The 72089-nt window shown below is 35.4% G+C and overlaps 6 protein-coding genes across 7 annotated transcripts; all 6 read left to right on the forward strand.

Moving 5' to 3' along the window:
- The first annotated feature begins 14403 nt into the window (after positions 1-14403).
- LOC104237176 (phospholipase A1-Ibeta2, chloroplastic-like) lies at positions 14404-16179 on the forward strand. The gene has a single exon (XM_009791278.2). It carries the CDS (start codon positions 14476-14478, stop codon positions 16066-16068), a length of 1593 nt encoding a protein of 530 aa, XP_009789580.1. The 5' UTR covers positions 14404-14475; the 3' UTR covers positions 16069-16179.
- Positions 16180-18681: 2502 nt separating this feature from the next.
- LOC104237175 (RGG repeats nuclear RNA binding protein A) lies at positions 18682-25433 on the forward strand. The gene is made up of 8 exons (XM_009791275.2): positions 18682-19090; positions 21648-21981; positions 22112-22180; positions 22280-22412; positions 23380-23538; positions 23670-23717; positions 24599-24808; positions 25206-25433. The coding sequence occupies exons 1-7, from the start codon at positions 18895-18897 to the stop codon at positions 24782-24784; spliced, it is 1125 nt and encodes a 374-aa protein (XP_009789577.1). The 5' UTR covers positions 18682-18894; the 3' UTR covers positions 24785-24808; positions 25206-25433.
- Positions 25434-29209: 3776 nt separating this feature from the next.
- LOC104237174 (protein ECERIFERUM 2-like) lies at positions 29210-32042 on the forward strand. The gene is made up of 2 exons (XM_009791274.2): positions 29210-29706; positions 31118-32042. Exons 1-2 carry the CDS (start codon positions 29233-29235, stop codon positions 31760-31762), a joined length of 1119 nt encoding a protein of 372 aa, XP_009789576.1. The 5' UTR covers positions 29210-29232; the 3' UTR covers positions 31763-32042.
- Positions 32043-36581: 4539 nt separating this feature from the next.
- On the forward strand, positions 36582-37103 carry LOC138882643 (uncharacterized). Its single transcript, XM_070163248.1, has one exon. The coding sequence runs from the start codon at positions 36582-36584 to the stop codon at positions 37101-37103; it is 522 nt and encodes a 173-aa protein (XP_070019349.1).
- Positions 37104-49720: 12617 nt separating this feature from the next.
- LOC104237173 (vesicle-associated protein 2-1-like) lies at positions 49721-54374 on the forward strand. Of its 2 annotated transcripts, none has more exons than XM_009791270.2 (8): positions 49721-49792; positions 49989-50061; positions 51343-51413; positions 51529-51610; positions 51868-51977; positions 52106-52222; positions 53350-53424; positions 54112-54374. In XM_009791270.2, exons 2-8 carry the CDS (start codon positions 50004-50006, stop codon positions 54238-54240), a joined length of 642 nt encoding a protein of 213 aa, XP_009789572.1. In that variant the 5' UTR covers positions 49721-49792; positions 49989-50003; the 3' UTR covers positions 54241-54374. The 2 variants fall into 2 exon arrangements, with proteins under 2 accessions (XP_009789572.1, XP_009789574.1); XM_009791272.2 differs by having other exon boundaries at positions 49782-49882.
- A 2538-nt stretch (positions 54375-56912) lies between these two features.
- LOC104237172 (bax inhibitor 1-like) lies at positions 56913-60161 on the forward strand. Its single transcript, XM_009791269.2, has 6 exons — positions 56913-57157; positions 58374-58517; positions 58641-58732; positions 59315-59501; positions 59603-59758; positions 59855-60161. The coding sequence occupies exons 1-6, from the start codon at positions 57038-57040 to the stop codon at positions 59903-59905; spliced, it is 750 nt and encodes a 249-aa protein (XP_009789571.1). The 5' UTR covers positions 56913-57037; the 3' UTR covers positions 59906-60161.
- The last annotated feature ends 11928 nt before the right edge of the window (positions 60162-72089 follow it).

Here is a 72089-nt window from a genome sequence, read left to right on the forward strand (position 1 = left end):
GCCCAATAAAACGCACTAATTGTGGGGCCCTCAATAAACGTTTAATTGAATATTTCGAATTTGGGATGGACTGTTTCGTGAATTTCACTGCCTTCCCCAAAGATAATAATGCGTTAGACTCTTTAGGCGCATTTTAATAATCTTACCTTCTTAAATTCGGGTGTGCATTTCATGCGACCCAAATCCAAATCCCAAAACATTGAATAAAAATGTGTTCCGGATTGCGGGTGCATTTCATGTGACGCAATCCAAAGACATGTTTTTAAACGATGTTCACATTCTTTTGAAATATAATAATAAAAGCGGTAAAGAGTTAAAACTTGCACATGAGCTCATAATTGTATAAAATCAGATAAATAAGCCTAATATGACAATTAAGCGACCGTGCTAGAACCACGGAACTCGGGAATGCCTAACACCTTCTCCCGGGTTAACAGAATTCCTTATCCGGATTTCTGGTTCGCGGACTGTAATAAAGAGTCATTCTTTTCCTCGATTCAGGATTAAATTGGTGACCTGGGACACCCTAAATCTCCCAAGTGGCGACTCTGAAATAAATAAACAAATCCCGTTTCAATTGTTCTTTAATTGGAAAAAACTCCTTGTACCCTCGCGAGGTCGGAAAAAGGAGGTGTGACACTCATGGGAAGTGAGTTTGAAATGAGTATGATGGGGGAACTGAACTTCTTCCTGGGTCTTCAAGTAAAGCAGTCCATAAAGCGAACATGTATCAGTCAACAGAAATACATCAAAAAACTTCTGAAAAGGTTTGATATGGAAACATCAAAGGTGATTGATACCCCTATTGCTACTGCTACTAAGCTAGACATGGATGATTCTGGATCACCTGTAAATCAAATAATGTATCGGGGAATCATTAGATCTCTACTCTACCTTACTGCCAGTAGGCCAGACATTGTATTTAGTGTGGGATTATGTGCAAGGTTTCAATCAAATCCTAAGGAATCTCATTTGAAGTCTGCTAAGAGAATTTTGAGATATCTTAAGGGCACACAAGACCTGGTTCTATATTATACTTCAGGCGACAATTTCAACCTTATTGGCTATGTTGACGCTGATTGTGCATGTCTGGTAGATAGGAAAAGCACATATAGAATGGCCCATTTCCTTGGATCATGTATAATCTCATGGGGTACAAGAAAATAAAACTCAGTGGCTCTTTTAATAGCTGAAGTAGAATATGTTGCAGTTGCCTCATGCTGTGCTCAGTTCTTGTGGATCAAGCAACAATTGGAAGACTTTGGAGTATACATTGATTGTGTACCACTTTTATGTGACAAAATCCGTGCTCTTAACATGGCAAAGAACCCGGTTCAACACAAGAGAACCAAACACATTAATGTCAGACACCATTTTCTCAAAGACAATGTAGAAAATGGACTTATCTATATGAGATTTTGTTGCACGGAAGATCAAATTGCAGATATCTTCACCAAAGCTTTGAGCAGGGAACACTTTGAGAGAAATGGGATGGCACTGGGGGTTAATTAAACCTAATTGAGAACCTGGTTATGCTCATATGGCTATGAAGGTCATACTCAAGTAAAATTGGCTAACGTGTTTTCTGACCAGGCCTAACTCACATCTATACAGTTGCAGGTAAACACGTATGATGATTATAGAAGCTAAAGGTGCAGTGTTGAACTGCGAAAGAGAGCTGCAAAATCCTTTTACAAAAATAGGTCAAGAACCTAGTTCTTGTACCACAGGTTAGTAGTAATGTATTTTTCTCATGCTTTTTCAAAAGACAACAAAATTATTGCAACTGCCACATCATCTGACTTTTCAGAGTCTGTATATCACATCTTGTCTCTAAAATCCTTTCACCTCCACTACACGATATGTATTCCCACAAACCTACCGCCGTTTCAAAATCCTTCAGAACTCGTTCCTCTTCCCGCTCTTTATTAGCCCTTCCTTCCATAAAACCCTCACTCCCAGTAGTTCTCATTATTATCTCCCATTGCATCTCTATAATTTCTTTTGTCACCCTCTATTACTTCTCTCATAATGGCCACCAAAAAATCTTCTCCTTCTCTTATCATCAACACCACTCTCACATCTCCACCTCCTTTATCATCACCACCAGAAACCCACTTTTCCACTATCCCTGATACTACTGTACCCACACCGGTTTCCACTTCATCTCCGGTCGCCCTTACTCCTCTGTCAAACCCTGCCTCACTTCCATATATTACAACTTCCGACTCCCTAAAGGTTAACCATACTTCTCCTCCCTTTTCTGATTAAACCAAAGAATACTTGGAAAGTGCTACCCCTCAGGCATCAGAGGTCTCTGAGGAAGATCCCGATCGATACTTGAACTCCTCCATTCTAGACTTAGTGGTTTCCATGAAGTCACCAAAAAAGGAAGTAGCGGAAAACATCATGGCCATCGCTGCTGAGAGTCTTACAAATGAAGGAGCCTTCCCTCTTCCTGAGTCTCGAGGGGAAGAAATTCCATTCTTAGGAGATGAAGGGGCTATGGTGCTGTTTGAGTCTCCGATTCATAACACTATCGCATAAAAACTTGTTGGAGAACCTGATTCCACTTCAGCCGAAACAAACCAGGAGCCCATCTCCTATACTAAGCCCTTGGAGTCCACTCCTCCTATTGCAGTATCTTTTGACAAAGATGATGAAGATGTCATGGTTCTCAGTGTCCATTTTAAGATATGCAAACCAGCAGTTACTCCTGAGTCTTCTTCCAAGCGACCCACTATTAGGTTGCAGCAGAAAGAGGCTTTTAAGTCTGCCTTGCAGAAGAGTAAGCGGAGTATTAAGAAAAAGAAAAACAGGTTGATGAAACAGAGGAAAGTTGTGGCTGACAAAAATATTCCAGCGGTTGAGGTTGATGAATATGTTATAGAGGAACCTAGTTCTCTAGTGAAAAGATCTACAAAAGTCTAAAAGTTTGTGGTTGAAGCTTCTAAGGAAGTTGTGTAAAAACAAAGTAGAACATCTATGAAGAGTGGTGGTAAATCTAAGAAGGTTGTTGTTGAAAAAGATTTTTCTGAAGGTGATAATGTGGTTGTTGCAAGTAGGAAAGGGAAGTCTGTTGAAAAGTCTAAAATATGAAAGCGGAAGTTGTGAGAGGATCTTGTTCAATGAAGACCATACCAAGTGACAGTGGACTTAGGCAGGAGAGATTGAGAACTCAAAAAGTCTTGCGGGGTTGCATGTTTGACCCGACAATTGCGGAGATGGAAGGTATGAGGCAAGTTCTGGAGATGGTGGAATTCCAGCAATGGGGTCATCTGTTTAAAGAGGATGTGCCTACAGTATATGAAGATGAGGTGCAGAACTTCTATGCAACTTTATTCATTGTTTAAGGGGATCAGATTTGCGTGTTGGTTAATGGAGTTGATATTGTGCTTGACACTTCAGCATTGGGGAAAGCTCTCCAAGTTCCATGTGAAAGGATATCCTTAGTCAAGGGTGCTCGTGGAGATAACTTTAGGAGAGCCATTGTAAAAGAGCAGGCTATCCAACATGGGGAACGGGTACATAAGAAGGCATTACTTCTGGTGTATCAGCTTCTCTTTGAACTGGTCAATGTTCTTTTTCCTCATGTTGAGAGGAGGTCTATAGCTTTCAAGTCTAATTTGGTCTTAATGGAGGCTCTTGATGAGTTCGAACTGATAAATCTGCCAGTAATTATAATAGAACACATGCAAAAGGTGGCGAACTTCCAAGACGGAAATCATGGGCCTCCATACGGGTTTCTCCTCACTAAGGTTCCAGTTTTACAAGGTGTCTTTGGCCAATCCACAAGTAGGTACCCGCAAGCAAATGTTCTCCAAAATAACTCTGGAAGAGTGTGAGTGTATAGAAAAGGTTGGGGGAAGCACTTCGACGATTTCTCAGCTAATAAATGCTCAGAATGCTGCTACTGAAGAAATCAGAAGGTTGAAAGCTCAGAATGTCATACTGCAAACTCAGCTCAGTCAAGTTGTTGGGGCACCTGGTTATGTTAATTCTTTCCCTGAAGAGGTTGCCCGCTTGACTTAGGAGCATGTTGAGCTTAGGCAGCAGGTGGAGCACATGGGGGAGAAACTGCTTGAGGAACAGTTGTCTGAAAATGCACGCATGGACCTGGTTCTCAAAACCATTGTTGCCTCCTCCTCCAAGCCTCCCTCTTCTAGTGTCCCCTAGGATCCTCCCAGTGACCAGCTGTCTTATGTTCTAATGTTTTGTGGCTGTTGTTTTCTTTGTATTTTTTGTGATGGCATGTTGGATTCCACCGTTACAGCTCCCGTTGAATCAACCATTTTATTATTAGTGAAACAACTCTTCTTTTGCTAGTACAATGCTTGTTTTCTTTTTGCTTCTCTTTTCTATCATATTGTGTGCACATATGGGGCATGAGTTAGCTGCGTTAGACTTCTTTATGCTTTTTTTGCCTGGTTACGACTTTTTAATGATGCCAAAAGGAGGAAGAGTTGGTTAATTTGAAAATTGAAGCAGGTGATTAAGGGGGAAGTTTAGAGTCAAGGGGAACATATGAGGTTACTGGTACTTTATTTGGTTAAGTTAAGCTCTATAAATAGTCATCAATTTTAAAAGTTTGCCATCATCAAAAAGGGGGAAATTGATGGGCTTAAGGTCTCTTAGTCTTATATTTTGATGATCTAACAAACTTTCTGTATATAACCAGATAAAGAACCCGATGCACGCTTGGTACAATCATTCAGCAATGAACTCAAGATAATCTAGGCAGTGTGCCTTGGATTCACAAGAACCAATTTAGGGACCTAATCCCTTTGTACTTCCCTGACAGAAGTACAAGTCAACTCTATAGTTGGAAAGCAACTGCAGAAAGTGACTACCTGCAACTGTGCACGCTACAGTGCAGAAACAGTGCAACAGTAACTTCCTATTAGGAAGAGGCGTGTACCAACCAAGAATAGACATCATCCAGAGGATGTCTTTTGAAGTATAATAACATGGTGTAAGACAACAAGGTATTTACTTGAGCATTTAGTGATATTCTCTCAGCATTGAAGAGCTGATCCATCATTGAAGTTACGAGTGTGTCAAGAACAAGAAGACAACTTCACTACGGACCAGTTTCACTATGAGTCTATGTATGTCCTTAGTTGAGTTGTAATCTTGTTTGTTTGTTCTTCATTGTAACTCCCATCTTGCTTTTTTAGAAGCTTTGTTTTAGGAAACTCAAAATCATAAACCATCTGAGTTTGTGTTGTGACTAGAGGTTGTCATAGGTTGAAGTCTTTGTAATTAGTGAGTGACAAAGTGGCTTGTGATAAGTGTATTACAAGTTAGAGTGATTGGAGTCTTTGTAATAGAGTCATTATAAAATGGCTTGTAATAGTGTAGTTACAAGTTAGTGAAGTTGAAATCCTACCAATATAGGTTGTGGTTTTTGTCCCATTGAGTCGGGATTTTTCCACGTAAAAATCTTGTGTCTTATTTACATATTGTTTCAGTAGTTAGCACTAAGGAAACAAATATAGGACCAGGTCTCTATACAGTTGGTGAACTCATATAAACTATCAAAGGGGAAGGTCATAAGCGTCTATACCATAAAATCGATTTTCGGCAGAATGAGATCCCGAAGCGGATACCAATAATAACAATAACAACCTAGTAAAAATCCTACAAGCTGGGTCTAGGTAAGGTAGAGTGTACGCATACCTTACCTTACTCGAGAGGATAGAAAAACTGTTTCTGATAGACTCTCGGCTTAAAAAGACGAAAAAAGAAATAATATATCACTATCATTAATAGAAAATAGTAAAAATAATGACCTCTAACATAAGAACCAAAACGGATACCGACTACCAAAATTTAAAACCAAAAAAATATGTTGTCCTAGGTCATGCTAGGTTTTAGGAAACATGGGACACAAAGTTTAATATACTACTATATCCTATAGATCTAACAATTTTATAGGTCAAGTCCACGACCCAAAAAAAAGAAGAAATTTTCTGTCATAATTGTAGTATGCTGGTGTGAAAAGCATAATACTGAACCTCTAAAGAAAAATTATACGCTCTTTAAACACTGCTCGTACGCACTTTAATTAAACACTGTTTGTGGAATAAACTGCCTATAGTTGTTAGAGGCGGAGTCAGAATTTCAATCTTATGGGTTCGAGATTTTAATAACCTTAAGTTATTGAATTGTAAATTAATAATTTATACATATTCAATAAATTTTTTAAAACAAATACAAAGTTCGAACCCAAGCTAATGGGTCCGGCGGATCCCGCTCTAGCACTCTAGTTCTGCCCCTTATATGTGTGAATTTTATTTAATTTTGCATTGACCATATAGCCAATTGCCGCACTGTGTAATTGTTAGTTTAAATTTCTTTGTAACCGTGTGATGTGTGACTATACAACAACATATCCGTCCCATAAATATGGAGTCGGAGGAGGATAAAGTGTATTCAGATCTTACCTGGACAAGTTACCTTTATCTTGCATAAGGTAAAAAGATTGTTTCCGATCAACCGTCGGCACAAAAAAAAATATTTTCAAACAAAACTTTCACGTTATGAGCAGTGATATAGTTATATTGAGTGTCATCGCGGCCTTACTACTACCAAATTTTGAGTGAAAATTATTTTATTATTTATTTTGTTCTTTTGTTAGCCGATCCTAATTTGGCTGGACATAATTATTATTGTTATTGTTTATTTATTCTTTTATCCCTTGTTTAATTGTCAACCCAAGCTAACAAAAGTTTTTTCTTTATTTGTCGTGACTATATCTAACTAATCACTACAAAAGAAATTATTTTTTTCATGTCTTGCTAAGTTTTCTTATGGGTTAATTCAGTTACATAGTCTGCCCAAATTAATACAATATTTCAAAATAAGTATTTATTTGTACCCGTCAACCCTGGCCCCAACGAGAACAAAGTCTTTTTTAACTTTTTCTGTAATTCCCTCTTTTTTTATTTATTTCAATCCTCGTCAACTCAACTCCAATTAGCACAAATGATTTTAAAATTAAACCTTAAACATTTGTAACAACCATGGATGGAATTAGTGTTAGAATTCTTTATTCAAAATCAGAAAATATTAGTTTCAGAAAGAAAAAAAAAAAAGAGAAAATTCCAAGCACATAAGTTTCTTGTGTGTCCTTAAAGAATCTAATCGCCTCACATTTGCCCAATATTTCGGATTCATTCCTCCCAGGACGAAAACAGAATAACTATTATGTGATAGCGGTACCACAAATCACAGAACTTCGACAAACTCAAATGACAGAGCAAATCATATTAGATGATTACGTTTTGCTTTGAAAAGTAATGCAAAAGAAAGAGGGGAGAGTTCGCAGATTTTTTGTCGTGAAAAATAAGGCTAAACCTCTGAACTTATAGGCAACCAGTTAGAGTTTCAATAGGTGGTAATTACCTATTCGGAAATAGGTATTTGTTTGGCCATACATTTTTCAAATTTCTGTTAAGGTCCGTTTGGGAAATCGGACAGTTACCTTTGGGAATTAACAATTTAACCCGCAAATTTATAAAAAAGTCGCGCAAATAATATTATAAAGGGAAAACAAATAATGGAAAAGGAAAACAAACTTGGTCCAAAAAACTTATCAATCAAATAACCAAATCTGAAGCCGTAGTCGAAGTCAAGCGACGATGAAGACGGCGTGAGGCTTGCATTCTTTTCAACTCTGTAAAAACTAGAAAAAATACTTCTATTATATAATTACAAGAAATTTTCTCTTTTTATCTAATGAGGGACAAAGTTCCTTTATAAAAGGAACCAATTCAAAATTTCATTTCCGTTTCTTTCCTCGCTATTTTCCGTTCACACTTTTTTTATTTAATAAATAATATTGTAAGTACCTAAACTTGTTTTGTCATTTTATATGAAAAAGTGAAACCTCAGCCCTAGGATTTATATTAATATCACTCTTATAAAGAATTTTTTCGTATCAATATTCTTACCTATAGTAGCTGGTCTTACTTATTTTTATACTACTATTTTGACTTATTATGAAGTTATATGTAATTAACTTTTTACGTGTATAAAAATTGTTTAAATTATCTCCAACCATCTACTTCAATGAGTACATAATCATTTTTCTTTATTATATAGGAGTAGGGGTGGGCGTTCGGTTCGCGTTGAATATGAACATTTCGATTGGGATATTAGATTTTCTGATTAAATAAATGATAATCCAATTTCAATTCAAATAAGTTCGGATTGGATCGGATCTTTTAAGTTCGGTTTTAGATTAATGGTTTGAATATTTCGAATTTTCGGTTTTGAGTTTATAAATTTAGATGTTTCTTCTTCTTACAAAAATGAACATATTCAAATAAAGTATTAATGTTAAATTATCTCAAAGATTTCTCATTCTCACGGTAATCATCCAAATAAAGTATTCAAGTAATGAAATTATTATCAAGGAAATACAAGAAAGACATTAATAAGGCCAATAAAAAGTAGAAATAATCAAACTATGTCCAAATAGAAAGTATTATGACAGTAACTTAATAATTAATATTAAATATATGAGATAGTGTCTAATGAATAAGGTATTGGGCTTATTACTGTTGATATATGAATAATGGACTACATGGGCAAAGCTAGAGTCATGTAACGATGGTCAATTGACCACCCTTCATTGAAAAATTACATTGTATATATATAGGTAAAATATTAGATTTTAGGGGTATATAACATATATTGAACACCCTTATATGAGAATTATTTTTTACTTCTTTCAAGTTTGAACACCCTTAAAAATTTCCTGGCTTTGCCACTGATGGACTTCATATAAAGTATAAGAATTTCGAATTTTCGAATATGAACAAGTCTGAAGTACCAAATCTTATATCAAATCCGAAATCCAAAAAATTTAAAATTTAAATTTTAAATCCAAAAATTGAAACCAAAAATCTAAAAAATTTCAATTTCGGTTTGGATTTTGGGTGTGCCCAACTATGCCCCCATATAGGAGCATAGGACTTCATCCCAACTATATATGAAATCCCCTGCATGTATCACATGTTAGCTTTGTCTTTGTTATCCAGAACAGGAAAAACACAGTTGCGTAGAAAAATAAAACCAAGACCTTCTTGCTCTTTAAAAGATTAAAAAAGTGAGTTTGATTTGGATATATTCTATAAAAAATTAAAACACACACACACACTTAACTAAATTTGGTTGCCATGTGGTTCATGGTATGCTAAAAACTAGTAAACATATTGTATACGATCAAAATCGAGCTTGTCCTTTTTATATGATTAATTGAGATCGAGGCGTGGCAGGCCGAGGTTTGGCCCCATGTCGTACCGGACAGTGACACGAAGTTAGATTGCCAAGCTCATGACTCAGGGATCGATCAAGATCGAGATCAGCCAAGGCCGAAACCGAGCGGGATAGAGATTGAGCAAGTTCGAGGGAAGTCTGCCGAGCCAAATAATAGAAAGTCAAGATAGCCGCGATCGGGCGAGGATCATGGCGGAAATCTAGGTACGTATTAAGAAGAGGCCGATTAATCAGCTAATCATGAGATTTCTTATTATATTCAGAAATGTACCAAGGGTAGGACTACCCTACTATATAAAGGGGAGCTGATTATTTGTAAATGGGATCACATTCACGTTATATAAAGCAATATACTATATTTCTCTTAAGATCTCAATGCTCTGTTACTTTGTTCTTATTTTTCAGTGGAATATTCGTTTGGTTCGAGGGCGACCTTGCTCAAGGGCTTTAGCTAAACATTTCATTTGGTTAGCTTTTATTTCTATTTACAGTCAATTTCAATATCAATTTATGTTCTTTGTCAATTTGTGCCAAGTAAAATCGTGTGTCCTTAAAACCACATATAAATTTAATTGTTATCCGTTTTTCGGGTAAACACATGTATTGCACAAGCTCAATTTCTTATTTTCTTTCATACTATATACAATATATTTCCATGATTTAGTGAACATAGGAAGTTTGAGTTCAACATTTGTACGAGAATGTGGTAGATGAGTTACATGGACGAAAGGTTGGTGGCGGAGGCGGGCCTAAGATTTGAAGATCACGGAGGCACATTCGCATACAATTAAAATCGGTTTTGTATATATGGTGTCACTATTAATATATCATTATATTATTAAAACATTACATGAAAATTTTGCTGAACTTTGTGGTCCCTCTCTTTACAACAATAGATCCGTTTTTGTTATAGATCGGTTTTTCAATGCTTATAGCAAGGTGAGAAGTTTTTGGAGGGAAGAATGCCGGGGGTCTAGTTGGAAACAGTCTCTCTATCCCACGGTAAGGGTAAGGTCTGCGTACACACTACCCTTTCCAGACCCCACTAAGTGGGATTATACTGGGTTGTTATTGATGATGATGACGATGCTTATAGCTTTAAATAAACATACTTCCAACTTTAGGCCAAAAATTGCTGAATTTTTGGAGTTATTGAATTGACTACCATCTTTCTACAGGAAAATGATGCTAATTAAGGTTTTTGATCATGTGGCACGAGTAAATTAACTTTAGTAGACTAGGTTGAACTGCGACTCCAAATCTTTGTATGTGATATATAGAAATTTTTTGTGTTTGTTATATTCTACTATTTGAATATTACTAATAGAAGGGCGATGTCAAATTTCTACAGTGTCACACTCCAAGGCCCTAACCGACCCCGTGGGACTCCCCCAACAACCAGTGGCGGAGGCAGGATCTCCACGAAGGGGGTTCAATTTTTATTTTTTTTGTATCCAGTGAGAATTGAACTCATAACCCTATGTAGGTTTTGAACCTCCTTGACCACTAAACTACACTTTTGGATTGTGTTAAGGGGGTTCAAAACTTAATATATAAAGGTAAAAAATAAATTTTGCCTTATATATACAGTGTATTTTTTCGACAAAGGGGGTTCGGGTGAACCCCCTTGAGCCCCCTAAATCCGCCCCTGCCAACAACAACAACTAGAAGAGGAAAAGATAAAATGAAAAAAAATAAAAATAGAGATGAATCCTTTTTGGGTTTAACTGATTAAAAATAATTGATAAGTATCAAGAGTTGACAAGACACTTTTAAATGATAAAATTAAGTTTATGAATACTAAGCAGTTATGTGTTTGGATAAAAGTGATTGCATTAATACTAAGCAATTGGTGAGCATTTGTTATCTTTTTTAAACGATAAGATTTAGTTGATCGTATAGTTCATTATAGTTCTATAATTTAGTGAATCCTTTTTTATTCGATCCCTTTAAATTTCACATTCAAATTTGCGATTGGATCTATTCATTAAAAAGAATCGACTCAATACATTTTTGAAAAAAAAGGAATTATAAATACTATAAATACTCAATCTAATGAAACACCTACTCCATCAAGAGTTTCGATAAAAGCGTAACTACATGTGTAGTGCAGTCCGGACGGATTTACGCTATGGGATGACTCGAACTCACAACCTTTTGGATGAAAGTGGAGGGTGCTCACTACAAAGCAATCCACTCTTATCGAAATATATTTTATAACATAACATAAGTTGGTTTTAAAAAACTTGGTGGTTATAATAAAATATTATTATAGAAGATGGTTGTTATAGAGGATTTTAACTGTATCTTCAATTTGTTGTGTATGGACACATGAGTGGAATTTATATTCCTAACTTTAAAGCTTTTCTTGAAGTCAAAGTTCTACTACATAAATTGTGTTTTTTTAGATCACCGGGGAGAACGTCAGGATTTGAAGTTTGTGAGTTCTTAGCATGTTATCAAATTCAAGTTTCGTCTGTGAAATTTAAAAATAGCCAGATTTATAAGTAGTAATTGAAAAATAGTCACAGTTTCAAAAGTAATTGAAATTTAACCATTTTTCATGTAAAGATAAATCTGAACAAAAGTGTTGGAGTTCCAGCATATGCTGGAAGTTCATACACAAGTGCTTCAATCTCCCGTATATTATGCTTGAACTTTTTGTGTAACAGCAAAATAGTGGCTATTTTTCAATGACTTTACAAACGCCGACTATTTTTTAATGACCAACCCGAAAACTGGCTAGCTCGTGCTATGCAACTGAGTTCGCCCGAGTCCATACCTAATACTCTAGATCTACCCCTATTGACAACCCTAATTTTCTTTTCGCCCAAGTTTTAATTTGACATGCAAAAAGTTTATATTAGTCAACTTAAACTTTTCATATTATCAATATAAGAAAATTCTGCCTTTTTCTTCAGAGGAATGGAACTGTTTTTAGTTCTTTAGTTTCTACTTTTGGCCTAAGGAAACTTACAAGAAACTGGAAATGAGTAAAAAGGAAGAAAACATGGGTTGCAAAGTGGACAAATGCAAGAAAATCTAGTGACATAAAAAAATAATTTTTTTGCTGACCTCTTTTATTTTCAATTCTGAATTTAGTCATATTTCCTTGGGAATATAGTATTCAAAATTTGTTGGTCAATACTGTAAAAATTCAATTTCAAACTATATTCTAAGTGGAAAGTTATATAATCAACCACTCTTTAGTAAATTTTAGACTTTAATTTCTTTTCATTAAAAATAAATCGTTTAATTTTTTTAAAAACAGAAAAAGATGATGCATCTCATGATATTTTTGAGTATAAGACGAAAATTAATTTGAAATATCAGTATTACAATAAGGGATGCATTGAAAATTAATGTTGTATTTAATGTATTACTTTCTTTGTTTCAATCTACATCACATTTTAGAATATTAAGTATAAACACCAATCCACTGGAATCGCTTTTGTTAGAGAGAGTTTTAGTGGGTGTTTGGACATAAGAATCGTAAAATTCCGAAAAAAGTGAATTATTTTTTCAAGTGAAAATGGTATTTGAAAAATAAAGTTGTGTTTAGACATAAATATAGTTTTAGGTTGTTTTTTTAATTTTTTTGAGTAATCTGAGTGAAAATTTTGAAAAACAGTTTTTTTGAGTTTTTCAAATTTCTGAAAATTTCCAAAATTCATCTTCAAGTGAAAATTAGAAAATTTATGGCTAAACACTGATTTCGAAAAAAAAAAGTGAACAATTTTTGAAATAAAGTGAAATTTTTTTGGGAATTTTAAATATGAAATTTTCAGACGCGAATTCGGATTTAGTCCTGACGTAAACAATTAGGTGAGAAACACACAAAATGCCTCCATTAATAATCTGATACGATTCATTTTCTTTGTTTGAAAAAAATCTCTTAATTTACAACATAAAATAAGTAATTTTCAACCAAGTATTTGTCAACAACACGGTTGAAACTCGAAAACATAAAGCATGATGTAAGTGTACGTGAACTATGAAAAGTTGAAAGAGCCAATTTGCAGACTATTGTCAACTCTTTAGGGCACATTTGACATTTGATAGTTTGAATTGAATCTAAAAATGAAACACAAAAATGTTGAAGGCTTTAAAATATATAATTTTATTAAAAGGATTTAAGTTATATACTAGTGTAAAAAGTGAAAAATATAATTTAACCGGTAGTAACATGCTAAATTGTGAATTACAATTAATTTAACTTACATACTAACGACTGTGTAAATAATTCTATACTTTCAGTTCCGGTTTACCTGTTATAACAATTAATTTGCCGTACTTTCAAGATTACAAACCCCACGTTTTCTGGAGGTTACCTATAGACATTCTTTTGACGAATGACGATTATACTATAAAAAATATTATACTATCAGTGTATATAAGTTAAACTCTTAATTTTAATTTTAATAATGTTGCATATTACTAATATTTATCATATAACTTGCATATAATTATCGTATAAGTGTCTTTATATATACTTAGCTTTTTGGTCCCTCTTGTCCGGTGGTTAGGACATCGTCTTTTCATGTCGAAGATACGAGTTCGATTCCCGTAAGGGATATGTATTCATTCCGGCCGCTTTTAGTTAGTGTTTATTGCTGAGTGATTGCTCGCTATCTGGCTGGAAAAGATAGTTCGGAAGCTTCCTCTTCCCCAGCAAGCAAGACGAGATCACCACTTCTCTTTTCCTTTACTTCGTAACCTTAGCCTTAAATATCTTTTCATAGATTCTCGAACCTCCGACATACATAATTATATTATATATTACACTACTCATACATATACCATAAACTCTTTTGAAAATATATAAAAAAAAATAAAAAATAAATGAAGGATGATTGGTATGGGTGTTTTAGTCAATTAAATCACAATGGGACCAAGTAAGCAGACTTTTCACGATATGAAGTCAAGCTAATCAAAGTCAATTAATGAACTCTTTCAAATAAAATACCCTCTCTTTTTTTCAATAATTCCCCCTAATTTTATATGGTATTCTTGTAAATAAAACAAAATGTGATATACTTTAAAGTCTTTTTACTTAATTATACCCTCTATAAATACCTCAGCTTAGCTCTTTAATCCTACTTTATGTGTGTTCGTTAACTTTGATCTCTCCTTCTGAGCTGACTTCTCTCTCTAAAAACTTTGCACATTTTCTTTTCTCTCTCTAAAACCATGCAAATCGGAGCAACACTTCCGGCTACAAACCTCCATTTTTTTCAGTCAAAAAGAGCCAGTTTCAAATGCAATGGATCCCCATTAAACCCTAGTTTTTTGAATACACAAAGTGTAAAAACAGAGATGACAAGAAAACATCTCTCAAATCTTGAAAAAATCTTACAAAAGCAACCTCAAAAAACCCAATCAGTCGATTCAAATGAAGTTGTTCAAGAATCGCGTAATGGGTTAAAGGAGAAAAAGGGAAGGAATTTATTGGAAGGGTTGAATTTGGCAAGAATTTGGCCTGAACATAAGGTTGCTGAAGAAATGTCACCAAGATATTTAAACAGGCTACAAAAAATGTTATCAAATAATAACATTGAATATTCGCCAAGAAATAGTCTTGGTAGTAGGTGGAAGGAATTTCATGGTAGTAATGATTGGCTAGGCTTAATTGATCCTTTAAATGAGAATTTAAGGCGAGAATTGATTAGATATGGTGAGTTTGTTCAAGCAGCTTATCATTGTTTTCATTCAAATCCTTCAACTTCTTCAGGAGAAGGGTTGTTACGCCCGAGACACGTGGCGTTGCCCGATAAGTCATATAAGGTGACCAAGAGTCTGTATGCAACGTCGTCCGTTGGATTACCAAAATGGGTGGACGACGTTGCACCAGACCTTGGATGGATGACTCAGAGGTCGAGTTGGATTGGTTATGTCGCGGTTTGTGATGATAGGTCAGAGATTCAACGTATGGGACGGAGGGATATTGTCATAGCTCTACGTGGCACTGCAACTTGTCTCGAATGGGGTGAAAACTTTCGTGACTTGTTGGTTCAAATTCCAGCAGAGACAGAAACAGATTCAACTGACGGACAGGCTAAAGTGGAATGTGGATTCTTGAGTTTGTTTCAAACAAGTGGTGTTAATGTTCCAAGTTTAGCTGAATCAGTAGTTAATGAAGTGCAAAGACTCATTGAACAATACAAAGGTGAGAATTTAAGTATTACTGTAACAGGCCATAGTCTTGGAGCAGCCTTGGCATTGTTAGTAGCAGATGAAATAAGTACATGTGCACCCGATGCACCACCCGTGGCTGTTTTCTCGTTCGGGGGTCCTCGAGTGGGCAATCGAAGCTTTGCAGATCGATTAAACTCAAAAAACGTTAAAGTGCTACGTATCGTGAACAATCAAGATGTAATCACTCGAGTTCCAGGGATGTTCGTGAGCGAATCACTCGATAAAAAATTAAGGGAGTCAGGAATTGCGAGTGGTGTGCTAAATGTGCTTGACAAAAGTATGCCATGGGCATATTCACATGTTGGAACAGAGCTAAGAGTTGACACAAGAATGTCACCATTTTTAAAGCCTGATGCAGATATTGCCTGTTGCCATGATTTGGAGGCATATTTGCATTTGGTGGATGGATATTTAGCATCAAATTGTCCATTTAGAGCAAATGCAAAGAGAAGTTTAGCCAAGTTGTTAAATGAACAAAAGTCTAATATCAAAAGGCTTTATACTAGTAAAGCAAAAGGTTTGAGCCTTAATCTTGAAAGAGAACATAGTTTCTCTACACCTAGTTGTTTGCCTAGTCCATCTTCTTGATAAGTAAATAAGAAGTACTACTATGTTTTCTATGTAGTTGTAACTTTTCTTTTACTATTTGAGGCTGTTTAGACTAGCTTTTAAACTGGTCAAATCAGCTTTAGGCGCTTTCTAGCTTTTTCAATATTTGGCAAAGCTTAAAAGTGTTTAAAATAAGTTTAAAATTGTTTAAAACAACCCAAAAGTAATAAGTCGGGCAACCCCAACTTATTATTGTTTTTGGGCTTAAAAGCCACTTTCAACAAATAAGCCATTTTTAAGCCAATCCAAACGAGCTCTTTATCTCCTTGCTTGAATGACTAGACAAGTGACTTCAAAAAATTTTGTAATTTTTTCACTGATTGCATAGATTAAGAATAAAGAAAGTACTCCATCCGTTTCAATTTATATAATGTAGTTTGTTTCGATATGGGGTCTAAGAAAAAAAAATTAAGACTTTTAAAATTGCAAAAGCTTCTCACTAAGAGTAATTAAAATGAGTAAATTAGTAAGTTTGAAGATAAATATTTTTCAAGTATAGGTTATATCATTCTTTTTCGAACAAACTAATAAGAAAAGTGTGTCACATAAACTGAAATGAATACGAGAATGAAGAGATTTTGCATCAATCACAACCTAATATGTGTTGTATAGTATGGGTTTCCACGCAATATATACAATCAGGTCTCTCTATAACAACATCCTTATATAACAACACTTCTTTATAAAAGCCAAATATTTCCGGAACCAAATCTCATGTTCTATTATAAAATACATTTTCTATAACAGTAATTCGCTATAACATCCAAAAATATTCGAAACAAACGAGACTGTGATAGAGAGATTTGACTGTTTATGAGTTCGATTTTAATTGCCCCTTTTCTCCTTCTCCCATATCATGATAAATTAAAAATTCTATACCAATTTGATTTTGTGTGGAAAAAGAAAAGAATAATAATAGCCAAAAGAGGATAAAAAATGAAGAGCCAAGCCATGTGGTAGGTAGAACACAAAACACAGAGTATACACGAAAATGGTTGACTCCATCTACCTTAATAGAAAACCGTTCGATTTATTTTGTGCCATTGTTAAAACTAAATTCAATATAAATTTAAAACAAAAACTATTTTCCCATAGCTAAATAATTGTTCTCTATATTATGTTTTGACACTTTTGAAATATATATATATGGTATCTTTGAAATTAATAAGTGTGTATGGTATATTTGAAATTAAGCGTGTAACTTCTTATTCATATAGTACGAATGTTTTTCTCACATTAGTATTATCAATGTTCCCTGTATTAACCATTTTTCACTCAAATATTCAGAAAAAAAAATAATGATAGCAAGAATCTTAATATGATATACAAACATAATTTTTAACCTTCACTCCAACTTACTCATCTTAACTATTTTACGGAATATCTGCTATCCTCCGCCATTATAAGTACCATATAATTCTGTCCAGCAATGCAAGATTTGATAAGAAAAAATCATCCTATAAAAGGAATAATTATACAAAAATTTGTATTTATTTTTAAGTAATAGGATATAAATACTATTCCCATTATCCCTATTTATGTAGCACACTATCCTTTTTAATCTGTTCCAAAAAAAATGGTACTTTTATATGTTTAGAATTAATTTAAATTTAAAATTTGTGTTTATAATTAATGAGTTAATTTATAGCAACACAATATTTATGGCTTGATTTGACCACAAATTTTAAAATTCTTTTTCTATCTTTCACTTCGTTTCTAATCATATAATGCCATATAAATTGAGATGGACGGAATAGTATTTAATATATTACACTCATTATTTGCATATGCATCTAGCACGATGACATGATTAATAAGAAATCTCCAAACCTGGTCTAAAACCAAAGGCTTATACGGAAGAAGAATTAACCGAAATAGCCATTTACCCAACTTTTAAACTAAAAATATCTAGTAAATGAAATATATATATGTGTGTGCGTGTGTGTGTATAATCTATGTATATGAGCTAGAAAAAATAGTTCATATTTATTGTTTACTTTTTCTAGCATATATATATATATATATATATAGATTATATATACATTGATTATACCTAGTTATACACATATTAAACATAAATTATTGCTGAGACCTCATATGCAATATGGATTGAAAGAAACACACGTATATTTGAGCAAAGATATCGAGACAGTGATGTTCTTGCAAGGGAGATAGCATATATTTGCATTGTTAGAGTAGCTACTCGAGCTAAGAGTTATATACAACAATTTTCTATAGGAACAGATTAGATACATTAGTATTATATGTAAATAGGTATGCTATGTTTGCTTTTACACTTTGAAATAGTTAGCTGAGTTAGCTTGACTATAGATTTGTACCATTCACCTTTGGTGATTAATACAAAAGAAAGTTAATTATAAAAAAAAAACATAAATTATACATATATTATACTCCTTCGGGTTAATTCTCCAAAATAAAACAATGAATTCAGCCGGCTATTTGCGTAAAAACTCCCTTTACATATTAAATCCAAAAGAAACAAAATTACAAAGTCCAAGTAAACAACCCAAAAAACACAGCCCGGGCCCATTACCCATTTCAACACTGAACCTTCCACACACACAGACACACACTCACTAGGGTTTTAAACCACTTCACTCCCCTCAATTATCAGCCGCTTTGACACAATTTTGTTTCTCTCAAATTCCTCTTCTCTATTGCCGCTTTCATATTATACCAAGCAATTCATCCAAATGGATTTTAATCACTAAGTTTTTTTTTTTGATATCTTAAAATATTGTCCTCTTTGAATTTTTCATATATCTGTTTGTACTCAAAAAATAAATGGCTACACTAAATCCATTTGACCTATTGGATGATGATGCTGAGGATCCAAGTTTGGATGAGTTGAAACTGGCTCAAGCTCAGGCTTCAGCTGTTGGTTCTGTACCTAAGAAAACGGGCCCAGTTCAGGCCCAAGCTCAGCCCGCTAAGCCTGCTGCTAAGTTGCCTTCCAAACCAGTTCCACCTTCTCAGGCTGGTAAATATGCATTTTTAATCATTTTAAACATATTCTTTTGTTTTAGGTTAATGTATATTTGTTCATACTTTTTTGTATTTTTTGGGTTTATATTTTGTCTGAAACTGGCCTATGAAGCTGAACGAGTTTAGATTCATGTAGCTGATTTAGTTTGGATTGAGTAGTGCAGCTTGTTTGGATGGTTGTTATATATTGGTTCTTAACGTATTGTATTGTATATTGTTTCTTAATGTATTGTATTGTTTTAATGAATACAATGTTTGGATATATTGTATTATTTTCTGTCATTTCATAATGTCACAACAATAATTTAAAGAATAAGTGCACAATATTACAATGAAAAAGTAGCCTATGAATTAGAGAAATTATTAAAAAGGCAGGGCAAAGAGTATAATAGAATTATAGTAACGGCAAGATGAGAAAATAAATAAGGTAATGACGTGATCACACTAAATTGGTCATTACATAAAATGGGTTTTTTCCGTTGTTACGTAACAACGGATTTAATAATATGATACAATCAAAACAAACATTGTATTTACCGTAACAATACGATACAATATAATACCTAACAACCATCCAGACATGGTGGTAGTAGTTCTTATTATTGTAGTAGTAATAGTAGTGAATGAATATGGCTTTTATAACAAGTTATGCTGTAAGTTATATGTACATTAACAATGTAATGAAATTCTTATGTTATCACGGAAATTTCAGTAGGTATAACTGGTTAGTTATTTGGATTTATTGTAGGCTATTAATCAATGCTTATTAGATGAGTTTGAGTTCTATAAATTGAGATGTTTTTTTAAACAATCAGGTTGTCTATTATGTAATTACAATGAATTCATTTACAAGCATTAATTGTTAATATAGCAAAAATGATAACTAGCCTACTATCACAGCTTCACAGTATTTACCATGCCAGTGTATATTGCTTAAATCCTTATTAAATATAGTTACCTGCAATTACCTAGACATGATGTAAAAATTCATTACACCGTTGGTGTACATAACTTAAATTCATTGGATATTATATAAACGTTGGTGGGGAAAAAGATAAAGTGTGAGGAATATTGAGGTTGTTGCCTTAAATGTCAGTGAACTCGACTAAGGCTTTTGAGTTTTCAACAACTTAGTTGTTTTTAAGAGAATACTTGCTATTTGCAGGGTTATGCTTGTTTTTAGTCTTCTCTTTCGTTGTCTATTGTGTAGCTGCTTGAAGTATATATTGTGGAAATGTTGTTTTTCCTATTCCCAATGTGACACTGTTATGTCATAGTATGGGCTTGTGTTAATCTTACATGCTTAAACTTTTAGGTGATACAAATGAATCAATAATTATGTCTCGGTCCGTAATTAGTTGGATCTGAAACAATCAACACTTTTTAGCCATAAAAAATACGTGGAACTAGTGGTGGTTTTCTCAATGCTTATGCAATTATTTTCTGTCTGCTTTTTAGTAAGTATGATAGCTTGCTAGTGGATGGGAAGAGAATGTCCTCTGTGATTGGCAGATTAAAGTAGGGTTATTATATGGAAATTTGATTAGCAGGAACTTAGTTGCAAGTGGTAGATAAATCTTTAGAGAACGCGTCATTCTTGTGTCCCTTGACTGTGTGTCTCACAATAGCGTGAGGCGATGCGATGCGAGCAGCCTGCGCTATTTTGGTTGCGTTGCGATTGTAAAAGGCGAGCGCCTCTGCCTGTGTAGCGAGAGGCGGCGTCGCTATAAAACATTAGGGCTTGGGTTTTTCACTTCTTCTCCTTCAGCGCTCTTTTCTCAGCAACAGAAAAATTAGGGCTTGGGATTCATCTTCAGCCATCAGTGACAGTAACCTAGGTATGTTTCTTTCTTTTCTTTTCTTCTTCTTCTCCTTTCTTCTTCTTCTTCTTCTTCTTCTTCTTCTTCTTCTTCTTCTTCTATTTCAGCGACAGTAATCATTGCTGTCTTCTTTTTTTTTCTTCGACAGTTTGACTTCAACCATTGTCTTCTTCTTTTTTCTTTTTTCTTCTTCTTGTCTTTTATTTTTTGTGCTCTGTTTTTTGACCAGCAGAGCAGAGGCTCTTTCTTTCTTTCTTCCCTTCCTCTTTCTTCTTCTCTTATTTTTTTTGGCTCTGTTTGGAGCAAGCAGCAGAGGCAGAAGAGTGTCTTTTTAGGCTCTGTTTTTTTTTGAATTGATATATTTATTAATATATTATTGTTATTGAGTTTTTAGTGTTATATATATATATATATATATATATGTCTTTGTATAAATTGTCGCTTCGCATCAAAAAGGCGAGCGCTTCGCTACGCGCCTCTCGCCTCAGTGAAGCGGGCCCTTGTCGCTATTTGTCGCCGCACGCTATCCAAAACACTGGTGTCTCATATCTGGTTTTGATGTTCTGGTGTTCGTTACTGACCACATCTCTATAACAGACAAGTAAACGCTTTTGAATTTGCTACTGTTGTGTTTTCCTTCATTCCAGCTCGCTATTCACCTTTTGTCAATTAACTTCTAGCTCGCAGTACTCAGTTACTCAATTGCTTATTTGTGTAACAATTTCTGAGCAGTGAGGGATGCAAGGAGTGACAGCCAGCGTGGAGGAGGACGTGGGGGTCCACGTGGGGGAGGCCGTGGACGTGCGCCTGGGCGTGGACGTGGGTTTAACCAAGAATCTGCTGATGATGAGAATGCTTTTGGCAGTAACAATGGATTCTCTGGGCGGTACAGAGTTCAAGAAGATGGAGAGTCAGGAAAGCTCTCTGAAAGGAGAGGTGGATATGGCGGACCTCGTGGGGGGTTCCGTGGAGGTCGTCGTGGTGGTTTCAGTAATGGAGATGCTGCAGAAGGAGAAGGGGAACGCCCACGGAGAGTGTTTGATCGACGAAGTGGAACTGGCCGTGGGTAAGTGATTCTGCTGTACTTCAATCCCATTCGTCTGTGTTGTTCAATCGCTCGAAATCGTGGTTATTGTGGTTGTCATTGTTTCTTGGGCATATGATGTGTATCTTTATTGACATGTCCTATTGTATAGGAATGAGTATATTAAACGGGAGGGTTCTGGTCGTGGGAATTGGGGAACTCCTGCAGATGATATTGCACAGTGAGCGCTGTTATCTCAATTTTCTGTTTCCTTCTTCCACTTGCCTTTACGTATTAGTTTTTTCATAATAGTTGAATGTTGGTTTTTATCCAAATTTAGAGAGACTGAAGTGCCTGTTAATGATGGTGAGAAGATTGTCGAGGCTGAGAAAGAAGCTGGACAGGAAGATGCTGAAGACACCAATAAGGATTCTACTGCTGCTGAGCCAGAAGAGAAGGAACCTGAGGAGAAGGTTACTGTCATTTTCTGTTAAAAGCCATTTTTTTGTTTTGCTTGTTTACATGCTCTAATTCTTCTCTTGCAAATTAATATCTGTCTCACTTCACTATTATCCTTTTGGGTGGTTGTTTTGGTGGATATAGGAGACATAAATTTCAATATTGAATTTCTGGAATGTCTCATTGTCAATTTTAATCAGTTTGGATAATGAATATTAGTCCAGTTGCACATCTAGTTTTCAATACACTAATGCCATCTAACCTTTTCGAAACCAGTAATTTGGTTTATTTATTGTTGATAAGATTCTTCAATATTATCCAAGTATTTTCTAAGATAGCATCATTTCCTTCCAATAGACTAGGGAAATAACGGCCACATGTGCTCGTATTAACATGTAAGATTAAGTTGAAACGGCCATCCTATTAAAGATTTATACTTGTAGTTTGCGTTGTGCATTGAAGGGTAATAGTATGAATTTGGAAATGGTCATCGTATTCTTACGAATGATTCTTGACATCAGTAGGAGGATGTCTTGCTACAATTATTCCCTCCCTCTGCCAACTTCTGAAAAGGGCCTAAGGTTCAGTGCAGACACGCTTCACCGCTATTCCCTTTGGGAACATCATTTATATTCGTTGGCTTTAGTCCCTCGTTCTTGGCTAAAATTTAATAACCACTTGGTGCTCCAGTTGATTTTTCCTAATTTACTAATTGTTTCTTTTAAAAAATGGAATCATACTGTTATCAATGTTACCTGCAGCAGATGTTTCTGTGAAGTAGATATGAACTTGGACTATTGTTTTCTGATAGACTAGGTACTTCTTAACCTTGATTTGTATATGTTGGATTAATTTTTTTGTAGCTATTTATTTACACTGTTGTAGCTACTTTTATTTGCATAGATTCCAGTAGTTTTTATTCATATGTATCTATTATCATTATCCGGAACTAATATCATTCATATCTGTTTGTGTTGGTAGGAGATGACCCTTGAGGAGTATGAGAAGCTTATGGAAGAGAAGAGGAAGGCGTTGCTGGCTCTAAAGCCTGAGGAAAGAAAGGTTAATTTGGACAAAGAACTTGAAACCATGCAACTTCTCTCAAACAAGAAAAATGATGATGAAATCTTCATTAAATTGGTGAGTTGTTTGGTGCTATCCTCCTATTTATAGTTGCTTAATTGTAGTATTAAGAACTAATTGTCGTATTAAGAACTTGATTGTGTTATATGCTAGCTTATTCATCATACGTGAATTTTTTGTCTGGGCAGGGTTCTGAGAAAGAAAAGAGAAAAGAGGCAGTGGAAAAAGCCAGAAAGGTACTTTAGTTTCTCTCTTTAAGTGGCTAAATTTGTATCATAGCAACTGGAGACATGATTTTTTATGCATCTCTTTGTTGGGAAAGCGTTCTATTTCATAAACCCATTGTTTAAATCCCTCAAAGTTGATATTCAAAGAAAGGCCACTTTTCTTTTGGATAACTTTGTTTGTCACTGTTTGAAGCACGTTTTTCTGAAGTGTTAGCTTTTAATAACACTGCATAAACCTACTAGTATATGTGTCTTGTCATTTTATTTGTCAAAAGTTATGTACCTAATGGGCTCTTCGCGTACGGAAGAGCAATTCATCCTACCTCTTTGCTACCCCTCCCAATAGAGAAAATATGTGTTATTTTGAACTTCAAGAATCACGGAAAAAATTTCAGTTATACTTTTTAAGACTGAAAGCTGTCTATGCCATGTGGCTGTTTAGTTTTATATCAGCTTCCAACATGATGAAAGTTGTTCCCAACGCATGGAGGTTTGACTCATACATTGAGTACTCGCTTCAACAGCCTCTTCCCTTGGTTCCTAGTGGGGCAAGAGCAGGATGCGGAAGTGATATGATGTATACAGTTGTACAGGTGTCAGTATTAAAGTTTGTCTGGTTTCACCTCAGTATCATTTTATTTTGAAATCATTTCATACTTTCTCTTTAACAAGAAGAGCTTGAAAGTCTACACTTCAGAAGTACCCCTGCAAGTATAATATTTTAAAGACAATGTATTGATCCGCATTTCCAGACCCCACTTAGTGGGACTTTACTGGGTCGTTGTTGTTGTTGTTGTATTGATCTGCAAATTGTCGAATTCAATAGATTTAATTATTGCTTCGACTGTGAGGCTTGATACGTGAGGCTTGATACATCTGATTTTGTGCAGACCAAAAGCATAAACGAGTTTCTGAAGCCAGCAGATGGAGAAAGTAGTTATTATCGCCGTGGTGGTCGTGGCAGGGGACAGGGCCGTGGGAGAGGTGGTTTTGGTGGTGGTGTTGGTGGAAACAAAAACTTTTCAGCCCCATCTATTGAAGATGTTGGCCAGTTCCCGTCCTTGGTTGCCAAATGAGGGAGCAACTCTGGCATGGATTAGGTAAAAGGGAGCTACTCTTGCCATCTGAGCTGTCTTTCTTTTCTCCATATTTATGATATTTGGGCTTTTTGATGATAGCTGAATATTTCCTGGAACCTTGTTCTTTTAGTCTGTAAATTTAGATATTTTCTGGGGATGGTTTCTTTTTGTTGACTTTTGACATGCATGAAAACCCTTCTCTTCATATATAGGTGGTAGGATCTAATTTTATGTTTTTTGTTTACTTGTCGAATCAGTTTTTACGTGCAAAATGGATAATGATTCATACAGTTTATCCTAGCTAATTTGATATTGAGATGCTTGTGACAGTTGATTTCTTATCTAGGTTGCACTTCTAGTGGTTGTTTTGATAAAATTTGGAAGGTCTAATACCCTAAACATGTTTGCTACTGTGTAGGGCAAAATTCGATCAGCCTGAAAGTTGACAGAGGCCAAGTTTCTGCGTCTATAACGACATTTTTGATTATTGTATGAACATGGAGCAAATGAGAATGTTACAAAAATGGTTCATGCAGAAGACTTTAATTATGTTTCTGGTAGTTGTAATGTTGTGTTTCTTTTGTTTTAGTAGTGATAAAGAGATTTCTAGCAAGAGCTTAATTCATGAATTTGAATTTGCATCTTAGTTTATCCCTCTCACCTTAAGTGCTTTGAAATGCTCAAACTAACTGAGCATCATTAACCATTGCATGAAGAGGTAGAAATGACACCAGGCAGCCACTCTAAAGATCAGTTATTTAGTAATTAGCCAAGTTATTTAGTAATTAGCCAGTGCGCCTTGTATTTTAGTTTTTCAGGACATGAATTGTTTGGATGTTAAGATTTCTAGTCTAAATAGCATCCTTGAGAATGACTATCTGTGCACTTGCCCCCATGAAGAGCGACATCCATTTTGAGTGTTGCAAGTGCACTTGGCAAATTGGCTTCCCTGTCTAGGACTGTACAAGATGTTTCCACTATATCTTAGGAGTAGTCAAAGGAAGTACGATGGATTTGAGTAGGAGTAAATGGAGTTAGAAGTATCTCAAGAGTAGTCAAAAGAAAGTATGGAGGGTTCGAGTAGGAATAAATTGACTAAGAAGTATCGGTGTTGTGGTAGGTTTGCCTATGTGTGATTTCTTATTTGGTTCGTAAAACGTGAGGTGAGTTGCTGATTCTACTCTTCAGAGTGGCTAAAACATGTAGAAATGTATGAAGAGACAAAAAAGAACAACGATTTTAGTAGTAAATCTAGGATGGTTAAGTTAGAGGAGAATATACAAAGATTTTCAAGGGATAATGCGAAAGAATTTTAACATCGTTCATATCTACTGAAAAAGATAACTGTTCACGAAAGTGGGAGTATAGCATGAAAAATATGACAGGTTACCTATTATATACTCTTTACTGTACGGATTCGACATAACCTAGTAGCTTTGGTTCAACGATATATTTGTTTTAAAATTTTGTTGAATATATACAAATTATTAAATTTAAAATCCAATAATTCCAAAATTTTAGAATTCAGAATACCTAGAGCCCATCATATTTCCCATCAATATAGCGGCACAATAACTGCAGTTGGTAGCCCCAACGAAATAATTGGTTTTGTCAAAAGGCCTCATTACTGCCTTTGTCTATTTCATTTTTATGACCAATTAATGTTGTCAACTGCATCTTCATTTTGATGACCAAATAAGTATTCACATTCACATGTCTCTAGCCTATCGCATAGACAAGTAAGGTTTGCTCAGTTGGTAAAGCACATCCACTTACGACTTAGGTTTGAGTCATGCTTGAGGAGAAGTGTGGAAACACTGTAGATCCTCCTAAATTGGGAGGAAATTTTAAAAAAAAAAACTATCACATATCTACTCAAACACACACACACACAAAAGAGATGGAGCTAGATTATGAGGTGCGAGTTCGGTTAAATCCAATTATTTTTGCTTAAATAGTATATTTGTATTAGGTTCAATTGCGAATCATAGGTTCCATGACAAATTCAAAATCAATAAACTTCAAATTCTGGTCCCGTTTCTACCCATACACAAAAGCCTTATTCCAAGCGAATTGATTGTCGTTTGTAGAGGCAGACCTAGGATTTTAACCTTATAAGTTCGGGATTATAATCCTTTTAAGTTACTTGGTTCTAAATAAATAATTTGTATGTATTCATTGAATTTTTAACACAAATACAAGATTTGAACTAAAATTATTGGGTTCGAAAAGAACCCGCAACGAACATTGTGGCTCCGCCACTGGTCGTTAATTACAAATAGAATTGCATTAGCCAAAGCTCTGACTTCGAGAATGAGTTAGCATCAATTATATTCCCTCATGTCCACTTTAATTGATTTTTTGACCTTTTTTATTTTTGTGGTCCATAATATTTGATTTTTTCAGATATCAAGAAAGAATTAACTTATTTTTTCTTTCTTTGGAGTAACGAACCTACGAATATTTGTTATATTTTCAATGAACAAATTAAGGTTAATATGTTGATTTATATTGTTAATTAATGTTAAAAGGTGAATTCCTTAATATATGTGAAAATAACCAAAAATTACTTAAAGTGGACCGGAGAGAGTATACTATAAGTATGTATAACTATGTGAGTTCGAGTCACCCCAAAAGCAAGATGGGGAGTTCTTGGAGGGAGGGAGCCGAGGGTCTATCGGAAACACCCTCTCTACCCCAGGGTAGGGGTAAGGTCTGCGCACACACTATCCTTCCAAGACCCCACTAGTGGGATTATTCTGGGTTACTGTTGTTGTTGTTAACTATGCAAACATAAAGATCAATCAGTATATTATATATATAAATTCAAAGAAAATTATAGTTGATTATAACTAATGTATTTAGGCCCGTTTGTCCATAATTTTTTTTTTCAAAAATGTGTTGTTCATGAAATTTTGCAACTTTTGGGAAATTTTTCGAAAATGAGTTTTTCAAAATTTTCATAAAATTTCTCTTTCCCCACTCACAAAACTGGAACGTTTTTTCAAGTAAAATACATATCCAAACATAATTTCAAATATCATTTTTCAGCTTAACCCCAAATACTATTTTTTTCCAAAAATTATAATTTTTATGTCCAAACTACTTATAGACAACTTGTAGGAAGAAGAAAGGAAAAAAAAAAGTCTTCTCCACTTTTACAGCAAAACTTATTAAATGATGTTAGGTGTATCAGTAAACTAATCTTGATAATGTAATATATTGACTAAATTTTTTTTGCAGTGACCCAATTTATGACATAAAAGCGACAGATCATCTGTATTATTATCATCAATTTTCTTTTGTCCTTTTTTCATCCTTTTGTGTGTTTCCTTTTTTAATACTAATTTTTTTGGTTTTCCGCTCGATATTTGGTACCCGCATTGAGGCCCGACTATATTCGGATTCGCGCCGGGTACGGCCCCATTCGGGGAGAAGCGCTCCTTACCAAAGATTTTTTATACCCAGGGCTCGAACCCGAAACCTTTGGTTAAGGGAGGAGCAATCCCATCTGCTGCACCACATCTTTTGGTGATCTTTTTTTAATACTATCTCATGTCCATTATATCGGTCTTTTAAAACTTAGTTCCTAATTAGAGGCCTTAACTTAATAGAGGTGACTAAAGTTAATATCTTAGGGTAAACGGACTTGAAATCATAATTTAAAAATTCATATATATTCATATGATGATTTTAAATTTGTACATATATTCGGATTAGGAGCCAGGACTGGGGTGCGATTCGACACTATTGCATGAAAATTTGAAGCATAAGGTTCATAAATTTGACTTAAGAGTTTGACTTTGTATTGCATCATTTTTATTCGTGTTGTGTTTTCAGCCTTTAAACAAGTCCATATAAGGTATTTGAACTTGTTGAAATGGTTTAGAGATAATTAATACCTCTTAAGTTGAATAATTAATAGTCTTAATTATAAGAGTATTTGTCTAAAATATCGTATATCTTTCTCCTAAGCATTTCACTTAAAAATACTTTACTAATTGAAGTAGTAAGAGTAAATCTGAAAATAATAATAAATACTTCTTATTTTTCTAAAAAGTCAAGTAAGCGCCCTGGACATATATTATTTGCGGATAATATTTTCAAATCAACTTTTATTTTTCAATTTTGTCTATTATTTTTAACTTCAACTTGAAATAAAGATCTAAAACCGAAATTTTATTCGAAGGGTATTTCAAGTGACATAATAATTTTCACTCATAAAACTTTAATTTTTTTTGGTCAAATGAAATATAATGTGAGCATGCCGTACCCAACCATATAGAAGGGTACTTTTGTATTCTTGGGGTTGAGGGGGAGAGGGGTGGGGTTGGGGGTTGGGTGGGTGCGGGAGTGGGAGTGGGGGTGGGGGTTTCTTCCCAATTTACCTATATATAATGGTACATACTCAACTAGTGTACTATTACACTTAAGTTTCTTAAAAGATGGCAACTTGCAATGGAAATGGAGCTGCAAAATTTTCCTCCAAATTGCAAGTTGAAGCAATCCAAACTGTGATACCAATGAAGATAACCGATCCACGGTTATCGAGGCGAATCTCGGTATCTGAGAAATTTTGCTCGGGTGATTTGCAAAGGCGATTTCACATGGTGTTGTACTATAATAAGGCATCAGAGACGGATTCAGGATGGATAGTTGCGGGTTGGTTTAAAGAGTCATTAGGAATGGCAATAGTTGAAAGTCCATTATTTGGTGGAAGATTAAGGAAATTAGAGGATAATAATGATTTGGAATTGGTTTCAAATGATTCTGGTGTTAGATTGGTTGAGGCTAATGTTGAAATAAATATGGCTGATTTTATTGATCTCAAAAATAAGGAAAATATAGAAACTGAGTTTGTTTTCTGGGAAGATATTCATGAAACAAGTCCTCAATTTTCTCCCCTTTTCTATGTCCAGGTAAGTTCAATTCTATACTTAGCATAGCGATTAGATTCTTGTCAATTTTATTTTGTTTATAACTATGGTGTTCGGGTCAACTTACGTGCACCTGAACTAATTTTACGGTGTACATGCTAGTTTGCTACCTTCTACCAACACAAATGTCGTATAATTCTATCTATTAAGGCTTTGAACATCTGAAAAGAAATCACCTAGTGTTTCACAAGTCTATGTCTATGGCTGTCAAATTTGGCCCAAGCCTAGTTGACCCGCCCAATCTACCCAAAGTTGGGTTGGTTATTGACCCGCCTATTTATTGAACTTAGTTTATCTTGACCCAACCCATCTCAGGTTGATTTTTAGACCAAATTAATCCATGAGTAACTTTGCTCAAAATATCATAAAAATAACTTTGGTTTTGTTTGATATGTTATACACAATTATTACAAAAGAAAAAAAAGTCTTATAATTATACAATTCATATGAAAACAACATATATTAATTAAAGCTTGACAAATGTTGGGCTGGTTGGGCTATGACCCAAATTTTAGTCCATCTTGACCCAACTCATCTTAGCCCAAGCAACTTTTGGGCGAGTCATTGACCCGCCTATTTATTAACTCAACATGTTTTGACTCGTCCAAAATCGGCCTAACCTGACACCCCTATCTATGTCAATTTACATGGACAATATAAAGAATTTTTGGCACTATCAAAATAATTTAACCTGTTGTAGTAAGTAATATACCTCATTTTTCCGTTGCTAATTTCACTTTTTATGGATAATTTCCTGTAGTTACTTTGTAGAGAACCTAATATTATAAAAATTCTTTTACACTACCTATATATTTTAATCTATTGCACCGGGTAATCTATCTTATATTTTATCTTCATAAACCGATTTTTTATGAAAAAAATTACCTTTAATTATCTTTGCAACGATATGATGCTTGTTCTATTTGCTACTTATTTAGTAATTTTATTGACAATATGCATGGTCTGAGCCAAAATTATTGATTCTGATGGTTCAAAACCTATAACTTTGTACACTACACTCATCTCTAACTCTTCCCGCAATAATAGTGTCGCACCAAATTATTAAGGGCCCGTTTGGCTATAAATATTTTTTCACTTTTTTTTCTGAAACTTTTTCACATTTTTTCGGTATCCGCATTTGGCCATGAAAATTTAAATTTCACTTGAAATTGACTTTCAGAATTTTATGAAATTTTAAAAAACTCCAAAAAAGCTATTTTTCAAAATTCACTTCAAATGACTCACAAAAATTCAAAAACAGCTCTGAATTGTATTCATGTCCAAACACAACTTTAATTTCCAAATACCATTATCACTTATTTTTTATTTTTTCCCGAAATTTCACTATTCTTATGTCCAAGCTATTTTAACCTTTGAAATAATTATTTTTCAGGTGACAAATTTCAAGTGTGGAGGATACTCAATTGGGATAAGTTGCAGCCTTTTTCTAGCAGATCCATTTGTCATGACAAATTTCTTGAAAAATTGGTCCAAAATTCACAACAAATTAATCTCACAAATTGATGCACCAAAAATTCCAGCATTTTACACTCCAAATTTAAGAAAAGTTGGCTTTTTACCTACTATATCTACTAGCTTAACCACAAGAAATCAAACCACCCAAACTCAAATTTTCAAAATTCCCAAAACCCCCTTGAATTTAAACAATAATTTCCTCAAGAATTATGCAGCAAAATGTATTGGAGAAATAGAAGAAAAAATTGGTAAAAAATTGTCTTCAAAATTCACTTTGTTTGTGAAAGAGAGTACTAATTCTGAGAATGTAATTAAGGTGGAAACTTGTAATAAAGAGGAGATAATTAAGGAGGAATGTGGATTACTATCTAAAAATGGTGGATTAATTTCAATAAGTTGGGATGATTTGGGAGGTGATAAAGTGAGTTTTAATGAAGGAAATAAGGCTGTTAATATGTCATGTTGGATTATTAATGCAGAAAATCAAGATCTTGTGATGATTACTCCATCTCTTGATGAAGATAGCTCTCAACTAAACATTATAATTACCGTTACTAATTAGATTTTTATAGTCGATTCCAATTTGTTTGGGACTGAAGCGTTATTGTCGCTGCGAATCAAATTCTTGAGAAAGCTTGAAAAAGATGTACTTATTTTCCCCACCCTAACCCCCACCAAGAAAAAAGAAAAAAAAAGAGAAATATTTTTTTGTGGCTCTTATTATTTTGGGTTTTTGGGGGACATTAGTTTTCTTTTTAGTAGTTGTTTTAAGTAAATTGGTTGTACTATGTTATTTATCAAATATTTTGTTATATTCTACGAGATCAATACTTCCTTTTGAATGTTTTTGGAAGTCCAAGCTTTTATGTATCTCAAGAAGATTATAGCTGTCAAGACCACTAGATAAAATGTTTCATATAACATTAACACTACTCAAGTTCACAACTTTGCAAAGAGTTTAATATTTGTGCACGAACTATGTAATTTTTTTGTACTATCAGGTTAAGATGAATAAATGACTTATACAAGATATCCATATCTAAATATATTCTTGCTTTATTTATAAACAAGAAAGATATATAAATAATGAATCTTCCATGGAGAGTCCGATCCTAACTTAAGATCGGATAGCAAATGGTATTTGTGTAGCGAACGGGAGAGTAACGCGTAAGAATCTACTCTTGGAATGGAGATAACAGTTAAAAGTGCCTTCTAATATTTTGTAGAGTATAATAACAACAAATTCAGTATAGTCCTACAAGTGGGAGTTGAGGAGGATAGTGTGTATGCAGACCTTATTCCTATCTTGAGATTCTCGGCTCAAGGAAAGATAAAAAGAAAGCAACTAATATCTCGTAGAGTGTGGAATAAAATTCACCCGTAGAGGAACTAATATGTTACCAAAAGATTGTTCAATGTTTTTCATTTGACCTTTCTTAGAGCTTAAAGAATCCCAAGTTACAATACAAAGTGGTTCTCACCATAATATACCAGTATTATTGTGCAGTGAGTTAAGTAAGCATATGCTTGGTCTGCAATGAAGCACTACAACGACAAAAATATGTCAATTTGAAACATGGCAAACAAGTTCGGATTACTTTTATTATTTTCAGAGCTTGAACCGAGACCTCTAGTTAAAAGTGAGGGATCTCATCCATCATATCATGCAGGGGTGGAGCCAGAGCTTCGAACGCGGGTTCGGCCGAACCCAGTAGCTTTGGTCCAAATTCTATATTTGCCTTTAAAAATTCATTGAATGTGTATAAATTATTAATTTAGAACATAGTAACTAAGAAGGAATAAAATCCCGAACCCATTAGCTTTAAATCCTGACTCCGCCTCTGATATCACAACCATTGGTGGTACGAATTTGAGTTACAATACCTACGAATGCTCGAGGGTTATGAGCTATCTAACGATCCTATCGTATTCTTCAACTAATTCAACTTCTTAATTTATGTAGTTTACTAGTTGACCGGTTTGTAAATATGACTAGCATGCTCCTAGTACTACTCGCCTATTCAAGATATATCAACCATATATTTATTAAATCTATCAAGAACGAATAAAGCACATCATTCAACTGAACAAGACTATTAGGTATATTCATATCCTAACCATGAAATTATTCAACTCAATGCTCTTTGCAATCTAGAATTCTCTTCCGAGTTCAACTCAAGATTCGTAGATAGTATTTTGATATTAGGCTAGATTTATGTCATTTGATGATTGTTTTGCCCCAACTTGATTATGTTTCAATGATCTAATATAATTAAATGATGAAAAATGAGCTCTAAATTGTGTTGCAAGAATGAGGAGTTTGTATGAGGCCTTAAAGCTGTGATTGGAGCTACATTGAAGCAAGAAAGACCCCTAGGAGCTGAGTAAGCGAGAAGACGAGAAAAAAAATCGACCAAATGAAGGACTGGACTAGCGCGTCCACTAGCGCGACCGCGCTAGCCCAGATGGTCGAGGCAGAATGGTAGGCTACTAGCGCTGCCATTAGCGCGCCCACGTGCGCGGCCGCGCTAGCCCAGTTCTGGAAAATAATTCTCAGGGGTAAATTTGGAAGTCTGGGGCAAATTCACTTAACCTATAGAAGGTCAAGCTCGGCCAAAGGGTGTGTGTGCAGCTTTTGATAGCTGAGAGCAAGAAAAGGAAAGGCAAAAGGCAAGGAGGAGTATTCTACATCAAGTTCTTCTCTTCTTCCTTTTATTTTTGTGATTTGTAATGAATTTGATTATTGTGATGAACATCATTGTTATGGGTAGCTAACTCTTTTAATCTAAGGTTTTGGGTGAATCCGTTGTAGATGAACTTGTTCTTATATTAATATAGTTTTGAGTTGGTTGTTAATCTTTATTTGTTCAACTACGTTTTGATTTTGGTTAGTTGAAAGGATCCTCAATTAGCCGTTCCTATTTATTATGTATCTGCTTGAGAGAGAGAGTGTGCATATTTAGGTAATTGTTTGAACAACATCACTCCTGGAGTATAGGCGAGAGTCATAATCGAGGGTTTAGAGGTTGGAGTAGAGATAATGATACCTCGGGTGCGATCTAAGTGAGCTGTAATGCGAATCTAGCTAGCGTAGCTTGAGAGAGTGCGTCTAGTAAATTATCATAATTATTTGAGAGAGAGTTATGATAGCTGGAGAGTTCATGATCGATAGAGGCAACTAAATCGAAGCTATAAGAAACATACAACTAAGGAATTCAACAACGGGGGAAACCATTACCTTAGACCTTTATTCCAATTGTCTACAACTGCGTGTTAGTTAATCTTCATTTATTAATTCTGTTAGCTGTAGTAGTGACCATAACACCACTTGTTATTCACAAAGTTTGAGAAGGTTGACTAATAAGAATTTAGTACTTTAAAGGTTTCTCTTGATACGTTAATTTCTTGTGGGATTCGACATGGGGCATAATACCCCGGATTATATTTGCAACGCCCGCTTAGTCTTTTAATAGACACAGTTGAGCGTGATCAAATTTTGGCGTTGTTGCCGTGGAATTAACGATATTATCAATTACGATTGAAAGAAGTACAAAAATTCTTAATGTAGTTAGTTTTCTCTATGCCCAATTTTTACATTGAAATTTTTAACGTTTGTCGACTTGGTTGCACAGGTGCATGCCTAAAAACTCATCGAGAATTGGTAAAGTATTTAAAGTATTATCAAATCCCGAGAAAGTTTTCAAGGCCTTGAACCGGGCCAACCGGAAAAACAAACAACAACAGACAACTGACCCATTAGAAACAGCAATGGGAGATCACGAAGAACACCCAGCTGTACCAATAGCTCCAATGGCACCTGTTGTGCCCGAGGCGGCTCTCTATAACTGGGCACAACCCACAGTTGAAAATCTGGCCACCTCAATTTTAGTCCCGCAGATACAAGCTGAATCATTCCAAATCACGAATAACATGCTGCATTTGTTGCAAAACAAGGGACTATTTTCGGGGTCACAAGTCGAAGATCCTCAACAGCACTTGAAAATTTTTCTGTCAATCTGCAAAACCCAAAGGCAGCCCAATGTAACTCCGGAAGCAATCAAATTGCTATTATTCCCATTTTCAGTGACAGGAGCTGCCCAGACATAGTTAAACTCACTCCCCATAAATTCCATAACAACTTGGGAAGAGTTAGTCAGGCAATTCGTGAACAAGTTCCACCCCCTAACAAAATCGCGCAACAGATTGATGACATTTTGAGTTACAGAGACCAACAGAAACATTGCATGAAACATGGGAGCGTTTTAAAGGGATGCTGGTCATATGTCCGCACCATGGCATTCCAGATTTGATGTTGGGATAGCGGTTCTACATAGGATTGTCAGATAGCGTGAAGAACATTGTTGATGCTTCAGCTGGTGGAGCATTTTTGAGTAAAACATGGAGAGAAGGTCAAGGTCTGCTTGACAAGATGGCGTAGAATTCGGGATGGATAACTAGAAATGCACCTATCACTCCAATGGTGCACTCAGTGCCTCTAGGCTCTAGATCCATCCAATTCAATTGCTGAAAATATGGCCACCTTATTGACACAGATGAGCATACTCACCAAAAAGGTGGAAGAGTCAGGGCAAAAATAGCAGGTACATATTGTAAATACTACTAATGGGGGCTTGTGCACATCTTGCATTATTCAGCCAATTGGTAACTAGTGTAATGCAGAACACGATCATCAACACTACCCTGAAGATATGAATTATGTGTCTAATTATGGAGGTCAGAGATATGGTGGTCAGAGTTGGGGTCAGCAGAATCAGCAGTATAAGAACATCCCCATCACAGTTCAATAGTGTGAATATGGGAGGTATGAGACCCCCCAACAATATAGCACCTTACCCAAGACCATAGGGATACAATAATCAGAATCAACAACAGGGGTATCACCCTCCTCAGCAGTAGTATAGTGGAAGGCAGGAAGATGGGTTTGCTAGACTTGAAGCAATGATGCAATAGTTTATTGGGTCTAATGAAAGATTAGTGAGAGAGTAGATGCACATGGTTCAGCGATCAAGAATATTGAAATGCATATGGGCCAAATTTTGATGTCTCTAAACAATCGCCCTCATGGAACATTACTTGCAGATACCCAGGTAAATCCAAAAGATCAAGTCCTGAAGCAGCTGATGGCGGTGAGCCTACGTAATGGCAGAGATTTGGATGTTGAGCAAGAAAGGGCTCGAGAAGCTAGGGAGGCTGAGACACTCATATCAGTGCCCATTGAGTTGGATGAATCAACGAAATTGACAGAGGTGACAATCCAGCCTGCCCAGGAAGAAAGTTGCATTCAAATGGAGACCGAGAAAGAAGCTGAGATAGCACAGGAATTAGTGGTTGATGTGGCAGCTGATAAAGATTGATCCCAAATGATTGGGAAGAAGAGACCTCCTGCACCCTTCCCTCAGAGGTTAGCTAAGTACCAAAAAGAGGAGCAATACAAGAAGTTCTTGGAGATGCTAAAACAAATCCAGGTAAATATTCTCTTAATTGATACTTTGAAAGAGATGCCTGGGTATGCAAAAATGATGAAGGACTTAATGTCCCAAAAATTTGATTTCCAAGATTTGGCCACAGTTACTCTTACTCAAACCTGTAGTGCAGTGGTGACTAGACCAATTGCGGAAAAGCTGTCTGACCCAGGGAGCTTTACAATCCCATGCACTATTGGTGATTTTGCCTTTGCTAAAGCACTGTGTGATCTAGGGGCCAACATTAATCTTATGCCCCTAGAAATTTATAAGAGGTTGGGTATTGGAAGAGCTAGACCCACCTCTATGTTGTTGCAGCTGGCTGACAGGACGGTAAAGCGACCCTCTAGTATTATGTATGATGTGTTGATTCAGGTAGGGAAATTTGTGTTCCCTGCAGATTTTGTAATCTTAGACTGAAAGTGGATGAAGAGATTCCCATAATTTTGGGAAGACCATTCCTGGCCCCGGGTAGAGCTTTAATTGATTGTGAAACTGGGGAGTTAAAGATGAGGTTGAACGATGAAGAGATAACATTCAACGTGCAAAAATCTATGAGGCGACTAAGTGAATTCGCCAATTGCTCTCTTATTGATGCCATGGATGTAATCGTAGAGACCGATGATGAACTGTTGACTATTCAATACCCCCTCGCTGCGTGTATAATGAATTTAGATGAGGTAAAGGGAGAAGAACTGGCTGGATGGGTGATGGCATTAGAGGGTAGAGGGTTATGAGATAGAAATCTTGAATTTGAGCCCTTGCACTTGGAAAACAGAGAAACTTCTCCAGCCAAGCCATCAATCGAAGAACCACCAAAGCTGGAGTTAAAGCTATTGCCAGCCCATCTCAGGTATGAGTTTCTTGGACCTGACTCCACATTACCTGTTATTATCTCATCTAGTTTGTTAGATGTGCAGGCTCAACAACTTCTGCAGATACTCAAGGAGTGTAAAACTGCCATTGGATAGACCATGGCAGACATAAAAGGGATCAGCCCCGCATACTGTATGCACAAAATTCTACTGGAAAAGGGACACAAACCTTCCAGGGAACACCAAAGAAGGCTGAACCCCAATATGAAGGAAGTAGTGAAGAAATAAGTGATCAAGTGGTTAGATGGGGGAATCATTTTCCCAATTTCTGATAGTAGCTGGGTTAGCCCAGTTCATTATGTACCTAAAAAGGGTGGCATGACGGTATTTAAAAATGATAACAACGAATTGATCTCTATAAGAACCGTCACAGGTTGGAGAATTTGCATGGATTATAGAAAGCGAAATCTAGCCACCCGGTAGGACCATTTCCCACTACCTTTCATTGATTAGATATTAGATAGATTGGCAGGGAGGTCACACTTCTATTTTCTGGATGGATACTCGGGGTACAACCAGATTTCTATTTCCCCGGAGGATAGGGAAAAGACTTCATTTACTTGCCCTTACGGAGTGTTTGCCTTCAGGAGAATGCCATTTGGCCTTTGTAATGCGCCTGCAACATTCCAATGGTGCATGATGGCCATTTTCACAGACATGGTGGAAGACATTATGGAGGTCTTCATGGACGACTTCTCAGTGGTGGGAAATTCGTTCGATGAATGCCTAGCAAATTTAACCCGCTTACTGAAGAGGTGTATCGAGATGAATCTAGTGTTGAACTGGGAGAAGTACCATTCATGGTACAAGAAAGAATTGTCTTGGGGCACTTTGTGTCGAGTAAAGGGATTGAGGTGGACAGAGCCAAAGTCGACGTGATAGAAAAACTTTCACCTCCCACATCAATCAAGGCTATTCGTAGCTTCCTAGGACACGCCGGCTATTCATCAAGGACTTTTCCAAGATCGCCAATCCCCTCTGTAAGTTGCTCGAAAAAGATAACCCATTTGTGTTTTCTGATGATTGCAGGGTGGCTTTTCAGGAACTAAAGAAGCGGCTAGTCATAACACCGATTATAGTTGCTCCCGACTGGAGCAATCGTTTGAACTCATGTGTGATGCTAGTGACTACGTTGTGGGAGCCATGTTGGGACAGCGTAAGGATAAGGTAATGCACCCTATTTACTACTCTAGTAGGACGCTGAGTGGTGCTCAGCTGAATTACACGGTAACTGAAAAAGTAATGTCGGCTGTTGTGTTCGCCTTTGATAAGTTCAGGTCTTACTTGATAGGGTCGAAGGTGATCGTGTACACATATTACGCAGCCATTCGGTATTTAGTTGATAAAAAAGAGTCCAAGCCACGCCTAATTCGTTGGGTGCTGCTTCTGCAAGAGTTTGACTTGGAGATTCGTGACCGTAAGGGCACGGAGAACCAAGTCGCTGATCATTTGTCATGCCTTGAAGGTGCTGAAAATGCAACTAAGTCTGAGGATATTCTGGAAACCTTTCCAGATGAGCAGCTGCTAGCCACAAGTGTGGAAGATGTGCTATGGTATGCTGATATTGCAAACTATTTGGCCTGCGACATTGAACCATATGAACTCTTCTATGTTCAAAAGAAACGATTTTATCGTGACTGCCGAAGCTACTACTGGGATGAACCGTATTTGTTTAAAATTTGCATTGATAACATGATCCGGAGATGTGTCCCCGAGATAGAACAATATTCTGTTTTGCAGGCTTGTCACGCGTCACCTTATGGAGGACATTTTGGAGGAGTTTGGACAGCAGCGAAGGTGTTAGAGGTCGGGTTCTGCTGGCCAACAATCTTTAAGGATGCTCACCAATGGGTAAAGGGTTGCAATGAATGCCAAAGAACGGGCAATATATCCCGTAGACATGAGATGCCAATGAATCCAATTCAGCAAGTTGAGGTGTTCGATGTCTGGGGAATTGATTTCATGGGTCCCTTCGTCAGTTCTTACGGCAATAAATACATACTTGTTGCGGTAGATTATGTATCCAAATGGGTGGAAGCTGCAGCATTCCCTACCAATGATTCGAGAGTGGTGGTGGGGTTCTTGAAGAAGAATATATTCACCCGATTCGGAATTCCGAGAGCCATCATTAGTGACGGAGGCACGCACTTTTGCAATCGTGTCTTTGAGAAGTTGTTGTCTAAATATGACGTGCACCACAAGGTGGTGACCCCGTATCACCCTCAAACAAGTGGGTAGGTAGAGGTCTCAAACCGTGAGATCAAGAGTGTGCTTACTAAAACTGTAAACGCCACAAGAACTGATTGGGCGAAAAAGCTTGACGATGCACTCTGGGCCTATAGTGTTACGCTCCGCAATATTACATCAATATTACGTCCCGCATTATTATATTACGACAATGTTATGCTCTGCAGTAATATGTTACGATGGTGTTACCCTCTGCAGTAATATATTACGATTGATGTTACGTCCTGCAGTATTAAGTTATAATAGTGTTGTACCCGATGGTATTACATTACGATGATATTACGCTTCGTAATAATAAGTTACGACAGTATTGCACCCTGCTGTATTTTACGTTGAATTTGTCTTATGGTAATTGACATCAGTCCAAGGAAAAGATTATTTGGGGATTATAAGGATTATGTTATTTCACAAGGGATTAGTAAATTCATGAAGGTGAAAGAGGGAGCAAGTCTAATAAAATGAATTTTGTCAAACTTTGGCATTTTGGGATAAAATACTGGCCGAGCTAAAATACTCGGTATTTATGAACTAGTAATATACCACATGACCATAATAGCAAGATGTATAAAGTGTGTTAAAAGTAAGTGGTATGATAAGTAATTTGAGATAATTTTTAATTATGTGATAGTTGGGTAATTATTGATTTTAGTGGGAGATTAACTAATTAATTGATATAATTGGATAAGAATTCAATGTGTCACTAACATGTGATCCAACTAAGTGACTATTGAATCAATTGGATCAGGTGATATATATAACTCTCATTGTTAATCTTTATCGTTGATTAAGGTACAAAGACTTGGATTGTTCTTTAAATTATAAACCAAGGATTCTGATGGCTTGTCTCTTAAAAGAAAAATCTCAAAGAAAAATAATACACACCCTATGAAGTTTTTGACTCAAAATCGTCATCCAATTTTGGAGTTGTACTAAATTTGTCTCTGCAACTCCTCACCAAAAAAATGAAAAGAAACTAGGCGGTGATGATACTTTCTTCTCTTTTTTATCTGGGTAAATCAATGAGCAGGAGAAATACAGGGACCCGTATCTTGGAAGTGCAACACCACCTTCTATTTCACTGGTTCACGTTGCTCAGGTCTCAATTACTTATGGGGTCCGGACATGTTAAGGCTATCCCTTCTTTCTTTTGGCATGATCCATATGATACGAACAAAACGTGCAAATGCACAAATTCTATAAATGACTCTATTCATAGAATTATTAGAGATATCTATGTTCTTGAATTTCCGTATGTCATAATATTTTATCTTCTGCTCATGGGTCTCAGAATAATATGCAGTTGGAAAAATTTATCCGGAAGGAATATTAAAATTATTACATATTTTTCATGCATTTCATACATGTGCATTGACCCATGACCAGATGACGTTATATACGCATATATATATAAATATATGTATATGGGATATGGGAAAAGGTTACGGCATTATATACGCACCACCACCTGATCAGCTGGTATATGATGATGATGTTGCCCACAGTGGCTTAAATATGATTCAAATAGCGTTATATACACGTATGTATGTGTGTATGTATGTATATGTATATGGGATATGGAAAGATTATGGCGTTATATACGCACCACCACCTAATCAGCCGGTATGCGATGATGATTTTGCTCACAGTAGCCAATATAATATGATGGGATGCCCTCAGAGGCTGATGATGTTATGAAATATGTACATATGCACGACATGACATTCATACGCATATGCATGACGCTAGAAGTAATTTATGATTTACAAAGTTAGTCAGACTTACAGGTTGAGTCATGTACTCTATATTTTTTTCATGTCTATTATGTACTTATTTATGTGCCTTACATACTCGGTACATTATTCGTACAGACCTTCCTTTTGCCTGGGGACGTTGCGTTTCATGCCCGTAGATCCAGATAGACAAATCGAGAGCCCTCCAAGTAGGTTATCAGCTCAACGGAAGATGTTGGTGCGCTCCATTTGCTTCGGAGTTGCGTGTTTGGTTAGTATGATTTAGATGTATATTGTTTGGTATGGCGGGACTCTGTCCCAACCTTTATGATATTTATGTACTCTTAGAGGCTTGTAGACATATGTTGTGTACGTGAAAGATTGTACGGCCTTGTCGGCCTATGTTTTGAGTTTATAAATGATCATGTTGGCCTATTAGGCCCGTATGTCACGAGTATATGATGGTGTAATAAGAAAGATATGTTACATTGGTACTCGGTTGAGTAAGGTACCGGGTGCCCGTCATGGCCCATCGGCTTGGGTTGTGACATATAGGACTGCATTCAAAACACTTATTGGTATGTCACCGTACAAGTTGGTATTTGGGAAGGCCTGTCACCTGCCTGTGGAGCTAGAACATCGAGCTTGGTGGGAACTAAAGCAATTGAACATGAACCCTGATGAGGCTGGATGAAATCAACTGACAAAGTTGCATGAGTTGGAGGAATTCAGATATCACGCCTTTGAAATCACGAGACTATACAAGGAAAGAATGAAGAGGTTGCATGAAAAACACATTATGGATAAAAATTTCAAACCCGGAGATAAGGTATTATTGTATAATTCAAGGTTGAGATTGTTTCCTGGTAAGCTTAAGTCCCAATGGTCTGGGTCGTTCAGGGTGACCGAAGTATTCCCGTTTGGGGCTGTGGAGATAACCAGTAAAGATAGCACTAACACCTTCAGGGTTAATGGACAACGACTCAAACTGTATGTGGGGATGGATAAAATGAAAGAGTTGTCCGTCATACTTCTCGTTGAACCACAAAGGTCGAGCGAGCCTTAAATGCGCTTGATCTACGTCGTGCCACGACGTTAACTAAGGCGCTGGTCGGGAGGCAACCCGACGATAGTAGTAGTGGTTAATTGTGAGTTTTTGAAAATGCTAACCAATGTAGGTGACAATGGGCGGGTGATAAGGCAATCAAAAATAGAAAAATCAGGTGAAAATTGTAAAAAAAAAAATCAAAGCCCAGTAGCGCGACCGCCCTCATGAACGCGCTACTAGTGCGATCGCGCTCCTGAACATGCTAAGACCGCGCTAATTTGGCAAAACATTATGCCTGTACCGCGCTAGTGAATGCGCTACTGGCCGCGCTACTAGCGCGATCACGCTAGTGGCCGCGCGAGTGAACGCGCTAATTTGGCAAAACTTTCTGCCTTGGTCGTGCTAGACTAGCTCGATCGCGCATTTGGCCGCGCTACGAACGCTCGATTTAAGCCCTTATAACTGACAATTTTTCACTTGTTCTAAATTTTTTTTATGATTCAATTTCCTCTTTTTCTTTAGTCTAAATTCCCTCCCCCCTCATCTAATAACCCACATCTAACAAACCCTCCCCCCCCACCAAACCACACGCCCTAAAAACTTCAGAAACCCTCCCCAATCTCTCATAACTCAATTTCTTTTCTTCTTCAGCTCCCCTCTTCCAGAAAATTTTCATATCTTTCAAGTTTCTCTAAGTCTCCAATAACATTCCCCTTTAACCCTCTTCTCTACTCCTCACTCACACTACACGTATGTTACTCTTGTTTCAATTTTCTTTCTTTGTTTTCACATAATCTCTGCAGATTTTTGTGTGTTTAAGTGTGCTTTCTTTTATATGGTTATTTTTTTTATTTGTTTGTTAGTAGTAGATTTGGTAATAATTATTGTAGTATTTGTGGGTGGTGCGAATTGTAGAGTGTTGTTTTACTTGAATTGTGACTTTTGGAAAATTTGGTAGTGGGTTCATGTTGTAAATTGCTTTGAATGGGTTGTGAGTGCCTAATGCCCACAAGGTGTTTGTGAAAAGGCCTCAATGAGTGTAATTATGTAATTGTGCCACGTATGCGTGTGAAATCTGAGTAACCGTAGTGCGTCACAATTTTTAGTGTTGGGAGGTACTTATTTGTTCCCGTTTTTCAGGTACCATGGCTCCATCGAAGAAACGCCGCACCACCGGTCCATCTTCTAGCAGACAAGCTAGCTCATCCAGGACATGCGAGGCTACCCCTGAACGCCCTTTTGATAATCACAAATTTGTCTCGGCTAAAGCCCAAGACTGCTTTGCTGAGAAGGCTTCCAAAATGCCAATTCCTGAGTGGGGTATTGACGTCCGATCACTCCAGCGAAATTGCCCTCACATGTACGATAAGCTGATGAGACGAGGGCTACAAACATTCATTAATGAGCCCGGTGAGGGTAATGTAATGGTTGTGAGGGAATTTTACGCCAACGCACCTGAGCATGACAATGGCATCGTCACAATACGACGGAAAGCGTTGAATGCCTCTATTGAGGCGATAAGGATGACATACCAGCTACCCCCTCCTGTGATTGATTATGATGACTTTTATAAGTATGGCCGTAACCCAACACAGGAAAAGTGGTAGTGATTCTTTGAAACAATCTGTGCACCGGAGAAAGATGTGGTTTGGATGCAATATGGTGAGAAGTTCCACTTCTCCGCACTCACTTTTGAAGCAAAATGTTGGTTGTATCTCATCAACAACCATTTGATTCCATCCCACAATACTACAGAGGTAAATGGGCCTAGAGTTGCTTTGATTTGGTGCTTCGTCAATGGACACAACTTTGACGTGGCTAAAGTAATACATGACGAGATGTTCATCCGCAGCCGAATAAAAAGGTATGGATTCTTATTCCCTTCTTTACTAACTCAGCTTTGCATGGATGCTCGAGTGCCCGAAAATCTAGCTGCGGATGGGCTCGTAAAAAAGGACTGCAAGTTCCGAGCGGACAAAGTAACCACGGGTAAGGAGCCAGCAACAGCAGAGGAAGAGAGTAGTGGTAGCTCTGACGACTCAGACGACGAGGATAAAGAAGCGGAGAATATGAGGGTCGAACCCCAGGCCCCAGAGCACGTTGTAGAAGTTGCAATACCATCTAGGGAATCCACATCTTCACAACCACGCAGGAGCACCCGCATGACCAATTTGGAACAAGAGATGGCTGGGTTACATACTTCAGTCACAGATTTAGGTGCCCGTGTTGAGGTGGTGGCTGACAGGCAGGGGAAGTTTGAAAAAAAGTTCTTGGACTGGTTGAGAGCTCTGGGACGAGCGTGCAACGTGAACCCAGACACCGTCTCCGACCAGAAGTGAGCCTTCAGGGAAGTACCTCTACCTCACTGTTCTTTAATTTTTAAAGCCATGGGGACATATCTTCAATATAAGTGTGGGGTGGGGATACTTCATTGTATATATGTAATTGTAACCTTTGACTAGTTGATTTTGGTTGGTTTTGTTTTGTTTTGGTTGTTTAGCTTTGATTGCTTTGGTGTTAAGTAAGAGTTAATTAGTTTAAAGTATGTAAGTAGCTTGGACTAAGTCGAACAAAAAAAATGAAAATGAAGACTCTTCCTGATGATGGATCTTTTAGATAATTTTCTTGAGGGAAGTTAGTATAAAAAAAATACAAAAAGATTTTTTATTTTCTTTTTAGGTAGTGTAGTAACTCCCCCTTGATTTTTCTTTGAGCCACGGTTCTTTTCCAAGGGTTTAGCTTGAACCGGGTATAGGTAGTTTTTATTCATTTTGTTTTCTTTTTAGTTTTTAAATTAGGATTAATGGGCTAACGAGCTGAATTTGAAAAGAAAAACCTCTAGCGTTTTTACACCTGAACACAATAGACACTAGAGTGTAACGCTTGTGCTCAGTAGTTGATTCTTGCTAAAGTGCCTTAAATTGTATATTTGTCACTGACTTGAATAATCAGAAGAGAGTGTCTTGATAAGCCAATCTTGAATGAGTCATGTGCCATATGTGTGAGTTTTAATGTATTCCATGATTCACATTTGATGCCTAGAACTTGCCCTGTGTGTTTGCAACGCGAAATAGTAGTTTCATTCAGTCTTAGAAGTGATATAGGCAATTCCTTGTTGAGCCAGACTTATAAAGTAAACCCACCTAACTGCAATACATCTTAGTTAACCCCGTTGAGCCTATAAGCCTATTTCTTTGGCAACCACATTGCAAACCTTACCCAATTGTTTGAATAGCCTTCTGTTTGAACCCTTTTTCCTCACATAAGCACTTGAATGGTATTGAGAATTATGCAAAGGCAAAAGTGTGGGGTAGGGTTTGGTTTTTGAGTGGAACCACCGAAATCGGAAAAAAAAGATGTCGAATTTTGTCGCATAAAAGATGAAGTAACACAAAAAAAAATATAGTGGTTGAGAAGTGGTGGTTTGCTATAATTGCCCCTAATGGATGGGGTTGTTGTAAATAAAAAAAATGGTGGTGAAATGTTTGGTTGACAGAAGTATGGCTTTGAATGTTAATGTAATTGTATTAAAAAGTGCGTAGGGAGGTTAGTCACTATATCAAATATATCCTACCCGTCCCTTAGCCTACATTACAACCAAGTGAGGTCCTATTGATCTTAGACTGAGTGGCTCAATTAGTAGAGTAGTACACTACGGGTAAGCTTATGATGCATCTTTGTGATATGAATGTTCTTTTTTTTAGAGTGAGTGAATTTCATCTATCCAAGTTCCTAATTGTTCTAAATATCATTATATGTGGAACTACTCTCTTGTGTGAATGTGAGGGCATGTGATTCATGAAGGGAAGGCAAGTCTTGACTTCTGTGTAGAGTAGCTTGAGAAGGTATGAATATTGCACGGCACGTGAGAGTCAACTTTTGAGGCTAGGATTGTTCACTACTAGGTGTAACTCATGTGATTTGTTCTTGGTGTGATGCGTTAGGGAAGAATGCTTAGTGAAGGAACCTCTATAAAGGGTGGTGGATTGCTCGAGGGCTAGCAAAGATATAAGTGTGGGGTGTTGATATTAGGCTAGATTTATGTCATTTGACGATTGTTTTGCCCCAGCTTGATTATGTTTCAATGCTCTAATATAATTAAATGATGAAAAATGAGCTCTAAATTGTGTTGCAGGAATGAGGAGCTTGTATGAGGTCCTAAAGCTGTGATTGGAGCTACATTGAAGCAAGAAAGACCTCTAGGAGCTGAGTAAGCGAGAAGACGAGAAAAAGAATTGACCAAATGAAGGACTGGACTAGCGCGGCCGCGCTAGCCCAGATGGTCGAGGCAGAATGGTAGGCTACTAGCGCGGCCATTAGCGCGCCCATGTGCGCGGCCGCGCTAGCCCAGTTCCGAAAAATAATTCTCAGGGGTAAATTTGGAAGTCTTGGGGAAAATTCACTTAACCTATAGAAGGTCAAGCTCGGCCAAAGGGGGGTTGTGCAGCTTTTGATAGCTGAGAGCAAGAAAAGGAAAGGCAAGAGGCAAGGAGGAGTATTCTACATCAAGTTCTTCTCTTCTTCCTTTTGTTTTTATGATTTGTAATGAATTTGATTATTATGATGAACATCATTGTTATGAGTAGCTAACTCTTTTAATCTAAGGTTTTGGGTGAACCCGTTGTGGATGAACTTGTTGTTATATTAATATAGTTTTGAGTTGGTTGTTAATCTCTATTTGTTCAACTACGTTTTGATTTTGGTTAGTTGAAAGGATCCTCAATTAGTCGTTCCTATTTATTATGTATCTGCTTGAGAGAGAGTGCATATTTAGGTAATTGTTTGAACAACATCACTCCCGGAGTATAGGCGAGAGTCATAATCGAGGGTTTAGAGGTTGGAGTAGAGATAATGATACCTCGGGTGCGATCTAAGTAAGTTGTAATGCGAATCTAGCTAGCGTAGCTTGAGGGAGTGCGTCTAGTAAATTATCATAATTACTTGAGAGAGAGTTACGATAGCTGGAGAGTTCATGATCGATAGAGGCAACTAAATCGAAGCTATAAGAAACATACAATTAAGGAATTCAACAACGGGGGAAACCATTACCTTAGACCTTTATTCCAATTGTCTACAACTGTGTGTTAGTTAATCTTCGTTTATTAATTCTGTTAGCTGTAGTAGTGACCATAACACCACTTGTTATTCACAAAGTTTGAGAAGGTTGACTAATAAGAATTTAGTACTTTAAAGACTTCTCTTGATACGTTAATTCCTTGTGGGATTCGACATGGGGCATAATACCTCAGATTATATTTGCAACGTCCCCTTAGTCTTTTAATAGACACAGTTGAGCGTGATCATATTGTATTGATGATCAAGCAATCAAATAATCAAGCATACGATTGTACAAATAAACTAATACGACATGTTAACAAGCCAAAACCAGTATTCAAACAATAATAGTCATGAAAGAACTTAAATCCTAGAATGTGAAGTTTAACTTCATATAGACATGGTAGTCAGACGACCAATCATCAAAAGAAACTTAAAAATCACCAAGTTTGACCAAAAAAATATGAACCTCAAGCTCTACGTGTCCATTCCTTGCTCTCCCTAGGTCGAAAGTTCTATAAAAATCGTGTTTAGGGTGCATTTATAGATGTAGGAGACGTTTTAGTCCAATCCCAAGTCGGCTAGGAAAACTGAGGGCCACATCTCCCCTTCGCACGACGCGTGAACTGTGAACGAGCACCCGACTCTCTTTTTACATTCTTTCTCGCATTGGCTCGCACATTGTCCCAAAGTTACTATTTTGTGTAAGGGCACCCATCATGACTCGTCATCCTCACCCGCGAAGCGCAAAGCTGTTGGATGAGCTGCCTTCAACTTTTTTTTCCCTTGTATTTTTTATCCCTTTTCGCGCCAAATCATCTTATTTCGATCAACTTTCATCTAACAAGTCCCAACACATAAGAAACATATAATGAGCATAAATCACTACAATAATCATTCAATCTACATCAAATCACATAAAATATGAGATACAACCATACTCAAGAACATGTACTTTTTGCTAATTATCACCTAACTAGCCAATATATTTCTTGCCAAATATGTGAAGGAAAAAAGAACTACTCATTCTTTTATTTGTTTGACGGTATTAGGCTGGAACTATGCCAAATGGTTAATTTTTGCCTTTCATAGTTGGGGTCAAAATTGGGCCTACCTTTACCAAATTGGCCTACATTTATCATTTTCCACTAACGAAAAATGATTAGCACCACGAATTGCTTTCTGTTCAACATAAGACTTAAAATTAAACAACAAGAACTTATCTTAATCAAAGAAGGGCATGAATGATTAGTTTTGAATAGTTAAGAAGAATATTTTGAACCTTTTTTCCAAAAATAAAAGAAAGAAAAAATACATTAACTTGGGATCTTATCCATTAAATCGAGACAAATGAAATACCCCCTCTATCCTGATTTATGTAATACTCTTTGCTTTTTAATAAGCAGAGGTGGATACAACTTGTGCAAATAGTGTTACGTGACAACGCTTTATCAAAATTTATACTAAATATGTATATATAGATAGTATACAAAATAAATATATTAGGTATAAATATAAAAATGATATTGCTTTTTATGCTGCTACCAGAGAAGGCTTTCTCATGCTAGGCGTCTAGACCTACTATACTCGAGCTGTATCACTGGCACACTTGCTATATCTGCTAACGCTTTATTATAGTAATTTATTTATTTATTTATTTTTAATAAATTTTGATATTGCTTATCAAAAATCCTGTTAAGTGAGTCCCGAAAATTAATGACATGTTTATATATTTAATAATAATTCAACTTTAAATTTCCTTCTTAGTGAAATGATTTCTAGCCATACAAATACTTATGATTTGCTTTAGATTATAAATTTTAATTTTTTATTTTATTTTTTAAATATTATGCCCGATTAAAAACTTTCACATAAATTGGGACGGAGTAAGAATTTTATTACCTAATTTGGGCACGACAATTATTTCAAATCTTAAGATAACACAAAGGACACCTTAAATTATATACATACAGCCTCAAAATCAATACTGTTGACAGATCATCTATACCCCACATCCAGAACAGCCACTCCTAACTTCCACTTTGACTCGGCCTCCTTTTCCTTTCTCTCTCCTCCACGTGTCACCTCTATAACTCACCTTCTCAACCGAAAATTTCACTTTCCCTCTCTCTCAATAGCTCTGCGATTTTTTAGGTAATGCATTTTCACCTCTGAATTTCACTGATTTTTTTTCTCTGTGTTTGATTTCAGTTCTGTTCATTTTTTCCTTCCGCCATTTCTCTGGTAATTTGTTTAATTAAGGTTTATTAAATTTCTGTTTTTTTTTTGTTTCTCACGATTGATATATATCTGTTTTTGTACGTTTTTGGTGGGAATTTGATTTGATCAGGTTGCGGTTTTCACCATGAGTGGTGCTACGAACCAGTTGATATCTGTTAGTCCGCCGGAGCTCAGGTTCCAATGTAATTCTCTCTCTCTCTCTCTCTGTGTGCGCTTGTGTTTGTGTGTGTTCATTTTGGATTTGTTGTTAAGACAATTTGAATATAAGAATTTTTGCTCACATTTCTTATTGATTGTGTGGGTTTATGTGTTGAGATGTGTGATTAGATGAAATGAAATTAAAAGAGGGAGAAATGATTTGGCTTTCGGTTGATTTTTTTTTTTTTGGGCGCGGTCTACCGAAAACAACCTCTCTACTCCTCCGTAGTAGCGGAAAGGTCTGCGTAACACACTACCCTCCCCAGACCCCACTTGTGGGATCTCACTAGGTTGTTGTTTTTGTTGTTGGTGGTGGTGGTGGTGGTGGTGTTTCAACCAGCTTAGGCACACCTTGACTATTCTTCCGAGTACTTGCCCACCAAGGCTCGGGCGGATGGGGGAAATGATTTGGCTTTTAGTAGATTTTATTCAATATTTGACCAAAAATATTACTTCATCCGGTCCACAATAAGTGAATTAACCTTAACTAATTGTTACCTTGACATGTTGGAATATGTAAATAAGGGCAAATTTTGGAAAAATAAAATTATTTCCTTTTTGATTATGTAAATGGTCACTTATTTTGGATCAAAATAAAAAAGTAAAATGATCACTTATTATGGACTACAGGGAGTAGCTATTTGGATAACATCTGAAAAAAGTTCGTGCGTAAAGAAAAAAGAGGAATTGTTTTTGCAAAAACTTCTTGAAGAAATTAAACAAATGCTTTGTTGAAATACTCTTTGTAAGACTTTTAAAAAGAGGAATTGTCTTTGCAAAAACTTCTTGAAGAAACTTAAACAAATGCGTTTGTGGAAATATTCTTTGTAAAACTTTTAAAAAATTCCAAAGGAAAATGCTACCTAGTAGTCCACCTCTGTGCTCTTTTTGCAATTCTTGTTTATCGGATTTGTTATGACGAGGAAACTTGTAATTCCATTTGTTTGATTGAGAGTGAATCCCCATTGCTTGAGAAGTTTGACAACTCAGATACAAAAGGTGGTTAACATAGCGGAGATAAGAACGTAAAGACATTGTGAAAACAACCTCTTTATGCAACATCGAGCATATGTCTGAGAGATGAATACGGTGAAGGTACCGTTCAGAGTCATATTCTTTATCCTGTTCTGTTTTATATGGCAATGTTACTATTTGGAGAATCAAGCAATTTTATCTTCGCCTACGATTTATCAAATACTTTTTGAATATTCTTACTTGTCATACACGCTCATGTTTGGTTGTGGTTCTGGAATTTCCTGTCTCAGTTGAGTTGGATAAACAAAGCTACTGCGATCTTAAAGTCACAAACAGCACAGAGCATTCTGTTGCTTTTAAGGTATGCTTCATCTCAATTAGAATAATTCCTTTAATCCTTGATGTCTTTTTAAAGGACTATTGTAACTCATTATTATATGTGCACTCTACTTATACTGCTTGTTTTTCGTTGATAGGTGAAAACTACTTCCCCAAAGAAGTATTTTGTTCGACCGAACACTGGTATTATACAGCCCTGGGATTCATGTTTCATTCGAGGTGCCGCTCTTGAGCTTGAAATTCTGTGCAATTCACATAATTTGTCTATTTTACAAATAGTATTAATTGTTGTAGCAGAATATGTACGCTAGACACTATTGGCCTAAATTCCTCCCCAGAGCCCACTTGTGTGGGATTACACTGGGTTTATTGTTGTTGTACACTATTAGCCTAAATTCTATTCCTACGATTGATATCTTTTCAGTAGGGGGGTTGGCGTTTGATATTGATCTTTAATTTTTATGATGTGTCTGTAGTCACCCTTCAGTCTCAAAAGGAGTATCCGCCCGATATGCAATGCAAGGACAAATTCCTCCTACAGAGCACAATTGTGAATAATGATATTGATGAACTTTCTCCAGATACTGTAAGAATTTTATGTGGAGAGAATCTGTGTAATATGTTTACATAGAAAACAATCTTCTTCCTATTCTGTGATATTAGTATTATTATTTTTGATAACTGTTCTATTATTTTTTATGTTGATGTATCCAGTTTAATAAGGAAAGCGGAAGAACTGTAGAAGAGTCCAAGCTTAGGGTTGTTTACATATCTCCTCATTCATCTCCTGGACATTCTGAAGATTTTAAACAAAGTTCTGATTTCACCTCTGTAAGTTCTAACTTTAATTTTAGCCCACGTGTTTCTCTACTGCTTCAAGTGCTTGTTTGAACTTTGCCTTTCCCACGAGAGGTTGATATTTGTTCCCAAACATCATAATGCTGAATTTCCTTAGGAGATGATGACTAGTGGCTTAGATTTGTAAGCATGCAGCTAATATTATCTTAATTTTCGAAAACTTGGCTTTTTTTTTTCAGTGATAACTTCTCATATTTGCCTTTCTACTTTTCTCCTCCTATATTTGAAAAGCCAGGGGTTGCTCCCTTTTGTGATATGAGTTGTGCTTTTGGTTGGATGTCAGTGTCTGCCTTTTATCTTATCGCACCTTAGTATTTTTCTAGGTAAAATTTAATTCACGTGAATGTAGAACACTTCCTATAATGACCATAGGGATATATAAGATAATACCGGGTAGCAAAAGGAGCATCAAAGGGACCATGTTTGAGGCAGGATTTCTTTTGTGATTGTTATCTAAGCAGTTCAGAATCTCTAGAAATTCCATGTGCTCTGCTTATTTATCTCTCTCTGCCTCATTTCCGTCAAACCTTGTATACTCTCAGATGACTGGCCAAACGTGTAGAGCATGTAAACTTTTCAAAAGCACCAATTGCTTTACTTCCTTACTTATGCTATATGACCTTAAAAATAGATTGAACGACTTTTCTGTGGCAGTAATTATCTGATATCCTGATTTAGTGATAAGATTTTGAAAACAAATGGTTCTGCCTCCCCCTTTTAAGGCAGATAAGAAATACCATAGCTTAGAAGCTGGTACTCTTAAGCTCTGGTCATCTGTAATAACATAGTGTGCAGTCAGTGAAACGAATATTCTGTGCGACTTGAGAAATATCTAGTTTGTATTGGTATGGAAACTTTTTATGTGCATTTTCTAGTCTGCGTGTATGTGTCTGCATCTTTTATACTTTTTAATCAAAATTTCATATTGTAATATGCTACAAGGGAATAATATTTTAGTGCCATGTGTGTGACTTGAGAAAAGCTCTGCTTGCATTATATTTTCTAGTCTGCAATGATAGAGCCGTGTACATGAAGATAGAGGATAGACTAGAATCTAAGTGCAAATTTTAATGCTAAATATTTGCCCTTCGATGGTATAGAATCAAGCATTGCAGCGTATCAAGGATGAAAGAGATGCAGCTGTCCGACAAACACAACAGCTGTTACAGGAACTGGTTAGTTTACTTATTTATGTTTTCGCTTTAATGTGAGTAGTTGCAACTTTATCCATATATGGGCATACACTAGTCTAAAAAATACTTAGTATATAAGCTGGCTCAGTATACAGAAACTAACTAGCCTGAATTATCCTCATTAATACATGATAAATGGTTGATTGTACATTGGAAGTCATATATTTGATTCATTAATAGTTCATATAAGACATTGCATCCTTATTTTAAACTGTTTTGAAATCAAAAGGTAAAAAAGACGCCTTAGTTTCTGGGAGAAAAAATCTGGAAGTTGCAACTTTCTTACATTTTGCTTGCTTTATAAGGAGAAGGCAGTAAGTATGTAACAAAGAGTGGGACAACAATTAAGCTGGCCGCGAAATATATTAGAGTATACAACAGTAAACAGCTATCTAAGCTTTCGGAGTTTCTTGTCTCTCCGAGAGCAAGAATGAATTGATGATAATTTAGGTGCTTCAATTGTGAGCTCATATCATCTTCTGCACATGTTGTATAATATTGGATGTAGATGAGCTTAAATGGAGCGACATGGTCAGTGAGCATTCATATATCCGATCCCAACTTGCTTGGAAACGAGCCTTAGTTGTTGTTGTTGTTGTTATTGTTATATCATTTTCTACACATGAAATTTGGCCACCATTCTCATATTTCTGCTTCTCTAACTTGCAGGAAATTATGAAGAGACGAAGAAATCGGAATGATCCAGGCTTCTCTCTAAAGTTTGCAATTGTTGTGGGAGTCATTGGCCTAATGGTTGGCTTTCTGCTAAAACTGTTGTCATCACCTTCAGTAGAATAGCTCAAGTTTCTTCATTCTTGGATTTTACTGTATAATTTTCTAGTGCTGATGAAGGGAAGAGCTTTCTAGCTCTGTTAATTTTGTGTAAATTGATCAATTTATATAATTTATTTATTTATAATCTTTTCTCATCATGTGTTTTGGGCTAATCTTTTCAAGTAAATAGTCAAGGCATCTAAAAATACATAGTTTGATTTTTATTATTCTTGCTATAATTTTTTATATAGCTCTAAATTTATTTTTTTACAGATATTACCGGAAAAAGTAAAAATATGCCGTTGAAATAAATAATCATTGCATCAAAAGAAGAAGTATAAAGAGTGTACAACTGCAAGTTCATTATTTTGGCTATACTTTTTTATTTGGTAAAAAATAATGAAGCTGTGGCCTTTTTTTTTAAACTGAGCTTGAAAATAAAAATATACAATTAAAATAAATAGACATTATATCTAAAGGAAAAAATAACAGAAAATACACAACTAGTACTCCATTATTTTTGCTAAAAGTTTTCTATTTGGCTAAAATGATGGAGTTTCAACCAAGCTTTTACAAATTTGGCCAAAAAAAGAAGAAGAAAAAAGATATGCAATTGAAACAAATAGATATTATATCTATAAAAGAAATTAAAGAAAATAAAAGTTAGAGTAAAGTCCAAACTATATGTTAAGATGAAGCAAGAAGAAATACATAGTTGTAAGTTGTAACAAATAGAGTTGCGAACATTTTGATGACATATTTGGATATGTTTGAAACTTGCTTATAATATTGAGTGTTGTTGAGCTTGGAAAAATGAAATACGACTATGCTACGATTGTTAGTGTATAATAACTAATTTAATTAGATGAAATTCTTGAATACTAAATTTGTTCTTAACGTGTCTAGTGAAGAACAAAATGGATGAAGTTAGGGGTCGTTTGGTAGGGTGCATAAGAATAATACTGAATATGGTGTATTAGTAATGCTGGTATTAGTTATGCTTGTATTAGTTATGCTGGTATTAGTTATGCTGACATATTTCTTATTTATTGTTTGGTTTGATGTATTAAAGCATTGCACAATTTCTAAAAGAATTGTTTGTTTACAAAAATGCCCTCAAAACCAGTCCATCACTCTAACTTTTTAAAAGAAACATATGTTGAGAAATGTTTTTATATGAAAAAGTTTTAAAAAAATTATTTGATTTGTCTACCTATATTGTAATATAGAACTAAATATTTGTTTATAAAAAGAAAATCTGCTAAGTATTTATTTATTTACTAGGGAATAATTTTACTTTTCACAATTTGGATTATTTAAACTTGCATTAATATAATAACAAGCATATTTTAATAAAGCATAAATTTTGAAGGACAATTTTGTCTTTAACTAAGCTAACGCATGCATTAAAATCCATTGCATTGCATTAATACCAAATAGAATATATAACTAATGTTTGCTTAACTAATGAATAGATTCAAAATATCTACCAAACAAAGTATTATTAATACACAAAACTAATGCATGCATTATTTTATCTAATGCATCCTACCAAACGACCCCTTACATAATAGATCCCAACTAGTTTGGAATTAAGAGGTCATTGATTCTTCTAATTTAGGTAAAAGAAAATAAGTTATGATATCTAGTTGAAAACTGAAGAAATTTAAAAAAAAATGGAAGGATAAAGTAAATCCTAAGCAGCAAGACTCAGGAATATCAAGGTAACCATTCAGGAATGTGGTGGGATAATTTGAATTACCCTAATTAAATGTGTCGAATTCGAGCTAAAATGATACTTGATAAAGATAATTAAACGACCAATAAAGATTATGGTGCAGTAATAAGTACTCTTTCATTCTAAATCAAAGGTATCAGGTTCAAGTCCTTAATATAAAATCGTCTTCATTAGGGAGTATTTTACCCAGAGGCAGATCCATGATTTGAAGTTTATGAATTCCTATTATAATCTTAAATTAATATACAATACTCTCTCTCCGGCCCATAATAAATGACTTTTTGACTTTTGGCACACCTCTTAAGAAAACACTAACTCCTAGGAAAAAAAGTACAACAACAACAACCAGTATAATCCCACTTAGTGGGGTCTGGGGAGGGTAGTGTGTATGCAGACCTTACCCCTACCCTCGGGTAGAGAGGCTGTTTCCAAATAGACCCCCGACATCCTTCCCTCCAAGAACTTCTCACCTTACTCTTGGGGAGACTCGAACTAACAACCTCTTGGTTGGAAGTGGATGTTACTTACCATTAGAGCAACCCCTCTTTTCAAAGAGTATATTATTAACCTTAATTAAAATTAGCATATTATTAACTTGATATAATAGGATTTCTAAACAAGGGCAAAGTTGGAAAAAATAAAATTCATTCATTCTTGATTATATAAAAAGTCATTTATTTTGGACCAAAATAAAAAAGCAATTATTATGGATCGGAGGGAGTAATAATTGGGTTCACGGTTACATAGTTATAAATATTTAAGGGATTTTTTAATAAAAATATTGGGTCTATGCAAAAATTAATGAGTTTGCGGGAACCCCCATATACTACTCTCTTGATCTGCCATGATTTTTTTTATAAAAAAAAAAAAAAAAAGGATAATTAAAATTTAAACCCAAAAAGAAAAAGAGTTGGGTGTAAATGTAAATAAAGAAAGTAAATGACCCTTGAAAACTTTTATCTTCCTGCAACTTCCAGGAACTAACAGGTACGTAACTATATAACCACATTTTCAACGTCCCTAAAAATTCAGCTGTTAATTGAGAAAACATTTTTGGCGTGTTGAAGAAGCAAAGAGAGAGAAATGGAGTCTTGCACATCGTTCTTCAATTCACAGTCGGCGTCGTCTCGCAATCGCTGGAGTTACGATTCTCTTAAGAACTTCCGCCAGATCTCTCCCTTTGTTCAAACTCATCTCAAAAAGGTCAGTATCTGTAAAATTTCGTCATATTTTCGGCTATGCTTTGCGAATGTAGAAATTGGAACAAGAAATTTGTCTATCTGGTTATTATTATGTTGAATTTATTTGACGAATTTGAATCAATTATTTGTTGAGAACGGCCTGGATTATGGTTTTTTTAAAAAAAGTTTTTGGCCTAGATACCGAAGCAAATTAGGTTTTAAAAAATTAGGAGAATTTTGTGGAACTTTGATGCTTGTTGAATTGTGTTAAGGTATCATCTCAAAAAGGTTAGTATCAGTAAAATATCGTCATAATTATGCTATTTTTGCAACAATCTCAACTTGTTGTTTTTGGCTTTATTAGAGCTTTGAATTGGCTGTGTTTTGCGAATGTAGAAACTGGAACAAGGAATTTGTTTATCTGGTTACTGTAATATTGAATTCAATTAATTTCCCTTGCGCTTCTATCGGATTATTAATTATTTGCTGACAACAGTTAGAATTGTGGCCTTTTTAATTTCTTTGGCCTAAAGCAAAGCAAATTAGGTTTAGAAAATAGGAGAATTTATGGAAGCTTAATGCTTGTTGAATTGTGTTAACGCCTTAACTAAAAGTAGTTAGAGATGGGACATTTTAATTGTATTTATTCACGTGCGACTTTGATTCATTTTATTGGGCTAGTATAGTTGGTGAGAGTCGAATCGGGATGGAGGCATGCTTGATACCATTAATTGTGTGACCCGCCTCATCCGAAAGTCCTCAGGGCTTTGGTCTAGTAGTAAGAGCATAGAACATGATGTGTGTGTTAAAAGCACACGTCACGAGTTTGACTGCAGACAAAAGCATGTATTTAAGTGCAGAAGGGAAGAGAGGCGGCTCCATTATTCATCAGTTTCAGACCATGTGTGTCCTCGGGAGATTTCTCGGTTACCAAAAATAATAATTCATTTTTGGTGTTTGCAGCACTCTTCTTCTTGCTTTACATGAGAATAGTTAAAGTTAAAGCTGGATGTTTCATTTCGTCTCAGTACTAGAAGTTTTAGGTTTGTCAAGGGACTTTTTCATGCTAATTTAAGAGATCATTCTACTTGGCATTGAACTGTGTCAATGTGGCAGAAATTTGGTGGAATCTACCCATTTATCTCTTTTTTCCTGTTTTTCTGGTCTTGGATTGTACTGTAAGGTTTTAGTATTGCTTCAGAATGTTATCCTGATCATCATTTCTATCTTGATTGTAGGTCTACCTTTCATTATGTTGTGCTTTAGTTGCTTCGGCTGCTGGAGCTTACCTTCACATTCTTTGGAACATTGGTGGCTTACTTACGACATTGGGATGTGTGGGAAGCATAGTGTGGCTGATGGCGACACCTCTGTATGAAGAGGTACTCTTTAAGTATTTTTCTTGATAGAGCTTATCATTTGCTCCTCTGCCTCACATCTGTGATTCTCCACTTTGTGTGTTCATTTGATTTTAACTTGATATATGTGTTAATTGTGGTGATCAGCAAAAGAGGATAGCACTTCTGATGGCAGCTGCACTGTTTAAAGGAGCATCTATTGGTCCACTGATTGAATTGGCTATTGACTTTGACCCAAGGTTTGTGGTCCTCCATCATTTTATCGATTTAGGTAGTTCATGTTTTAAAGAATTGCCACTGTTTCTAGCTCGTAGCCTTAGTTTTTTCGCACTAAAGCTAATGCTTTATTTTGGTTTGGAAGTGGAACCACTATAACATTTGCCCTTAGCTTTAGAAAATGGCCTATAAATTTGGAATAATTATTTTGAAATTCATTGTACTGTTACTTTAAGCTTGATGTTTTAGATTAGCTTTTTGTTGTGGAAATACAAAAGCACACTAAAAATTTCCCAATGTTTACCGAGGAAAAGTTTAATGTACAAATAAGCGACAAAAATTGAATGAGAAATGATATGTCTGAAGGTCTGGAATTTAATCAAGTTTTGGGTGGGCTGTGTGAGCCTGGATTCGCCTGCTCTGTTAAGATGATATCATCTCATATTCTAATACTAATTTTCTATCTCCATTCTGAGTAGCTTTTGCTTGCATGCTTGTGTATCTGGTTGTTGAGAATTATTATTTCCTGGGACTGACTAGTTAACAGCTGCACAATCTTAAATGTTAACAATGTGTTTCTGATGCTTACATTCCTTGTATTGCAGCATTGTGATCGGTGCTTTTGTTGGTTGTGCTGTGGCTTTTGGTTGCTTCTCAGCTGCTGCCATGGTGGCAAGGCGCAGAGAGTACTTGTATCTTGGAGGTCTTCTTTCATCTGGTCTCTCTATCCTTTTCTGGTTGCACTTCGCGTCCTCCATTTTTGGTGGTTCTATGGCCTTGTTCAAGTTCGAGGTATGAACTCAACGTTCTTTTTGTCGTCTCATAGCATTCTTAACTTGGTAGGGAACTCTGAAGGAGACTATGTTTGGCTCTTAATGCCTGTTTCTTCGCAGGTTTATTTTGGGCTCTTGGTGTTTGTGGGCTATATCATTTTTGACACCCAAGATATAATTGAGAAGGCACACCTTGGGGATTTGGACTACGTGAAGCATGCTCTGACCCTCTTTACAGATTTTGTTGCTGTTTTTGTGCGAATATTAATCATAATGGTGAGCGATTTTTCCAATCGGTTTATTCTGCAAAGTGTTGACCCACCTGCCCTTTCTATGTATTGCTGATACTATGACTCTTTCTTTTTTTCCCAGCTGAAGAATGCATCCGACAAGGAAGAGAAGAAGAAGAAGAGGAGAAACTAATGCATAAGCGGTTATTCAAAGACTCTGTAACTCTAGAATCTGGCATTTTCTTGTTCATAAACTTCTGTAGACCTTCGACAAGTATGTTGTTAATAGTTTGGTAACGCCTCAGATTAAGCTGCGAGGCTCTGTTATGCCGCATGCCAATGTGGTTATGGTGGTACATAGATGGTTTTGTTTCCGAAGCATACCATCAAATAACATGCATGTTTACACTATATCGATAACCTACGAGTGTACTACTTATTTCTGCTCCCTTTTGCTGTGTTAGGTTGTTCATGATTGTATAGTTGATTTTCCGTTATGTTAGACCATCTTCTTTCTTGACGTTTAATTTCTCATATTGATGGGAGAAATGAAAATTCACACCGTCGCCCCAACTTGTTTAAGACTGAGGCGCAATTGTAGTTACTTTTGTCCTTCAACATGGGAATTTTTTACCCTAAGCCATGGGTTGGATGTGGTTTTAGCGCAGGGCTTATTAGTTACGTATTCTATGCCCAAGAAGTTGGAGATAGGGCTGCTCGGTGGGCCGGGCCTGGGACCGGACTGGACCGGGCCCGCGGTCCTAACGGGCCTGGTGGGCCGGTCCTGGGTGGGCCGGTCTTGGTGGTCCTCCTGAGCCCGTTACGGGCTGGTCTTCAAGGTTGAGCCCACGAGCCCGGGACCGTTTAGCCCGGGACCGTCAGGCGGGCCTGGGCCGGTCCTGGCGGGCCCAACGGCTATTTTTTTTTAAAAAAAATTAAAATTCTCCAACGGCCATATTTAAAATCTAGCCGTTTGGGCTGAAAATATGACCGTTTTTAAGTTTAAAAAATGGCCATTTGGCCCCAAACTTTATTTTAACCCCAAACTTTATATAATTACACTTTTCCCCATTTCTCAACTATAAATACCCCCTCATTCTTTCATTTTTATTCACCAATTCATCAATATCTCTCAATCTCTCTCAATCTCTCTACTACAATTACTTAATTTATTGTTGAAATTTCGTGAAAAATTGTGAAGTTGTTGAATTGAAGTTTTCAAGTGTTCAACGATTTTCAATTTTCAAGAAGTTGTTCGGCAATCCGGTAAACTCGTTTCAACTCTTACGTTTTTAGAATATATTTTTGTGTGGTTTAGTTTGCATAATTATAATTAATATGGCATTTACTTTGAAAAAAATGTTTGGTAAAGGAAAAGATAAAACCGGTGAAAGTAGTGGCCAACCAACTACCCTTCCCCCGGCTCCCCGACCTAGAAAAGATAAGCAAGTTGAAAGTAGTCGCCAACCTAGACGTCCTCCTCCTTCCGTAATTCTTGATAGTGATCACCCTTGTTTTCAATTTACCGATAGTGAATTTTATCATAATGTTGCACCAGGTGATAGATTAGATGATGAAATTATGAATGCTCTTTATCCTAATGAAACCATCTTAGAAAATAATGAGGAAAATGAGGATGATGATGAAACCCAAGCACCGGATTTAGATGATACACCTACTAGTCCTCTTAATAACCCAACTGATGCACCGGTCGACCCACCTGTAGAAACTCCTACTTTTAATAGAGAACCTGCTAAACGCCTAGAAACATCATTAGTTTGGAATTTTTTTACTCAAGTAAGAGAACAAAATAAGGCTAAGTGTAAAACTTGTGGGAAATTAATGTCGCATAAATATACTGGAGACCGTAGCGGCACAGGTAGTTTGACTAGGCACATAAAAACACACCCTAGAGATAAGGCTAGATTTTTTCAAATGAAAGCGCAGCTAGAGGGGACAAGTGTAGATTCTGCGGTTAACCCTAGTACAGGTTCAAATCTAGTTCAACCAGGAATTAACACTGTCACCGGAGGTATTTTATATTACGATCCAAATAGAGATCGTGAAGAATTAGCAAAGATGATTACTGTTATGTGCTTACCTTATACTTTTGCTTCTAATCCTAATTGGGTTCATTATATTAGAAGAGTGTTTAATCCTACTTATAAAGGTTGGCCTCGCGCAACAGTTAAGAGTGATATTTATAAATTCAAACATGAATATGAACAATATTTGCGGTATTTATTTACTCATATACCTAATCGGATTTCTATTACTACTGATATTGGTAGAAGTGGTAATGATTGTGATTATCTAACTGTTACAAGTCATTGGATAGATGAGGAATGGATAATGCAAAAACGCATAATTGCATATAGAATAATTAATTCGCGTCACACAGGTAAGTTTATAGCTAACACTGTTGCAGATATTTGTAGATATTTTTGCTTTAGCGATAAAATAATGGCAATTTCAATGGATAATGCTTCTAGTAACACCAGTGCTATAGGCATGCTTACAACAACACTAAATCCTGCATTTACTAATATTTTCCATGTTAGATGTATTTGTCATATTTATCATTTAATTGTCGGTGATGGTATGCGAATATTAAACATAGAAATTGAAAAGGTTAGAATGGCTCTTAATTGGCTTTTTTATTCAAACCGTAGAAGTAGACTTAGAGAGTATTTTAAAAAATGTGATGAATATGGCCTTAGAGAAAGAAAGGTTCCTAAACCTTGCCCGACTAGATGGAATTGTATGTACGAAAGTTTAGTAGTAGCATATGAATATAGAAACCCAATTAATGCAACGTTTAATTCTCGGGTAGGTGGTGAGGATGATGATGAAATGCTTACCACTCAAGATTGGACTAATGTTAAAATTCTTTTAGATTTTTTAGAACATTTTCAAATTGCTACAAATGCATTTTCTGGGCAATATTATCCTACTATTTCAAACTGTTTAGTTTATATTGCAGCACTATCTGATTTGTTTGTTGAATTTAGTGAGGGTGGGGATATTTATGAACTTGCTATAAATGAAATGAAACAAAAGTTTAAAAAATATTTTTTTCCTATCCCTCCTATTTATGGTCTTGCTGCAATGCTAAATCCTACAATGAAATTGGGAGGTCCTCATTTTTGGTATTCAAATATTTATAAGGCTTTAGATCTTTCAAATGAGGAAATTGCGACACTTGCAGATGCAAAAGCTTCAATTAAGATTAACGCTCAAACAGTTTATAATGCTTATCAACTTGCCTTAGAGCATGCTAGGCCAACTATTCCAACCCCTACTTCGTCTAGCTCACAATCCTCTAAAAGAGTTGCGGGCTTAAAAGCTCTTAAATCTTGGACGGAGTTCAGGGGGTCTCAAGGTGAAAATTATGATGAAACTTCACATCTAAATGAGCTTCAAGTTTATTTGTCTCAGGGACTTGAAAAGGAGAATCCAGACGGCTCTTTTGATCTTTTGGAATGGTGGAAGGCAAGGGAAAAACATTTTCCTGTTCTTGCAAGGATGGCTCGGGATATTTTATCAATTCAAGCTTCAACTGTTGCATCAGAGAGCGCTTTCAGTCAAGCAAGACTGCAAATAGGTGATCATAGAGCGTCTATGAGGGATAGCTTGGAAAAATCAGTATTGTTTAGAGATTGGATCCGCTCGGAAAGAAGAAACTTTGGAATTGCAGAAGCACAACCGGCGATAGATGAAGCTTATGAAGAAATGATAGCGGAACTTGCGGAGGATTCGGCTTCGCCCGGAAGTGGTGATGAACAAGCTTCTTTTCCACCACCACCAACGCAACCTCCTCCGAACCTTGAAGGATTTATGAGATTTGTTAGAGATAATACATAGAATAATATGTAACTTGTATTTTGGCACATCTTCCTTAGTTTTTTTTCCTTCTAATGGTGGTATTAGTACCTTGTTGTGCTCATTCCATTGGGGGAAGGATGACTAAGAAAGATATGCCATTTTTTGGTAATAAAATTTATTGCTTCTACCCATGAGCTTCTTTTCGCAATATTTCTTTGTCTATACTTAGAATTATTTATAAGCTACAATATATACATAATATACAATATATATACTACAAGAAAATATATAAGAGAATATATATACATAAGATACAATATAATATACTACAAGAAAATATATTATGCGAAAATATATACATAATATACAATATATATACTACAAGACAATATATTATGCGAATATATATACATAATATACAATATATATACTACAAGAAAATATATAAGAGAATATATATACATAAGACACAATATAATATACTACAAGAAAATATATTATGCTACAATATATACATAATATACAATATATATACTACAAGAAAATATATTATGCGAACATATATACATAAGATACAATATATATACTACAAGAAAATATATTATGCTACAATATATACATAATATACAATATATATACTACAAGAAAATATATAAGAGAATATATATATACATAAGATACAATATAATATACTACAAGAAAATATATTATGCTACAATATATACATAATATGCAATATATATACTACAAGAAAATATATTATGCGAACATATATACATAAGATACAATATATTATGCGAATATATATACATAAGATACAATATATATACTACAAGAAAATATATAAGAGAATATATATACATAAGATACAATATAATATACTACAAGAAAATATATTATGCATGACAATTTAGTGTTTTACTATTGTTTTGTTATTTTCTTTTTCGTCAAGCACTTTAATAATTAGATATACATATATACTACATATATATTTTTAATATGACCATGATACTACAAGAAATTGTCTTAAAAAAAAAAAAAAAAAAAACCCCCGCTAGGCCCGCGAAGCCCACGAGCCCGGCCCGTTAAGCACAGGACCATGTGGGCTTAGGCCCGTCACGGGCCGGTTCCACCCATTGAGCCCACGAAGACCGGGACCGCCAGAGCCCAGAACCACGAAGCCCGGGACCGCGAGGCCCGGCCCGTTAGGCCCACTAAGGCCCGGGCCCGGGCCAAAATACAGCACTAGTTGGAGATGAGGAAATGCCTGCCTTGTCTCTAAGGTAAGACTTTTACTTCTATATCATCAGTAGCAGTTAAAAAGGAATATTAATGGTTTCAATTTTCAGTTTTTTATGAGGAGACTTCAAGAAATTTTTATTACTCTAATCTTTTTGTTATCCTTTCCCTTGTCTTATTATATTTTCTTCATTGTCTCATGTTATGGAGCATTTAGAAAAATAAAAATATTACCTTTCTGTCTACTATGCATATCTATGTATTTAGCTTCGAATTTCTTGTTTTGGGCATTCAAAAGGAAAGACAGAAGTTTAGTACGACCTTAAGACAACATTTACCATAAATATGAAATCATATTCTAGAAGATTATAGATCACAAAGAAAAAACCTTGTACTCTTCCCGCATACCTTTTGTATTTTTTGTGAATTATTTCTTTTAGAACGAAGGTGCAAAAATGAATAAATCCAACAAAAAGCTGATAGATAACATAATTGGAAACAGGAATAGATTTCTTATCTTATCCTATATTTGTTGATTAAAATGATTGAAAAGGCTATGGGCCATAATCTCTTGAAACAATATCAAGGTCGTGATGGGATGAATAGATTTTCTTTTTTTTTAATCTTTAATTAGAAGTTTCGGGTTCGAGCCTCGAATATTAAAAAAATTCTAATAAGGAGTGATTTCCCCTTTAGTGGGGAAAAAAATAAAAAATAGCTAGATTTACAATTGATAATTGAAAAACGGTCACAGTTTCAAAAGTAATCGAAATTTAGCCACTTTTTCATGTAAAGATAAAATCTGAACAAAAACACCTTTTAAAATCTGGAAATATTTCAGCATAATATGCTGAAGTTTAAATTTTTTCAATATGAGATTCCAGCATAATGTGTTGGAATTTCATAATGTGCTGGAGTTCCAACATAATATGCGGGAAGTTTATATGCAGGAGCTCCATAATCCAACATATTATGCTGGAACTTTCCGTGTGCTGGAGTTCCAACATAATATGCTAGAAGTTTATACACAGGAGCTCCATAATCCCGCATATTATGCTGGAACTTTTCGTGTTTCAACAAAACAATGGTTACTTTTCAATAACTTTGCAAACGCTTGCTATTTTTCGACTACCAATTCTAAAACTGGTTAACCCGTGCTATTTTTATCCTTTAATGGATCTTATGTGACGTGAATCCAAATTAGTCTATGCTCCAAAATAAGTACCGAACGCAGAGTGAAAACCTAAAGGAAAATCCTTCAACAAATATCAAGATAAGAAGGGAGGAGACACCTTTTTTCCCTTCTCTATCTTTTATTTTTATGTGCATATATGTGGGAACAAAATTATTATTCACGTTAGTCATTTATAATATTGCTAAAAAGTCAAAAAAAATGTTGAACATAGCAAACTTCTCTTCTATGTTTGTCTTCCATTAAACTATTTTTAGTAAAATCTTGTACTGTGTGTTAATACAAGTCTTTAGCATAATATTCTCTTGGTCTCATGTAAGACAAGACAAAGTATGTGTCTATTAGTTTGCAAATCTTTATCACTCCCCACCATAACCTAATGTTTTTATCAGTTTTTAATCTCAATTTCCTATTTAGCAATCCACTAATTAAGAAATGGAGCACTTGCTTTAGCTTAATTACTTAACATTGTCCTCTTTATACTACTTTGGTTTTTATACAGATTTTCTTCTGTAAAATTATTTATCCACACCCAGTACCAAATAAGCAAATTAACTTTAGCAGTTAAAAATTAAGCATTAAATACACATTCGTTAACCATAGTTAAGTGTGTTTACTCAAGACAAATGTCTTGTATAAACACCGAGTGAGTGGAGAGAAATTATTAATCTCTCTGGTCTATTTTAATTGATTTTTTGATATTTTTTGTAATTTATAATATTTAATTTTTTCAAATATTAAGAAGGAACTAACTTCGTTTTTTCAAAATTGACCTTAGAAAAAAGAGTATTGAAGTATCTATTATATTTTCAATAAACAAATTAAAGAGATAGTAATAATTAATATGGTTAATTTAATTATGAATTAATATTAAAAGAAGAATTTCTTAATATATGTAAAAAAATAACTAAAATAAATAAATAAAATAGACCGAAAGGAGTACATACCTATCTTTATGTGATGAAAATGAGAGTTTAACAAATAGAAACCAATGATGACACGTCCAAGTCGAGTCTTCTATGACCTCATTCCCTTGGACTACATGTAATCGAGTCCGGAACCAAAATGTGATTTTTTTTACTCAAACTACACAAATAGGTGGTAAAAAAAAAGTTATATTTTTATATATAGCGCCACAATACCTGGCGCTATACATTAACAGTAACGGAACCGTTAATGTATAGCGCCAGGTATTGTGGCGCTATACTGTAAAAGCTGACATGGCCAGGTATAGCGCCACAATACCTGGCGCTATACATTTAACATGTTAGTTTCGAAAAAAAAACACAAACCGAAATAGAACACATACAAATCAAATAATATACATTATTATAAATGTTTCAACTTAAAATAAATCGAAATACCTCGATTTAGAATTTTGGCAAAGCAAAAAGATTGAAATTTTGACTCCGGAATTGTCAATCAATAATAGCACGAAACTCTACTCGAATGTGGGATCCTTTTTCTTCGAGTTTTATGTGTCGGGGGGACCCAATTTTTTTTTTTTTTTTTTTACAGAAACTGTCAGAATCGGGGGGGACCAAGAAGTGGGGAAGAGTTTTAAAAAAATGGGGGATGGATGGAATCGGAGAAGAAGACGGAGGGGTATAAAAAATCTATGTATAGCGCCACAATACCTGGCGCTATACATTAATGCGTTAATGTATAGCGCCAGGTATTGTGGCACTATACCTGGCCATGTCAGTTTTTACAGTATAGCGCCACAATACCTGGCGCTATACATTAACGGTTTCATTACTGTTAATGTATAGCGCCAGGTATTATGACGCTATATATAAAAATGTAACTTTTTTTATCACCTATTTGTGTAGTTTGAGTAAAAAAAATCACATTTTAATTCCGAATTCACATATAATTTAAGGTAAAATGGAGCTTATTCCAATGCTCATATCCAATAATAGTCGACTCATCTTTTTCTTGGAAATAACACATAATAGTTGAAAACTAAACTACTTTACAATAATAAGTTAAATCTATCATGAGCATTTAGCGAGAGGAGTGTTCTATTTTTTCCTTCTCATGACAGTGATATTCAAGTCAACTTATATTTATGCTAATTAGGAATGTACATAAGTTCGGTTGGCTCAGGTTTTTTAATTACCAAATTAAATTAATAGTGTCGGACTTTTAAATCTATAAACCAGATCAAACCAACAAAATCAAATTTTTTAATCTAGGATCTTCTCGGGTTTTTTATTTTTTTCGGGTTCTTGGATTTTTCCGATAAAGTTTTCATAACACAAAATATGTAACTTGTGTTCCAAATATTTCTTTAGTCCTAATAAGATACAACTATATAATATATATTTTCAAGAAAATAACACAATAATATGAGATAAGTCATAGCATTATATTACAATATTCAATAACAAAGATAATATTGCATTGCTAATTAATAAGCCATAAAACTTAACATAATCTAAAAATACTATATAGGTTATGCTAAAATAAGTACAGGCAGTAAAGAAAAAGATAAACTAAGTTATATATTTTTTTTTAGTTTTTCATCCGGTGTCCGGTACCCCGCATTGGGGCCTGACTAAATTCGAATTTGCATCAGGAAGTCTCGGAGGTTAAAGCGCTCCGAAACAAAGGCAACTTCATACCCAAGGCTCGAACCCGAGACCTCTGATTAAGGTTGAAGGAGTACTTACCACTCCACCACAACCCATCTTGGTAAGATATGCATTTTCACCATAAAAACAATGTAAAACTAAAAAAAAAATACCCAACACTATCGTCATTCCAAATATTGAATTGAATTTGTTTTGTTAGCATTAGTATAAGTTGGACTTTATTTGAGTTATTACATTTATGAGCTATAAAATTTATTTACCATTCAAGATTATTAAGTCCAAATTTGAAATAATATGTTAAAAGATAAAACTATAAAAAAAAGTTCAAAAATATAAATTACATTACAATAGATATTTATATGTATAAAATATTTTTTAAAATTGTATAAATGTACTATCGCCTTGGTTTGGTTTCGATTTGACTTTTTTAGTTAAAACCAAACCAAACCAATTATGGTCGATTTTTTTCCAAATCAGACCAAATCACAATTAGATTTTTTTCCGATTTGAATCGAAATATTAGTCTGGTGCGGTTTATTGATTTTCTTTGTACGCCCATAATCTTGACTACTTATCCGGTGGTGAAGCCACATAGACTCAACGATGATCAGTTGTACATCCTTCACCATATAGATCAAATATTAGAGTTTTAGTACATAGATATATTAAATCTTGAACACCTTTAGTATGCACTTGTATTAATTGAACTCAGAAGGCTATTACACCGATGATTTCTAACAACAAAACTGGAAAATTACACTGAAATTGCAATAAAACAGAGAAACAATAACAACAACCCAGTATAATCTCACTAGTGGGATCCGGGGAGGGTAGTGTGTACGCAGACCTTACCCCTACCCTGGGGTAGAGAGTAGGGGTGTTCACGGTTCGGTTTGGTCGGTTTTTGATTAAAACCAAAACCAAACCAATTTAATCGGTTTTTAAAATTTTAAAACCAAAATGAAACCAAATTAAATACAAATCATCGGTTTGATTGTTGTTGGTTTGGTTCAGTTTGGTTCAATTTTTCGGTTCTTAGTAAGCTAATGATAAGTCGATAATAGTAAAACAACGCTAGACAACAATCTGAAAATAATTTGCTAAATTTATGCTTAGAACTGAAAGTTTATTTACCTGTTTATATGAAAAGAATGAACAAAAAACAAACTAAAAGTTTGCTTTCTCAAGCTTTAGCCATTGTTATCTTGCAATTTGAATTTACTTTCTTTACTCTTGTGGTAGTGTTTTTTTTAACTATTCTGTTAGGCAAAAGTATGTGCGGAGGGTTAGAGAATTAGAGTCTCTTAATGAAAAGAAAATTGGTCGAGTCTTATTGTTTTGGGCTTAGGCAATCTTTTAAGATACAAAAGGATAAACCAAAATTCAAAATAACAATTAAAATGCATAAAATATTTAAAATTATTTACAAAAAATATTATATTGTATATAAATAATTATTAAATTTTGTATATAATTATTCGGTTTGGTTCGGTTTATTTTTTGATTTTTTAAAATAGAACCAGAACCCGAACCAAATATTATTGGTTTTTAAAATTTAAAACCAAAATCAATCCAAATCAAGAAAAATATAGGTTTACTTAATCGGTTTGGTTCGATTTTCCGTCAAACCGTGAACACCCTAGTAGAGAGGCTGTTTCCAAATAGATTCTCGGCATCTTTCCCACCAAGAACTCCTCACCTTGCTCTTGGGGTGACTCGAACTCAGAACCTCTTGGTTGGAAGTGAAGGTTGCTTACCATCAGAGCAACCCTCCCCGTAAAAGGAGAAAGGTTCCATAAAAGCTAAGCCAAAAGAAGAAGAAAAAACACCTAAGTTCATACCAACTCTGTAGTCTCTCTAGCTCTCATATTTAAAATTATGGTCAAATTAGAACGCAAAATAAATTCAAGAAACCGGAGAAATTATCTAAGTGAAGATTTCAGTAACAAAAACTCTGGTGGGAGTAATTATAAGTATAGTTTCTTTTTTCCCTTCAAAATTTATTTTTTTAAATTATTTAGGAACAAATGCCACATGTCATCTTTTCATTTGTTGGTTCGAGTCTCCCCAAGAGAAAGGTGGGAAGTTCTTGGAGGAAAGGATGCCGGGGGTCTATTTGGAAACAGTCTCTCTACCCTAGGGTAGGGGTAAGGTCTGCGTACACACTACCCTCCACAGACCCCACTAAGTGGGATTATACTGAATTGTTGTTGTTGTTGTTGTTGTTGGTTTGCCACATAAGTTATGTGTGAATTACACTTTCTTTATATTTTTGATTGGTCTGCGTTTTGTGTTTAAGTGGTACATGAGAAATCGAGTACCGATTAGTGTTACTCGACCGGACACAATTATTATAATTCTTTTATTTTATATCCGGTGTTCAGTACTGATATTTGAATTCGACTAAAATTCAAATTTGTAACGGAAAATACACATTAATAGATAAAGTGTTCCCTAACAAAATTGAATTATTACTATACTCATACCTATTCATATATATGTGCATTGCTAATTTGTGTTTACTATTGGAAAAAAAGAAAGAACTGTTTTAGTAGCTAATTGAATATGTTTTTTTTTTCTATAATAAATGTTTATTAATCATTAAATTAGGTATTTGAACTAATTAGTTGATGGATAGGTAGTTTATTTCCTTTATACTATAGTCAAAGCCTCCAACCTAATGGAAGTCCGTGGTCCTTCAAAATCAGTTTGTAATTATTGCGACAATTGAAGATTTAATTACGTTGTTAATTAATGACATGATTAAGTCTAATTTGTTTGACAATTTTGTGTTAACCTTTCTTTTTATTACCACCAAAGATTGTGGTGGAGTGAAAACATCAGTGCATCCTTAATTAAAGCTCTTTGATTGTAATGCGGAATTGCTTTTCCCATTTACCCTGAAGGATTGTTTGATTTTCCTTTTTTATGGAGGGGGAGGGGAGGTTGATTTTCGTATTACAATCCCGACTAATCCAGATTCACATGACGTAAGGTCCACTAAAAGAAAAAATATTTTCTAACGGGATTTTTTCTATACTTAATGCTTGAATCCGAGATATCTGATTAAGGACAGAAGGATCCTTTCCAAGTCACCGCCACCATTAGTGGTAATTGTTTAATTTCACTTTACGAAAGTCAAATAAAATTACATGAAAAAACAAAGGTAGAGAAAGCTAGAAATTGGGGAAGCTAGAATGGGTCCCACCTTTACCGATTATTTATATTAATTAATTTGTTTATTGCCCAAATTAATTATGTATTCTGTGTTTTTTAAGCTAATATGTATTCAATTTCTAGAGATAAACATTATTTTCTACACTTTCTAAATAAATATGTTTAAATAATTTGTTACCAAATAATGATAATGTAAAGAACTTTTTACATACGATATCACTCAAAAAATATTACAAGAGGTAAGATTTGTACTTCTAAAAATAAAATAAAAATTATTTGTTATCATAAATAAATATAAATTGATGATATATTTTTTTTACCTTTAACGATATATATAACATAATCTT

Source organism: Nicotiana sylvestris, chromosome 12, assembly GCF_000393655.2.
Source record: "Nicotiana sylvestris chromosome 12, ASM39365v2, whole genome shotgun sequence".
Classification (NCBI taxonomy): domain Eukaryota; kingdom Viridiplantae; phylum Streptophyta; class Magnoliopsida; order Solanales; family Solanaceae; genus Nicotiana; species Nicotiana sylvestris.

Bases quoted from the DNA above. Each gene is read 5' to 3' on its own strand.
- LOC104237172 (XM_009791269.2), top strand. From the start codon at position 57,038: ATGGAGTCTTGCACATCGTTCTTCAATTCACAGTCGGCGTCGTCTCGC. The intron at 58,733-59,314 runs GTTTGTGGTCCT...CTTGTATTGCAG, and splicing joins GCTATTGACTTTGACCCAAG to CATTGTGATCGGTGCTTTTG. The intron at 59,502-59,602 runs GTATGAACTCAA...GTTTCTTCGCAG, and splicing joins TGGCCTTGTTCAAGTTCGAG to GTTTATTTTGGGCTCTTGGT.
- LOC138882643 (XM_070163248.1), top strand. From the start codon at position 36,582: ATGATTGGGAAGAAGAGACCTCCTGCACCCTTCCCTCAGAGGTTAGCT.
- LOC104237176 (XM_009791278.2), top strand. From the start codon at position 14,476: ATGCAAATCGGAGCAACACTTCCGGCTACAAACCTCCATTTTTTTCAG.
- LOC104237174 (XM_009791274.2), top strand. From the start codon at position 29,233: ATGGCAACTTGCAATGGAAATGGAGCTGCAAAATTTTCCTCCAAATTG. The intron at 29,707-31,117 runs GTAAGTTCAATT...ATTATTTTTCAG, and splicing joins CTCCCCTTTTCTATGTCCAG to GTGACAAATTTCAAGTGTGG.
- LOC104237173 (XM_009791270.2), top strand. From the start codon at position 50,004: ATGAGTGGTGCTACGAACCAGTTGATATCTGTTAGTCCGCCGGAGCTC. The intron at 51,611-51,867 runs GTGCCGCTCTTG...ATGTGTCTGTAG, and splicing joins GGATTCATGTTTCATTCGAG to TCACCCTTCAGTCTCAAAAG. The intron at 52,223-53,349 runs GTAAGTTCTAAC...TCGATGGTATAG, and splicing joins AAAGTTCTGATTTCACCTCT to AATCAAGCATTGCAGCGTAT.
- LOC104237175 (XM_009791275.2), top strand. From the start codon at position 18,895: ATGGCTACACTAAATCCATTTGACCTATTGGATGATGATGCTGAGGAT. The intron at 19,091-21,647 runs GTAAATATGCAT...ATTTCTGAGCAG, and splicing joins AGTTCCACCTTCTCAGGCTG to TGAGGGATGCAAGGAGTGAC. The intron at 23,539-23,669 runs GTGAGTTGTTTG...TTGTCTGGGCAG, and splicing joins ATGAAATCTTCATTAAATTG to GGTTCTGAGAAAGAAAAGAG.